At 38.6% G+C, this 60493-nt stretch overlaps 3 protein-coding genes and 1 long non-coding RNA gene across 5 annotated transcripts; all 4 read right to left on the bottom strand.

Moving 5' to 3' along the window:
- Positions 1-465: 465 nt before the first annotated feature.
- On the bottom strand, positions 466-10990 carry LOC122668333 (wall-associated receptor kinase-like 1). Its single transcript, XM_043864917.1, has 4 exons — positions 9764-10990; positions 3051-3106; positions 1807-2004; positions 466-1724 (listed from the first exon to the last, which is right to left on the bottom strand). The coding sequence occupies exons 1-4, from the start codon at positions 10720-10722 to the stop codon at positions 466-468; spliced, it is 2472 nt and encodes an 823-aa protein (XP_043720852.1). The 5' UTR covers positions 10723-10990.
- A 2034-nt stretch (positions 10991-13024) lies between these two features.
- Positions 13025-13987, bottom strand: LOC122668334 (wall-associated receptor kinase 2-like). Its single transcript, XM_043864918.1, has one exon. It carries the CDS (start codon positions 13985-13987, stop codon positions 13025-13027), a length of 963 nt encoding a protein of 320 aa, XP_043720853.1.
- Positions 13988-15360: 1373 nt separating this feature from the next.
- LOC122668938 (stomatal closure-related actin-binding protein 1-like) lies at positions 15361-59949 on the bottom strand. The gene is made up of 13 exons (XM_043865528.1): positions 59898-59949; positions 58688-58996; positions 58395-58523; positions 49486-49578; positions 46560-46700; positions 43243-43311; positions 36757-36840; positions 28512-28692; positions 22594-22710; positions 21745-21803; positions 16852-16986; positions 15777-15926; positions 15361-15669 (listed from the first exon to the last, which is right to left on the bottom strand). Exons 2-13 carry the CDS (start codon positions 58967-58969, stop codon positions 15625-15627), a joined length of 1485 nt encoding a protein of 494 aa, XP_043721463.1. The 5' UTR covers positions 58970-58996; positions 59898-59949; the 3' UTR covers positions 15361-15624.
- Positions 29345-36450, bottom strand: LOC122668943. Of its 2 annotated transcripts, none has more exons than XR_006333936.1 (3): positions 36430-36450; positions 36338-36347; positions 29345-29490 (listed from the first exon to the last, which is right to left on the bottom strand). It is a non-coding gene; the product is annotated as an uncharacterized LOC122668943 (long non-coding RNA). The 2 variants fall into 2 exon arrangements; XR_006333935.1 differs by lacking the exon at positions 36338-36347 and adding an exon at positions 31062-31070 and having other exon boundaries at positions 29345-29480; positions 36430-36445.
- Positions 59950-60493: the final 544 nt, after the last annotated feature.

Here is a 60493-nt window from a genome sequence, read left to right on the forward strand (position 1 = left end):
GGGTGGTAAATATGTTACTTGAAACAGAGAGAACCAAATTTGTAAAGTCCTAGAAAATTCTTATGGCATTGAGATATCAAGGGAGGAGATAAAGCAGCGTAAGATCATAAACTTGAATTATACAACCACAAGTACCTCAGTTCCTTAAATTGTACATCATGACAGTATATAATACTTGAGATAATGGGCACAATCTATGTGTGTGTGTGTGTGTGAGATGACACAAGCTACTGGGGGTAAAATCGTCCGATCCAACTAGATGAGGCCGATCCGTAGTGGTATCAATGTTGGGAAGAACAAAAAATTAATACTATTAAGTGAAAATAAAGGAAGAATATCGAAAGCAATATGATTTATTATTCATCTAAAACATTTCTATAACCACAAATGGCATAGCACAAAAGTGGAAGACAAACAAAACACAATAAGTATAAGTACCCTTTCTTGTTCATGAGTGATCAAAGACTAAGAAGATGGATTAAGGAGCAATGGCTGGCCATCTAATGGAACTGAAGCGCTAGTCTCCATAGTCCAATAAGATGATGTTGAAACTGAAGTACTACTATCTGGCCAGAGCCCAATTGGTTGATCAGTAGTTATAAAGCAGTCCTCATCTTGTTCATATTCTTTATTGACAAATAAATTCTCCGATTGAGAAGCTCTCAATCTCTCAAGCTTTGTTGCAACTTCTTTCATTGTAGGTCTTTTCTTGCCACTCATGTTCAGACATCTAATTGCAAGTACAGCAACTGCCTCAAGGTCCTCTTTTGTACCTTCTTTTATAACTTGAGCATCAAGGATCTCAAACAGCCTATTCTCCTCCATTGAACAAATAAAATATGAAACTAGACTTTTCTCCTCTTGTGATCTAGTTGATGAAATAGGCTTTGCCCCCGTTAACAGCTCCACAAGCACAACTCCAAAGCTGTAAACATCACTTTTATCTGTGAATTGGCTTGTTCGGAAGTACTCTGGGTCTAAATACCCAAATGTCCCTTGAACTAAGGTAGTTAAGTGAGTTTGATCAATTGGCACTGACCTTGAAATCCCAAAATCTGATACTTTGGCTCTATATCTATCATCTAAGAGTATATTGGTAGACTTGATATCTCTATGATAGATAGGTATAGAAGCTGCTGAGTGCAAGTAAGCTAGTGCTTCTGCAACTTCTATAGCAATTCTCAATCGACTATCCCATGTAAAAGGGAATTCACCACTATTATCATTGATATGACTAGAAAGAGTTCCATTGGGGATGAACTCATAAACAAGTTGAGGAACTTCTGTCTCCAAACAACATCCAAACAATATAACAACATTTCTATGGTCAATTTGTGAAAGAAGGACAACCTCATTAATGAACTGTTCAATTACGACGCCTTCTTCTTCTTGAACTCCTTTGGATTTCTTAATTGCTACAATTTTTCCATCTGATAACATACCTTTATACACAGTACCTTGCCCTCCACGACCCAGAATTCGGTTCTCATTATAATTGTCAGTAGCCTTCAGCAATTCTTCTTCACTGAAAATTTTTGTTTTCTCAACATTATCAGCTTCTGAAGAAATTTGTTGTTGGAGTAAGAAACCACCATTCCGTTGAAAGAACATCTGTTTACGTTTGTTTTTCTTTCTTTTCTTCAATACTTTATGCAACCAAGTGGAACCAAAGAGTACAAATGAGAATCCCAAACCGCCTAGGACACAAGCTGCAAGACCCAACATAAGTTAGAGAAATTAGGAAATTAAAGCATGTAGAAAATTAAGATATAGAATGTAGAAATGATAAGAGTATTAATTACGTACCTATGGTGATCTGTTTCTTATAAGACTTCTTTGGGGGTTTGCAGCCAGATATAGACCCAGTTATCGACTCATTGTAGTGGATCATCTCATCTCCTTGAAAACCATGTGAACAGGAGCAACTGTAACTACCGGGCAGATTGGTACAAATTGCCGTGTAACTGCAATTATTATCCGCATCATGTTCGCATTCATTTATGTCTGTAACAAAGATTAGCATAAAAAAGTTAAAGGTTTAGACCTTGGTTGTAAATGTTGTTTCAGTGGCCATTGTAGTTGTCTTGTAAATGAAAATTTTGGATGTCTCATTATGATACCCAATATTTAAATTTTTAGTAAAGATTTATGTATTATGGGAGAGGGTTCTCAGTATTGGGCAGTGCACCACAAAAACGGTATTTTACATTAACAAGAGCGCAGATCATGTCCTTGTACAAATACCGTTCAAGGCTTGGAATCCATTGGTCCCACAATGAATTCCATGCGACTGGCCCTAGAGGGCCGTGGATGGTACTTGTACAAGGACATTGTGTGAGGAGGAGAGAGATAGACATAGAGGTGCTACCGTACCCTACCCTACCCTGATGGCTCTAAGTAGAAACTCTTCCCCTGTATTGCATGGAGATTATAGTAAATACATGAATATATGTAGAACATATCATATATGCGAAATTATATGGAGATATAATCCTAAAAGATAAATTTTATTGAAGAAAGAATTACATCCAACCAACTGCTTGTCTCCCAATCAATAATCATTAGGGTGTGTACTTTATGTTTATGAGGACTGAAACAAAATATTCCTTGACCAATATTAATAGGCATAATATTTCGATATATATGAGGGTGGACCTTGGTGCAACGGTTAGGTTGCTCCATTGTGACCAAGTGGATAATACTACATACATTATGACGACCCTCTCCAGACCTCGCAGTGGCAGGAGCCTCGTACACTGGGTATACCCTTTAATATTTCGATATATATGGAGACTAAAACCTGAACCCGAAAGCAAAATGAGGGATTTTTTTTTTTTTGGGGGGGGGGGGGGAGAGGGGGAATAAGAACAAATATGAAATTAATTATAACCAGGCCTTGGACCACAATTTGTTTTTATGTAAAGTTAGACCACAATTAAAGAGGCTTACGTACAATCCTATCAAAATATATATATATATTAAAGAGGCTTACAAAACAAAGGAATTAAAAGAATGGTACAGATAAGGGATATGTAAGAGAGGTAGGTTACCTTGGCATCCGTCTGAGAGGTAAGGGTTCCCTTGGTAACCTAGGTCACAGTAGCAGCTGTAACCAAGACCATTCTTAGAGTAATCGCAATAGCTGTTATTGCCGCATGCATAACTAGGTTCAGCCCGACACGATCGGTTCTTTGTTGTTGTTGTTGTTGTATTCTGATAACTCCACTCTATGGCCCAATCAAGCACGACTTGGAGTTGTTCTCCTGTAGTGACGTTGAAATCGTTGGAAAGATAGGAGAGTGAGAAGTTTATCGACTTCTTGTCAACTAGGAAAGCATAACCGCAAGGATTGAAAGACCAAACATCTGTGTGGTTGTTTTCGCTGGAGATGCTAATCACGAAATACTTGTACCCCTTTGGGATGAAGTTCTGGCAACACCCAACGGAGCAAGTCCCATTATTCACAAAATTTTCACTATTACATGCCAAGCTACACCCACTACGGAAATTTCAACTCATTTTGTCCATATAAGGGAAGTCGCCGATAGTTGCAACAGTGTCACAACCCAAAACTGTGAAGCTGTTCTCTGTGTCGGAGAAAGTGAATGGGCCTTCCAAATCGATGAGTTTATCACCATTATAAATATTAAAACCAGAGCTGTTGTAACAATCTTGAGCTAACTTGGATACAATTTGCAGCTGCCCCTCTATTGAAACACTGAGAATTTGCAGATACCCTGTGTGCAACAACTTTGGGGGGTTGTAACTGTCGTTGCAGATTAATCCAAACCCTGCTCTATAACATTTTGAAGCTCCAAAACCGAACGGGTACGGAACTGTTATGTTCCCGCATCTATCTTCACAACCTGGTTTCGCTATTGATGAGGAGGAGTTCAAGGAAACTGATGATGTTGCAATTGGCCGCCATAACAGGAGGGGAGGAGGAGGAGAAAGAACTGAAGAAGTACCACAAAAAGAGGACCCCCCATGATCGATGATGAGCTTCTTTAATTTAATTTGTTGCTCCTCTATTCTTTTTATAGCTTTAATTAATGGGACGAAATTTTGCTGCAACAATTTGTAGCAGGAATGTTCCTGCTACAAATTTCCTTGGCTGCCATCAGCCTTGTTCCACACGGACGTCCGGTCCAAGGGAAAAAAAAACGCGCAGCTAGCCATGCATGCACTACAAAGTCTATAATAGGACAGATTTTGAATGTTCCAAACACTTTCCAAAAAAAAAATGATAGATCACATGGCTGGTCCGCCAGTTAAATCATTCATTATTAGACATGCATTAAGGTCCCTCATAGTTATAGTGGTGGGTCAATTTTTTTTTGTAATCACACAAACCACACACTAATCCCAAAAATTTAACCAATTTTTTGGATCTTGGAATGACGGATATACACAATATACACCACGCTCACACACCCTATATGGGATTGGGACTAAACCTAGGTAATCCAGCACAATGGTTTTTTTGATAATCACATAAATCACACACCAATATCAAAAGATTAACTAATTTTTGGGACCGCGGATATGAGATCTCATTAAAATTCGAACACTACGGATAAAGAAGTCTGTGGTAATCCTTTCCTGAACTGAGAGATATTACAGTCCTATGACAATCAAATCTCAAATCAATCGATTGATTTCTTGTATCCTCAAATAAGAATTTTTTGGTTTTTTTCTTTTGAAAAGTCCATTCTGGCTGGCAATGTAGGATTCACATTCTAATGTGATTATAGAAACACGAACGAAAATGACTGAACTAGGAGAGGGGATCAACTCTTCTAAGCTCGAGGCCGATATGTTCAACTCTTCTAGATTCAAAAAGAAAAATCAAACGTACATTCTTCCAAGTTAAAAAAGAAATTCATTAGTTTTAAATTTTCTCTGACTGGAACATTACACGCCTTTACAAGAAAAATTCCTAACAGAATGTGAAAAGTAAAAACATCTTCACCCATGAAGTTTGGTACGAAAACATCAAGATCTCGCATTTTTTCACTCATCCAAAGAAGGCAGTTTGGTCGGGTTAGGTCAGGCTGTAGTCAGGCAGGCTAGGTCAGGCTTAGAATCGATCGGTTCAATTGGGCACTCGACGGGCTAGCACCTTACACTGGGACCGCCCAATTATTAAACATGTCGGGCTTAAATCCGATACGATTAATAATCGAGCCGAACCAGGCCGGGCTTTAATCGGACGGGTTAGGCCGGGCATGGAATTGACACCCCTAGGTACCAACCTTTACCTCTCAAGATGAGACCCAATGAATGGAAATTTTTCATGGACACCCCCTCTAAGTATGCAACATGTCACGAACATGCCAAACTTGAGCAAAATATCAACTTTCCCCCTAACGTTAAGGATGGTTAACACCCAAAACTAAAATGTCCATTTTACCCCTTGTAATTTCAATAAAAAACTCTTAATTATTCATTAGTTAACACGTAGAAAACACTTCACTAGCAACGTGTGGGTCCCACGATCATTATTTAACTTTGGGTCCGCGTCTTTTTATCTTTTCTTTTTTTAATCACTTGTTTATTTTTCTTCCTTTTATTCAACCTGTGGGTCCCACGATCATTATCATCATCTTCTTTCCTTCATTATTCTCTACCTTCTTCTTATCAGAGTGCATTCCCACAGCCCCTGCTCTTCATCTTTCCCTTCTCCCCTCCCCTGTTCTCCTCGAAGTGGAATGAATCCAATTGTTTACCAAAAAAAAAAAAAAAGAATGAATCCAATTGTATTCCCTATTCCCTCCCCATGTCACACCCTGCGCTCCAATCACCACTACAAACCCGTCTGCATCACCTCTATTCGCACACTCCTACACACCGCCTCTGTTCATCACTGCCCTACCCCGGAAAATTATCACCTCCAGTTTGCTGACCGGCCTAGTTCCCCAGTTCCTCTAATAGGGGGATGGTGGATTCCACCCGGGCAGGGTATTTGGGCATGGATAGAGAGGTCATTTCAGCCCCCCTTTGTTAGAGGAACTGGGGAATTGGACCGATCAGCAAACTGGAGGTGATAAAGATCCGCCCTACCCCACCAATAGCACATAACTCAACCCCTCCCTGAAATCCAGCCCCACCCCCTATGATGGGGACTCATACTTACGGGGGTTATTCTGATGTGATGGTTGGTATACCGTCTTGATGCCAGAAAATCTGCCCCTTGATGCTGCCGCTTCCCTATTGTGTATGCTGGAAAATCCAGGCCAGATTCAAGTGGTTCTTTTTAGTTTCTTATGACCTCAAAAGTTTGAATTACTGGGCTTCTCTTCAAATTTAAGAAAATTTTAAGAAACTAAGTTCACCTAAGAACCTATTCGCAGGTTGGGACGAAAGAACTCTGCTCCTTCCGTGTGATGTCCCTTGGCCCAGTTATTCCCGGCATCAGACTGTCCAAAAACAAAGTTATCTGGACGGAAGATCTGGCCGTACGGGCAAGCCCGTACACTATCCATGAGCACTACACGAGGAACAAACCTTCCTCAAGAAGCTTCATTGTAGTAGACATGGACGCGTTCCGGCCAGTTGCAGATCTGAGGTACCAGTGTACCTTGCGGTCGGATCTATGATATGCTCATCACAAACAACCTGCCAGAACTTCGATCCGATCTGGTTACTGCATTGCCCACCTTGAACGTGAAGGATTTCTCTCATTTTTCACTGTGAAGAGTGAAGAACCTTGAAACAAAAGGGTTGATTCAGAGTGATCAAGCGAAGAAACAGAGTTTGCTTGCGTTGGATCATCTTCCCCATTTTTGGGTAAATTTGGGTTTTACCCTTAAGGGTATTATAGGAAGTTCACCTTTCTGTAAGGGTAATTTCGCCATTAAAAAATACTTAGCAGCAACTTAACTGCACTAACCCAAAGGAATGGACTAAGTTGAAATAAAAACATAAAATAAAGGTGATGTGTGATATTTTGCCAAAGTATGACATGTCCATGATATATTGGATACTTGTACTCATCACAAAAAGAATAAAAGTACGTAACAACTTAAGGAAGATAAAAACTAATCGGTTTATTTCTAATTAATCAGTTCAAGGGAAAAAAAAAAAACGGTAAACATGAGAATGGGACCATTTATTAAACGGTTCCAGATGGAAACGATTCTAGTTTACAAATCTAGCGACACTCTTGTATATGTTTCAATTCCGATTTTGTAGTTGATTTGAGTTAAAAAATTTGGGTCCAAGTGAGAATGAACCTATTTTAGTTGGGTTAGCTTGAATTATGCCATCAAGGCTCAAAATCTGATTTAAAAATCACAATAAATTAAAGGGAAAATTACATTCACCTCCCCTGTATTTTGTTCTAATTACACGTTTCTCCCCTTAATTTTTCCACCTTATAATTTGACCCCTTCCAGTTTACGACGTTAGCCTGCTCTTAGATATTACACGGAAAAGACTATTTAACCCTTGTACTAAAATAACAGAAATTAAATTACAATACTACCCTTTCCTTCGTCTTCAACCTAAAACACCCATAACAGAGGAAACGAATCACCAGTCTTCATCTCCAATGAGCTCTAAGGTATCTCCGACGAAAACGAAGGTCGAGGGATTTTCTGAAAGTGGTTTTGTTGAATGTATGGCATGTTGACTGGTTAAGTTCAATCCACACATCACTCCATCACGTCTGGTGGTTGCGTTCGATATCGAATGAAAATGCATCAGATCGCTCATTGAAGAGCTGAGGACTCCGAACCCACCAAGTAATGAAGGGTTGGGGTTGTTGCCGTCGCAATCTTGTTTTGGGTTTTAATAGAAGGGGTTAGGGTCTTCTGGAATGAGGTTGAAGATGAATTCTAGAATATTCCAGATTCTTTGCTTAAAAAAAAAGGGTTTCCTTCCCTGATCTATGATACGATTCATGGTCATCCATAGGCTATCCAAGGCGTTTGGTGGCAGCCTTCTGGTCGTCAATAATTTGTCGTCGTTCGCGGTCAATTTGTCGTCGTTCGCTGTCAATCTTCGAAGCCGGTGATCACTTGGTCTGGCCATCTCAAGCGATTTCAATTTAAAGCAGAACCCTAAACTGGATTTTCTGTTTCGTTGTTTTGGGGAAGAAGTGGGAATATTCCCAACCAAAGTGACAACCTGAGCTTTTGATGATGATGGTTTGATGGATCGAGAGTGTTATTGGTGAATAAAGTTTGGTTGGACACCTTCCAAATTTCTCGTGAAGGTCTGTGACCTCCTTGTACTCTTTTGCGCTTAGTTGGGCAAATGTTGCTGGAGAGTTCAACTCTTATGAAAGTTGGAAATTGTCCGCTTAGGAGGATTCTCTGTAATCTTTTTCTAGCAGCCCTGTGTTATTTGTTTTGACTTGAACAAAATGCTAGGCTTTCTGGAATCATTTGGACCTATCATCACATGGTGATGGGGCTTCTTTATTTGGAGCATTTGATGATGTTCAGAGGATTTATTTAGAGTGAAGTGATCTCTTTTCCGAGATAGCTATTAATATGTTGATTTTGTGTATTTATTCTATCATACTGGGTTGTTATTGGATTTTTCCTCTTTCCTGGTCCCCTACCCCCTTCATCTGGACTCTGTGCTCTCATTTGCCCATCTGCGTCTCCTCCTCTTCCTCTGCTGCCAAACCCATGAGGCAAGCTCATGCTCTAACTGGACACCTTCAACACCGCCGAAGACGCCGCCTTGGCCTATGATCGCGAGGCCTTTAGGCTAAGAGGAGAGAATGCTCATCTCAATTCCTTCTCAGTCAATGGCAGCTATTTTTATCTCCGACGATATCCAAGTACAGAGGAGGAAGACGAAGTGGGGAAGAAGAAGAAGAGAAAGAAACCCCCTTCTCTTCGTTTTTAATCAAAAGGGTATAATGGTATTCTTACAAGGTCTCGAGGTTAGTTTTGGTATTAATCAAAAGGATATAATGGTATTCTCACAAGGTCTCAGGGTTAGTTTTGGTAGGTCTTAGTAATTTTTTGAAAACAACAGGAGAATCATATGTAAGGTGGGAAAACCAAAAGGAAGAACGTGTAATTAAGACAAAGTATAGGGGAGGGGATATAATTTTCCCTAAGTTAAATTAATTTACTTGTGTAAATTTACTACTAAACACTAGAAAGTGGTGCCAAAGTCTGATACTTTGACTCTATATCTATCATCTAAGAGTATAACAAAACAAATCCTTTAAAAAAAATTAAAAGTGATCTCATCATAGTGATTGGAACAGTTATAGTCAAACACCCTGACCAGGTCAATTTCGTAGACAATCAATCACACAACCACCGCTGCTTTAACTATTGACATAGTCATCTTTGAGTCCATAGCAATGTACTGCAACTGGCCGGAGAAAAAGAATTCGCTCAGAAAATGAATGAACCAGGGGAGGTCTTCTATGCTCAAGTTTGGATTCTTCTAGGTTCAAAGTAGAAGTCACCATGAAATAACTTAGCAATCCACTCAGCCCCCCAAACAACGCTCATGTCTAGCCTTTTACAAGGAGCGAGGGGTGCAAAGCTTACAAATGTCCACCCAAATTTGGAAAGAGAATGGACAGTTAAAGAACAAATGATCTCTCCTCTCCATGCCCGTGTAACAAAAGCAACAAAAGGGAGGAACCATAATTGATCTGTTGTCTCAACTGGACTTGCTAGGGACAACATCAACCAAACACCTCAAACCATGAAGGACTGACGAGGAATAGAGAAGTGAAACCAATACATAGACTGATGATACCCTTTCTTGTTCCTGAATCAAAGACTAAGATGATGGATTAAGTAGTAATGGCTGGCCATCTAATGGAAATGTAGCGCTAGTCTCCATAGTCCAAAAAGATGATGTAGAAAATGAAGTACTAGTATCCCATAGGCCAATTGGTTCACGTATACTGCAGTCCTCATTTTGGTTAACTTCTTGAACAAGCAAATTCTTTGATGGAGAACCTTTCAATCCCTCAAGATTCTTTGCAACTTCTTTCATTGTGGGTCTTTCCTTGCCATTCATCTTCAGGCATCCATTGGCAAGTACAACAGCTGCCTCAAGGTCCTCTTTTATACCTTCTTTTACAACTTGAGCATCAAGGATCTCAAACAGCCTATTCTCCTCCATTGAACAAATAAAATTAGTAACTAGACTTCTCTCTTCTTCTGATCTAGTTGACGAAATAGGTTTTTTCCCCGTTAACAGCTCCACAAGCACCACTCCAAAGCTATAAACATCACTTTTATCAGTGAATTGGCTTGTTCGGAAGTACTCCGGGTCTAAATACCCAAATGTCCCTTGAACTAAGGTAGTCAAGTGAGTTTTATCAATTGGCACTGACCTTGAAATCCCAAAATCTGACACTTTGGCTCTATATCTATCATCTAAGAGTATATTGGTAGACTTGATATCTCTATGATAGATAGGTATAGAAACTGACGAGTGCAAGTATGCTAGTGCTTCTGCAACTTCAGTAGCAATTCTCAAGCGACTATCCCATGTAAAGGGGAACTGATCATCATTGTTATCATGGATGTGACTACAAAGAGTTCCATTGGGGATGAACTCGTAAACGAGTAGAGGAACTTGTGTCTCCAAACAACATCCAAACAATTTAACAACATTTCTGTGGTTAATTTGTGAAAGAAGGACAACCTCATTAATGAACTGTGAAATTACGCCTTCTTCTTGAACTCCTTTGGATTTCTTAATTGCTACAATTTTTCCATCTGATAACATACCTTTATACACAGTACCTTGACCTCCACGACCCAGAATTCGGTTCTCATTATAATTGTCAGTAGCCTTCAGCAATTCTTCTTCACTGAAAATTTTTGTTTTCTCAACATTATCAGCTTCTGAAGAAATTTGTTGTTGGAGTAAGAAACCACCATTCCGTTGGAAGAATATTTTTTTAAGTTTGTTCTTCTTTCTTTTCTTCAATACTTTACGCAACCAAGTGGAACCAAAGAGTACAAATGAGAATCCCAAACCGCTTAGGACAGATGCTGCAAGACTCAACAATGTTAGAGAAATTAGGAACTTGTATATATATACATATGCATGTTATCCTTAAAAGTGCAAAAAAACAAGGTTACAATCTTGTTGTCAAGATTTACCCTTAGCAGGAACTAGGAAGAAGTAAAGTGGGTAAATGGGTGAAGGGATATCCTTTGCCACTGTCTTGTAGAAATTAAAGATGTAGAATGTAGACATGATATGAGTATTACCTATGGTGACCAGTATCGTATTAAACTTCTTAACGCAACGTGACCCATTTTTCAACCCATCTCCTTGAGAACCAGATGGACAAGAGCAATAGTAAGTCCCGGGTAGATTGGTACAATTGTCACTGCAATTATTAAGTTGTGGATCCTCGCATTCATTTATGTCTGCAACATAGATTAGCATAAAAGGATTTAGACATACTTGGTTGTAAATGTTGTCTCAGTGTCCATTTCAGTTGTGTTTGTAAATGGTATTGTACATAAGACAGCAATGAGGCCATTCATGTGAGAAGGAGAGAGATAGACATTGAGGTGCTAAGTGTACCCTATCCGGCTATCCTGATGGCTTAGAGGAGCTCTTCCCATGTATTATACAGAGATTATAGTAAATACATGTATATATATGTAAAATATATCAAATATAAGAAATTATATTGAGATATGTTCTTAAAAATTAAATTCTATTGACAAAAATTACATAAAACCAAGTGCTCAATAAGGGATTTTTTTTTTAAGGATAAACTATTCCCCCCTCCCCTCCATCATGCCCGAATGACATGCCCCAACCTTGGGTATTGAGTAATAACTCTCCTTCTCCTGAAATCAAAAGATTCTATCAACCGTATCCCCTTCGGGGAGAAAATTGCTATTAAGTGATGACATTCCCCTAAATATAATTAATTAAACCCCAAAATACCTTAATATTTATGATATTTCAATAATATCCCCTAACCATATCAAAACCTTAGAAACCCTAGTTTCGCCAGTTACGGTCACCACCACCACCTATATGCCCTAAATTTCCGCCTAGGAAAACTGATCTATCTGAAGCTTTGAAAGAATCTTCCAATTCTGTGAACTTGCCAAGCCCTGATGAAGTCTGGTCTATTTCTCAGGAAAAGCCAAAAGAGGGGGATGTTCTGATTGAACATGTTATTGAGAAAGAGGTGATAGAGAAAAAACGAGATTGAATATTTGGGTGGCGAGATTGAGAAAGAGGTGTTATAAATATTCAATTACAGAGGATGGGGCATACTCAATTACAGAGGATTCTCTACAATACTATTGATGCAAGTAGTGGATTCTATAGATACCCAGTGACCAAATAATCAACCGAATCGTCGGGTTTGTAGAGATTCAAAGGAATCGCAGCAAATTGGATCGTGGCACCGCCTTGCAAGAACAAGACCGCATAATCGGAAGGAATATTCAGAAGCTTACGAAGATCTGCTTCTGCCTTTTCGATTATGGAAAGAAATTCTTTACCTTTGTGGTTCATCTCCATGACGCTCATGCCGGAATTTCGCCAATTGTAGAGCTCTAATTCCTCCTTCTTCAAGACATTCGCAGGAAGAATTGCAGGGCCAGCGGCGAAGTTGATAATGCGATCTTGAGATTGGGATGTTTGAGTTGTGGTTGAGCGATCTTGAACTTAGGTGGCGCAGGTGATTGAGAGAGGCTTATTTGTGCGCATTGAGGTGGCAAAGTGGCCATTGTTTGAAGGGAAAGTGGTGATGGGGGTGATAGGATTTTTCAAAAAGCTAGATTTGGAAGAAGGGTTAGGGTTTTGGACAAGAAAGGCGTGAAGAGAAGCTGCCATAGCCATTGCAGGAGGAGGAAGAAGAAGAAGGGGGTAGTATAGTCTTTTTATAACACTTAACAGTGAATTTTCACGGAATGGGTTCGATTGATAGAACCTTTTGAGGGGAGGGGAGTAATTAACCCTTTTTTATAATAACAAATATGAATTTAATTATAACCAAGCGTTAGTTAGAGTCGTTAGACCACAATTAAAGCTCTACAAAACAGAGGAATTAGAAAAAAAAATTGTACAGATAAGGGAGAGAGAAAGAGAGAGGGGGGAATGGGTTACCTTGGCATCCGACAGGGAGGTAAGGGTTCCCTTGGTAACCTTTGGTACAGTTGCAGCTGTAACCGAGACCATTCTTGGATTCAGAACAATTGCTGTTATTGCCGCATGCATAACTAGGTTCGTTCAGACATGAATGGTTCTTTGTTTTGTTCTGATCACTCCACTCTATTGCCCAATCAAGCACGACTGGGAGTTCTTGTATAGTGACGTTGAAACCGTCGGAAAGAGAGGACAATGAGAAGTTTAACCAATCCTTGCCAACCAGGAATGCAGAGCCGCAGGGATTGAAAGACCAAATGTCTGTGTGGTTGTGGTAACTGGTGATGTTAATGTACAAATACTTGTACCCCTTTGGGATTAATGTCTGGCAACAACCAATGGAACAAGTCCCATTATTCACAAAATTTTGACTATTACACGCCAAGATACACCCACTACTGAAATTCCAATTGTTCTGCCAGTCTGAGATGGTTGCTACAGTGTCACAACCCAGAACTGTGAATCTGTTTTCTGTGTCAGAGTAAGTGAAAGGGCCACCCAACCAGTTCAAAGGATCAAAATTAAACGTATTCTCACCGCTGATGCCGTAGCAATCTCTAGCTAACACGGATAAAGTTTGCAGCTGCCCCTCTATTGAAACACTGAAAACTTGCAGTGCCTGATATTGGCTGAACGTGAACAACTTTGGGCCTGGGTTGTAACTGTGGTTGCAGATTAGTTGATACCCTGGTCTGTAACAATTTGAAGCTCCAAAACCGAACGGATATGGAACTGTTATGTTTCCACATTTTTCTTGACAACCTGGCATCGCCACTGAAAAATTCAAAGAGACAGATGTTGCTACTACTGGCCACCACCATAACAGGAGGAGGAGGAGGAGCTGAAGAACCACAAAAGGACCCATGATCATGAGCTTCTTTAAGTTTAATTCAATTTGTTTTATGTTCTTATCTAATACTTCTTATAGCTTAACTAATGGGAAGTCCAACGCAACGCATGCAAGTTATCTTCTAGCGTGCGTGACCATTCACTACAAAGTCTACAGCAGTTCTACCCCAAAAAAAAATCTACAACAGGGTTTGAATATTCCTAATCCTTTTCAAAAAGAAAATTTATAGATGACATAGTGATTGGGTCAACACCCCATGATACTTGTGCGTACGTTTTCATTGGCCTATATGTTGATGCATAAGTCCATATTACCAGTTTGGTTATCTAAACTTCGAGTCAAATATAATATATTAAAGATTTTTTTTTATTTTTTTGAAAATGTCAATTCTGGCGGCCAATGTAGGAATCAGGGGAGGGTAACAGCTCTTCTAAGGGTGTTGAACTCTTCTGTATTCAAATAGAAGAATCAACCGTTCTTCAAGGGGTATAAAAATTATTAATTATCTTCAAACAACACTGACCGGTTCTATTACATGACTTGACAAGGAAGATCCCTAATGATCCCAACCTCTACCCCTCAAGATGAGATGAGACCCAAAAGATTTATCACAAAAAGAAAATTAGTAACAATTAAATTTAAGAAGATAAAACGGAATTCAGCAACCAGGTTCACGTACGTGAACGGCTCTAACCCGTTCAGATGAAATCCACCCCATATGGGTCCCACAGTAAATTCCATCTAAACGATTCAGAACCGTTCTCGTACGTGAACATGAGCCCAACGGGAATTCAGGGGTGTTAATCGGTTCAAGGTTTTTTAAAAATGGTAAAAACTAGAGTAGAACCATTTATTAAACGATTATAATATCCCTGATCGAAGCCAGTTAGCGAACGATTCCAGTTAACAGTTCTAGCTACACTGTTATATCTGTTTCAGTTCTGACTTTGTAGTGGTAAAATTTTTGGGGCCAATTGAGAATAAACCTATTGGTTCCATCAACGCTTTATTGAAGTTAAATTAAAGGCATATAAACATTCCTGAAACGTATTTCAATAACACCGTAATAATTTGATCATTTATTTGTAACTACAATTATACCCTCCAAGATTTCTACCAAACAAAAAAAAAAAAATTTAACCTAGAGCACACCTTGCTAAGGTATGTTAGCAATAACTGACTTAAAAAAATTAAATAATTGTTTTTTTTTCAAAAAAATCTCTGCTTAAAATACAAACTACCCCTATGGGATATGGCCCTATTCCAGACTCTACTGCTACTGCAATTACAAACCCCTCTTCCCCAACCCCCCCCCCCCCTCCCGAAAAAAAGAGCTTCAAAATAAAGAAAATGTTGCTCAGCATTTGCAAATGGTAGTCTGAATAAAGTATGCAAGCAGCAGCAAATGAAGCATTTAAAATATACGATGGAAAATTTGTTACAAGCCAAAAAGGCAAATAAAAAGGAATGCCTTGACGTTGGATGCAACCAGAATTGTGGAAGCCCAGTATTCAATAGTACAAACCCAACTCTTTTTCTTTTTCTTTTTTTCTTTTTTCCTTTTAGTGTTACAAACATACAAATACACATGCCAGAAATCTCAATCAATATACTTACACCACGTGGTTAGATCAGAAGCCCAATAAAGCCTGCTATGTTCCTAGAGAAGCTCGATCATCTGGCCCAGCAAGCATAATCTGGCATTTCCAAGCAGTTGGATTTCAAATTCTTATATAGTGTTAAGAGTTAGTGTTAGTGTGTGTGTGATTGCCTCGGTGACAGATTGAAACCAACTGAAACTTACATTACAATCAAAAGCAAATCTCCTGGCCAGCATAATGGCTGCATTCCTTTCTCGCTGTGATTCAAAGGCCAATACAAAGGAAATCCCCTTCTTTGCTTGCCAGAACAATGCCTGAGATGCAGCATTACCACCCCCTCTGACTCCACATAGCTGAGAAGACAAATAAGTAAAAGAAACAGTTTTCAGAAATGAACTGGGTATCAAACTGAATGAGTTGTGCCTCCTAATTTAAGTCTTCACCAGAGGGTGGATTGCAGTTGAGCATAGATATATAAAACAAGGTTCTAAAACAAATTTTAAAATATATATGTCTTGTGTTTCAATTGCCAGTGTTGGAATGGTTCCAACACAATAAGCATATGTCACAGACACAGTTAAATCTATTTCTTTAGCAAAATCAGTTTCAAAACTATGTCAACCAGGCAGTGGGGATGTTCCATGAATATTTCATACCCATCAAAACCAGGGGAAACAAAAGATTAGTTTCACTGAACAGCTAAACCAGTAGGATAGATAACAGGGAGAATCTCAGAATTGGAGCCAATACTCGAAAACCACAGGAAAAAAAAAAAAGAATTAAGTTTCACTGAACAGCTAAACCAATAGAATAGATTAAGGGAGCATCACAGAATTGGAGCCACATGATTTATACACTGTTATGGAGCAACACATAGAGCATGTCTAATGCACAGAGAATTACGACCAACCACTCAATAGGCCCTACATATTAGATTTTCAAGGCCAAAAATGGCATATTCAGATAATTTTCAGCATTTTCTCTGAAGATTAACTTTGAGAGCTCCTGATTATGCTGATTGCTGGCCAAGCCACCCAGCAATTTCTAAGGTTGTTTTCATCTCAAGGAGACATGTAGTGCTCCAGACCTGTAGCTTCAGATGCAAATTTCCCAATATATCTCTCTCCTTCGTTTTGAATTAAAAGAACTTCCCATGACAACCAGACAACTGAGAGGAGGGGAAATAAACTGATCCATATATTTGTAGGAAGACTTATTTCCTGTTCTTAGACTGTAGTTTTCTTTTATTGAAGAGAGATTCACATTCCGACAACTTACCTGCATCGATGTGGAGTAATTCTCCTTGGCCTTTGTAATCCTTCCTTTACAAAGCTTGATCCTCATCCTTCCCACATGAAATACGTGAACGCAATGAGGTGGATGATCATTTCCATTCATTTGGGTCACAACTACCTGAAGCAACATTGTAAACACAAGGACAATCGTAAACAGGCCATAAAAATGATGAGCAGTGTTCTTCATGCTCTACAAATCATAGTTGCAACTTGAATTCTCAATGTAGATGCTACATAGTTGGTTCTCATCCTTCAGAGACTACAAGTGTAATAGGAGCACCCGTCGACAAAAGGATCACCCTCAGTCTATAATGCTACAGCAGCAGGTTTTGAGCAATGAGTTTTTTTTTTTTTCCATCTCTATAATATAGAATAAACCACTCATCTGCTCTCCCCCCCCCCCCCCCCAAAAAAAAAAAAAGGAAGGGAGATAGATGTTTGCCAACAAAAAAAATGGTTCAAGAAGGAAACATAAATAGGCTGAAAAGGACATTATATATGGGAACTTATTAGCATTCACCCCCCTAAGGTGAATTAATCAAAGCTGAAATTTACCTTGTTGCAGCCATAATTTTTTATATCAGAAACACTACTGCTAGAATTCCTCCTTAAGAGACCTTCAAACTCAAGAACTTCTGTTCTTGATGCACACTTGTTAGATCATACAGCTCAACTCAACTCAAACTTATCCCAACAAAATGGGGTCACCAACAAAGATCCTTTTTCTCCAATCAGCTCTGTTCAAAGCCATACTTTTTTCTAGTTCTAAACTTATGCACGTCTTTCCTCACCACTTCTCCAAGAGCCATTTTAGGCCTACCCTGGCTCTTTTAGCCCCTTCAATCTAAATTAAGTCACCCCTCCATACTGAAGCATTTAAAGGCCTCTGTTGCACATGTACATGCCACCTTAGGCGACTTTCTCGCAACTTATCATGCATCGAAGCTACTCCAAAATTAGATTTAATTTTTTTATTCCTTATTTTATCTTTTTCTAGTTTTACCAATCATTTATCTCAACATCCTCATTTCAGCTATATTAAGTTTGTTTATATATTGTTTCTTTACAGCTCAACATTCAGTCCCATACATAAATTTTGATCGTGTAATTGTCCTATAAAATTTTTCTTAGTTTCAAAGAAATACATTGATTAAACAACACTCCTGATGTACCCTCCATTTCATCCACCTTATTCTAATTCTTTGTGCAAATTCATCCTCTATTTCTCTTTATTTACAATTGAACCTTGGTACCTAAAATTTTCACTTTGCGATATCTCCCTATCATCAATTTTCACCACCTCACTTTCAGTCCTATTGTTATTAAAGTTGCAGACCACATAATATATTTTTGTTCTACTTGAAACCTTTTGATTATAAGGTTGATCTCCATAATTTCAACTTTGCATTTATCCTTGCTTTTGATTCACCACGAAAACAATCATCAGGAAAAAGCATCCCACCAAAGGATCTTATCTTGAATGTCTCTAATCAGCTCACCTATGATTAGCGAAACAAATATGGGGTTTTAGATGTGAACCTTGATGCAATCCAATTGTAATTGGGAATTCACTGCCCTACCCCCTACATTTATGACACTAGTCTCTACACATTATACATATTTTTTTATTATGTCCACATATTTACTTGAAGCATTTTTCTTCTCAAGCACTTGCCAAATTAACTCTCTAGGGACTTTATCATAAGATTTTCTAAGTCAACGAAGACGATAAGAAGATCCCGCTTGCATTCTCTAAATCTTTCCATTAGTCTCCTGAGCAAATAAATTCCATCCATGTTTGATCTTCCTGGCATAAAATCAAATTGTGTATCCAAAATATTAGTTTGTTGTCTCAAGCGGTTTCAATTACTCTGCTCTTATAATTTCATAATAGGGCTCATAAGTTTTATTCCTTCACATTTATTACAGTTTTCAATATCTCCATTATTTTTATAAATAGGAATCACAATCCATCTCCTCCATTCATCTAGTAATTTTTCCCCTAAAAGCTTGAGTTGTAGCCCTACACTTTGTGCCCCTTGGTATCATGTGCAGAGTCGTATGTGTGGGCCTGCATGTGGGGGGTGTAGAGACGAATACATAAAACGATTCAGAAAACGAATGGAAATTGCAATCAAACAATCACACAATGCAAAGATTTATGTGGTTCGGCAAGATTGCCTACATCCACGGTGAAATGAGAACTACTTCACGAGTAATGGAGAATATGGTTGCAGCCACTTGTCCTAAAGGCAATAGTTCGAAAACTCATTTCGGTAAAAACCCTTTTGGTCAGACCGAGACAAGCGAAATACCGAAATTTCAGCGAAACATAACCGAAACAGTGCATTTTTTTGCAGATTGTTTCGGTAGTCAAACGGCCATATTAGGCTCCAATAATTCAAGGAAACCTTATTTTAGCTTATATAACCATATGTAAACCATCATATTGCAAAAAAAAAAAAGTTAAACAAAGTGGTGTTTTGGATTTGCTCCCTTGGTTGGCCTAACCCTATTATACACCTTATGTAATTTTGCCAATTCTACACATTTTTTAAGTACTAGAAGACAAAATAGGCAAGTAAAACAAGTAAATTATGCACCATGAATGAAGAAACATAATATTGATTAATTATTTATGAAATAGTACAAATTATAAAGTAAAGTTAACATAGACACTCAAGTCCCAAGTCTCCCAACAATACAATATTGTAATACGAACTATGACGTGTTGGGTCGAGTCCACTTCTTGTCCAATGGAGCTGGCGTATATGACATGTTGGATTGAGTCCAGTCATGGTCCGATGGAGCTTATGTGCATTTTCCTCTAATTGTATGACAGACGCATGCCATGTCATAGTGTGAGAGAAGAAATGCTCGTATTCCTCCACAGCTGCCCTGTAAATGGCCTCATCTAAATACTAGAGGTAAACTGCCATTTCGGGGGACAAACGGCCAAAATGACTGAAAATTTCAACCGAAATGGTTGAAATTGAAATTTCGATCACCTATTGCTTCGTTTCAGGCATGTCGAAACTAGTGAAATTTTGCTGAGATTTCAGCAAATCTTTTAACTATGCTCACGACTTCTCAGATTCACAGCATACTTTTACTACAAATTCATAGCCACATTATATAGATACAGATTTAACAAAAATTCATATAACCCTAAAAATTTCCTCGGTGAAACCCTAAAGCCCTTGGGGCCTACAGGCTTTCAATGGTCCTTCGGAATCAACCCACAAACCCATGCAACGGAATACAAGACATCGTACCCCCAACAAGGGATGTTGGTGTTTGTCAGTATACATTGTTGTGGTCCTTACTTAATAGCTCAAGCTTTTGGTATAAGTAGTTGTAACGTGATATCAGAACCAGAAGGTCGTGTGTTCGATCCTAGGTAAGTGTGAGGGGTTTGTGTTATGTGTTGTTGTGGCCCTACGCTCTGTGCACCCTTGGTGTAACGTGCAGGCACACACATACACGAGCCTGCACGTGACACCAAGGAGGAACAAAGTGTAGGGGGCACAACTGTTAGGAATTAACAACACAGCAGAATAATGATAGTAAAAGAAAAATGAAAATTAATCACACACACAGACACACAGAGAACACAATGATTCTACTGGGTTCACCCAAGACGGGCTATGTACAAACCCTCTCACACACCTCCTTGCAAGATCACACCATATATATAACGTTTTAAGACATAAACATATAGAGAAACACGAATTTCCCGAAAGTAAAAAATTACCCCCAGTAAAAACGTCTCCCAAAAAAATTTGGGGACCGCCGTTGTTGGGGGAAAGTGAACAGTACTTAACTGGATTAAACTGAGATCAGGCTTCACCAATAACAACAACACATAACACAAACCCCTCGGACTTAACAGGGATCAAACACTCAACCTCTTGGTTCTGATACCATGTTACAACCGTTTATCCCAAAAACTCGAGTTGTTAAGTAAGAGCCACAACAATGTTTATCAATAATCACCAACACCCCCCCCGCACATGCAGGCCCGCACATACATGACTCTACATGTGGCACCAAGTGGGCACAACGACACATCACATTTATAATCTTATCAAACAACTTAATTAGGCAAGTTATTCTGCTAATCCCTAAGTTCTTCCATACCTCTACTAGAATACCATTAGGACAGACTGTTTTACCTGTTTTCATCTTTCTTTAAAAGTTTTTTTTACTTCAGACACCCTAATTTTCTGTATACATCTAAAATTTGTGGTTTCTTGATGGTTTTTACAGCCTTCTAAAAACTATTACATGTATTGTTTTTTTATAGGTAGGCCCCAAGGAGTGTTGAATTCATGACCTCTTAATTGAGAGGTGTCGGTTTTTTCCATATGAGTAACCCCCTTTGGGTTAACTATTACTTGTATTCATTTCATTTAGTAAGTTGTAGAAATTTTATAATACCTGTAAAAGGGGGGAAGGGTGTGGCACCATGCCATTGGTAAAATTACAGCCCATATAAGTAGGTGAGGTTCTTCAAAAGTGAAAGCAAATTTAGAAGAAAATTACAAGTATATCACCATGGCGGGCGACGTGTCGATATATCGATCAGACACCCCTCCACCGACTTGGATCGCCATAACGCCGCGATAACTATGCTTTCTATACCACATGGACTGGCCCATGTATACGGTAAATTTGACACCCAATTGAACTCTTAAATTTCACCTGCCTGAGTGCACACGAAGATTTTTTATACATACTTCTATACATATACAAATAATATAATGATCCTTCTGATAATATAAAAATAATATTATTACCAGACTAATCAATAACAACTGCTTAATGTGACTAGGAAAAAAATAGGCTGAATATTAGAAATGAAATGATAACATACATTGAACTCTGTCTCAGGTTTCCTAACAAGTGCCTCCACATAGCTTCCCAATCCTGGAGCTGTTAAAAATTAATGGATAAGAGGATAAGCTTTCTTTATCTAATTTTCATAGCAAAATAACAGAAATGCATTATGCACCGAAAATGTAGTGAAGTTTAAAAGACTTGTGCAAACTACACAATTAGGTAAGACTTCTTTGACAAGCCCAGTTAAATCAGATTCTGCTCAAACTATATGCACATGCTACCAACAACACCATCACCTAGTAAATTTAAGCTTGACTATACCTTGCAAGGTAGTTATAAGAACCCTCTAAAAATTATTAGAAAGTTCAATTTGGACTAGTTGGTTTAACTTCTGCCAAATAACCAACTTTTTCCAAATACAAGGGAAAGAGTCAATACATGGAGTGCTGAACGGATCAGGTCAGCCACTCAGCCATGAAATCGGCTATATGGCAATTCCAGTGAGTCCATATTTATTAATCAGTTTGGTCAGATCAACCACCCACATGGCTCAATATACTGGACATGAGGCAAGGATTTCTCGCTAGGGTGTGCATGTGTGTGTGTGCACGCCACATATGTCATATGTTTGTTAGTCCAAACTCACCTGGACTTTCCCTTGTAATATCATGAGTCAAATTTTGAGATTTTTTCTGACTAAAAGGATAAAAGAGAGGATCTTATTTGTCATATGTGATGTGCTTTCAGTCAATTTTACTGCAGAAAGTAGCAAACACAGATCCCCCTTTTGGACAGCCATATAAGGAACAAAAGACCTTAATCACCTACTCACCCAGATTTATCTGGGATTGAGAGAGAGAGAGGGGGGGGGGGAAGAACAAACCAGGATCAATGAGGGCAATGGTTCTCACTGCGACTCTCTGGTCATCTGCAACTATATCTGCCTGCAAGATTCTCCCAACATCAAAAGGCTCTGGAGCATAAACAAATTTTGTGGCCCCTGATGTAGTACAAAGTTAGAACAGGACAATTGATGTAGAGAATAACTGGACAAACTAGTACATAAACCAAATTTGTGGCCCCTGATATGGTACAAACAATATAACAGGACACACTGAAAAAGAGGAAAATGCATAGATGTAGGCAATGATACTAGACGATCAGAAACATATTCATCCAATTGGTGGAAGGAATCTCAATCTGAAAACAGAAACAACAGATCTGACTATCAGGATTTAAGACTCAAGTAATAGATAGATGACAATAATATTCAAGTAAAAAAGACAAACATAGCATTGAGAGTACTAACTATAATACAACACTGGAGCTATATGCATACTCAACCTCCTAACCCACCAAAACACACACACACGTACTTCCACAAAGTTACAGCCTCCTATGAATGCAATAGTCCAGCCCAACTTGTCTATTGTCCTATGGTACCTAGTAAGATTTCTGTTATCTATTTGTCAAGTGAATGTCCTAAATCTCATCCCATTTCCTTGTTCCACAACAATAAATAATATTGGCCAAAAAAATTAAGGTTAAAAGTACCCACTGAGCTTTCCATGCTTTTTCTTAGTATTCTATATACAACAACAACAACTCAGCCTTATCCCAACTGAATGGGGTCGGCAACATGGATCCTTGCAAAGCAAATATTAAAAATAATAATAGTAAAAAGAAAAGGACACAACAACATCAACAGAAACACAGCATTATTATCCCACCTAAATAGGGTCCGCTACATGAATCCTTGCCCTCCAGTCAGCTCTACTCGAGGTCATACTTGAGACAAGGTCTAAACTATGCATGTCTTTCCTCATACTTATCCTAGGGCTATTTTAGGTCTGCCCCAGCTCTTTTAGTTTCTTCAATCTATCAAATCACTCCCCTGCACTGGTGCATCCCAAGGCTTCCATTGAACATGGCCATGCCACCTAAAGTGACTTTCACAGAGCTTATCATTGTATTGGTGCAACTCCCAAATCAACTCTATTATGTTCATTCCTTACTTTATCCTTCCTAGTTTTGCCGCACATCCAGCTTAACATCCTCATCTCTGCTACACTTAGTTTATCTATACAACACTTCTTAACTGCCCAGCATTCTGCCCCATACATCACAGCCGGTCGTACAAGTATTCTATAGTAGTTCTTTACGCTTTAAAGGAATATGTCGATCACACAACACTCCAAACGCACTTTTCCACTTCATCCATCCCACTTTAATTTATGAGCAACATCAACCTCTATATCGCCGCCTTTATTTATGATTGACCCAGATATCTAAAATAATAACTTTGCGGTATCGCTCGCTCCTCAATCTTCACCACTTTGTTATCCATCTTAGTGTAACTAATGTTACACATGATATACTCTGTCTCGTCCTACTTTTCTTAAATCTTCTTGATTCCAAGGTTGATCTCCATAACTCCAACTTAGCATTAATCCCTACTTTTGTCTCATCCACCAGAACAATATCATTAGCAAAAAGCACACACAAAGACACATCATCTTGGATGTTCCTAGTTAAATCATCCATATGATAAGCGCAAACAGATAAAAGCTTAAAGCTGATCCTTAATGTAGCCCAAATGTAATAGGGAATTCACTACCTTGATCTCCCACTTTTATAATTTTTACATACTTAATCGACACCCTTCTCTTCTCTAATACGTGCTAAATTAACTATTTAGGGACTCTGCCATAGGCTTTTTCTAAGTCAATAAATACCATATGGAGATCCTTCTTGCAAACTCTAAATCTTTCCATGAGCCTCCTGAGTAGGTAAATAGCTTATGTTGTGCATCTACTTGGCACAAAACCAAATTGGTTATCTGAGATAGTAGTTTCTCTTCTTAGGTGGGCTTTAATAACCCTCTCCACAATTTCATAGTATGACTCATTAGTTTCATGCCTCTATAGTTATTGTAACTCTGAATGTCACCTTTATTCTTGTAGATCGGAACCACAATGCTTCTCCTCCATTCATCTGGCATTTTTCTTTGTGATCATAATCTTGTTAAACAGATTAGTTAACCAAGATAAAACACATAACTCTAAGCTCTTCCACACTTCTATTGGGACCCCGTCTGATCCGGGAGCCTCGCCTACTTTCATCTTTCTTAAGGCTTCTTTAACTTCAGACACCCTAACCTTTTCGTATGTACCTATGGCGTGTGGTGTCTTGATGAGTAATGTAGTCTTCCGGGCTACTATTCTTAGTACTCTATATACGATGAATCAAAATTATGAAACTTCAGAATACATACTTTCCGACAAGGAAATTATTGATGTACGTGTCCAGATTGTCATCTTCTATAAAAGGGTCAATTCCTATTAGGCAGCTGAACTATTTCAGGCTCCAGCAAGCAATTCAAGGACCTTCAATAGACCGCTATTCCAAGTTACAAACAAAGCTTTCCAAAAAATCCAAGATTTCTTAAATCTGATTTATATTGAAGGAGTTATGTTACGATCAAACTTAATTTGGTGTGCGCAAATGATGTTTAAATAAATTTTTTTTTAGACATCAAAACAAATGAATATTTTACCACACTTTTGGTTTTTAGCAATGTTTTAACATATTAGGAATTATGAAATTTTTACATTTGAGACGAACCCCAGCATTAGAAAGTTAAAAATTTCACTTACCACCGAAAATCCAGTTTTTGTTCTTGAACTGAGGGGTTGACTTTTTATTCTTTTGGAATTTGATTTTTTAACTATTTTTATTGGATTCAAATAGGAGGTATTTGCTTATTTATGAATAAAATTTAAAGTAAATTATTTACTTAAATGATATTTGGCATAAATAAGTGTTTGTCCTAGTTTCTGGCATAAATAAGTGATTGTCTTGGTTTCCAACCAGGTTTCCTCAAGTTTCGATGGGGATAAGTAACACTTATATAGGTGCTCCGGTCGAAACTAACGAAATATGGTCGAAACATGTCGAAGCTGGTTGAGTTGGGTCGAAACATGGGACTTTTTAAAGTCGATGACCATCTCATCTCGGTTTCGCAAGAAACCGAGATGTAGTTCCATGCCCGCTACTACAGGGTCTGGGAGGGGCAAATGTACTCAGCCTTACCCCCTGCTTAGCAGGAGAGGCTGTTTCTAAGCATGCGAAGAAAGCCTTGGTTCGCAGAGTCGGAGCCCGGAGCATGCGAAGAAAGCCGGAGTGCGCTAGCGCGCACTTTCATTTTCTTCGCTGGCCTCTTCGCTTCTTCGCCTTTAGATAACAAAAAGTGTCCGCCCCTTAGGTCGCCAATCTACGACGAGAGTTTCGCCTTTTGAAGCGCCAGTAGCGTAGGGCAACCGGGCCAGGCCAAGCGCAGGGCCTCGGTTTGCTGCGTGGACTTCCTATGCATTTCCTACAGAGTGGAACCCAGCTCAGCGGAAGGGAAGAAACGCCGGAGGCGGACGGAAACACAACTCTACAAGCCAGGAGAGAAGAAGATGTACATGAAAGCAAGCGGTCAGGGAGCCAAGCAAGCAAAAAGTAAGGCCCACTCGACTGAAAGGAAACGATACGCTACACACTCGCCGGATCCGGAAAGCAAGTGAAGCAAAGAAAGGTCAGGGGAGGTCCGAGTAATTTGCTCCTTTTTTTATAGGTAAAAAGTTGAATGCTAAGGTGTGTGCCTATTGACGATAGAAACCACAAACAACTCGAAGAAGAGAGAAGCACCCACCACCATACTGATTAGAGCAGCTGATTTTTGACAATTCCCCATTTTTTCCTCCTATTCTTCATTTTTCTGAATTTTTTTAAAATTTTAAATTTCATTTGTTCATTTTTTTAGACCATGGTGTGACCAATCAAAACCAGAATGAGGCTGGTTGTTGGTTCGATGCCTATCTTCAATTTTTTCTTTATTAGTTGTTTCTTAAAGAGCTTACATCTGACGTACACTCATCTCTAATTTCACTGCTTTAATAAATGATATGTTCTAGTTTGGAAGATAAGTACACCACATCCCTGGCTATTAGGGCAAACCTATTCTGTGATCACTGAGGGTGCTTTTGGAATTTAGATAAGGAAAGTAATATAGTGACTCGTACAACTGTTATTTGTTTCCCATAAAAATTACACCATCCATATTTACTCCAAAGTTTTCTTGGTTCATCAAAAAAATTTACTGATAATCAAAAAATGAATTTTCCTGAAGGAAGAGGCCTTTAACAGAAAAAAAAAATTTATTATCTAATGCATCCTGACTGGAAAAACCGAGTTGAAGAATTCCCTGTGGAATGAAGAGGACCAGAAAAACTGGCCTGGTTTACCCTTAGAGCTAACTGAAAAACATGGTTCATTGAGTCGGTCAAAAGCTCTACAGTTTCACCTCAGACGTTTCATTAATTGGCTGAAAAGAACATCTTCCATGGCTTAGAGCCTGCTCATGAAAAATGATTCCTTTGCAGATCCACATTAAGTCCGACAACTGAAGAGGCATAATCCAGTTAATTCCTATATCCTCAAAAAAGTAGGACCAGATTTAACAGGTGAATGAAGAACAAGAGACAAATTCTGTAGCTCTTAGGCAGACAAGATGGACAAGACATTTGGCAAGCTGAAGCCTCTAGAAATGAGGTAATTGCAGAAGAGAATACTGTACTTGGCTGCATTTTAGATTTAGAATTCTATTTTGGTGGAAACTCATTTCATCCATACTATATCCACTGGGAACTGAAGTAGCCCCTATTGGAACTTCAAACTGAGACTTCAATTGTAATTTGGCCAGAATTATTTGTTCTCCATACTCTTCTGTCTTCAGCCTTCCCTTTTATTCCCTTTCCTTATAACACAGAAGATAATTGTGAGAGCTACCGAAGCTCCCAAGCATTAATATCTCTTCCAATTTGGGACACCAAATTCTGTTCAACCCTGCCAGAATATAGACGGCTACAGAAGCATTGGCAAAAACATAGATGATAGATATCAGTAAAGACTTCCAAGAGGGGAAAATCCAGACACCACTTTTCTAACCAAAAACTGCAGTTGCTTCCATTTCCCACAGCAATTCCAATGTTATCCATTTGTCTACCGCATCATGTCGAACAATCATCAGCCTATACACATGCAATGATGTGAAGCATCTAGACGTCGGTAGGTCTCCAGAACTCAACTTGAAAAGTTTTTTATGAAGAGATGGTGAATTGACACAAAATGAAACGGAAATAAACAATATTAACGATCTAAGAATTTGAACTGTAATATTGATTAAAGTCTAGTAATAGAAATACAAATACTTAGATAAAGAGAAGCCACTAATGTGGACAACCACCAACCACAAATCATTAGGAACACTTCACTTTTATAAGGTAAGGGATAAATCAAATGCCAGAAACCCTAATTCCAGAGATTTTCATTACAGAAAGAATATTTCTTTAAAAGATGAACAGAAGGCAAACTCCCAACTGCACAATGTTTGTTGAATGGTAGATCCAAGAATTTGAAACAATGAAAAACAACCAAAACTAGACGATAAAAAATGCATTAAAACTTAAGAGGGAAAATTACACTAAAACATGTAGACTACAAAACAAAATACATATACAATTTTATGAATCAAATGATAGAGGGAGGATCTCGGTGCAACGGTAATGTTGCTCCATTGAAACAGCCTCTCTGCGAAGCGGGGGTAAGGCCGCGTACATTATGACCCTCCCCAGACCCCGCAGTGGCGGGAGCCTCGCGCACTGGGTATGCATTTTTTTTATGAATCAAAAGATCACGCAAAACCTCCAACTTAAGCATCATGGAATTATATGAAGGATTAATTAAAGTCATTCATACCAGAAATAAGTTCTTTTTTGCTTCCATCCGTGGATACACGATACCATTGAATAGAGCATTTAGAAAGATCAGGAGCTTTATCCATGCAAGGAATGATCCGTAAACATGAACCTAAAGTTTCAGAACCATCTAATTCAAATAAATTGGACCTGCCTGCCACAATCTTCTTGCTCATTTCCACCTGGAAAGGTTACAGAAAAGAGAAAATGGAAGAAATTAATCACAAAAGCAACATGATACCATATCTGATTGTCATATTGTAATAGATGAACAAAATATAGTTGAAACTCAAGCAGAACTGTATGTGATAATCATCAAAGATACTCGTTCAATTGAACTTGTAAAAAGAAAAAATAAGGAAAACTGGAAACAAATAATCATAATTGGACAATTTTGTTCTCATGACCAAGGATCAAGAACTCAGGTTTCGACCTGGCTGAAACTGAGTTTTGGTCGAAACCAACCGAAACCATGTCGAAACCTGGTATTTTTTCCCATTCATGGGAAAACCTTGGTTTCAGACTTTCAGTGCCCAAAAATGATTTTTATGTCTAATTTTTTGCATACAACCTATTTTTGACATTGTAAAGACAATGCATGAGTTATTTTCACAAAAAAAACCACTCAAATTGGTACTTGTGGTTATTGACCCAAGTTTACTAATGTACGTTGATTCAGACACTAAACTGGTATTATAAATACTTAGTTCACATATAAAGTACAAGAACCTTGAATAATACATATCATCCAAATAAAACATTAAGCTCTTTCTTTCACAATTCCATGCGGAGTTTCTTGGTGGGTCTAATCCACGAACTGCGTACCACTGAAGAGTAGTTCTGGCCTGCCCTTGAAGGGATATGCCTCCAGTTGCCTTCTCCATACATCTCTACACATCTTCTCAGCAACTTATCTTCTTCTTCAGTCCATGAACCCTTTCTAAAACTACTTAGTCGACCCATCACCCATCTTATCTCTCCTATTCCGCAGCATTTCTCTATGTCTCTCACTCACTCACTCACTCACTCACACGCACAAGCACTTACACTTGGAGTTGATCTCTTTCACTCTCTATATATCACCTCATTTAGCCTACCCACGTGCCTATCTAGCTTAGTCAACAAATGAGAAGGTTTTTCAATTCGTTTACAAGCTTTTCTGGTGCAAATTAAGACTCTGATCTATAATTTCACAAATTTAGTTCATGGGTTCATCATATTAACAATATATTTCAATCATCTACCAGTCCAATGTCTTTTTTTCCCCTCACATGCATAAGGAATTCTTTTTCTGGTTCAAACAGCACTCCAGGATGCAAATCCAAGCTTTTAGATGCAAGATTGGTCCAACTTTGATGAAGAATTGCAAAAATCTGGGGGAAACGAGCTGTGCCAGTCGAAACCATTGAAACCAAGTCGAGATGAGGTATTATATAGGCCTTTTAAAATCCCCCTCTATCTCGTCTCGGAAACCTGCAAAACCGAGATATCTCGGTGGTTTCGACTGGTTTCAACTGAGTTCTTCTTCCATGCTCATGACATGTAAGGAACAGCATAACAGAAGGTAACTTATCTTTCGAACAGATAGTGAGATTTTTAAACCTAATGGAGCAGGGATGGAAAAATAACAGACTAATAACAATCCAGAGCTGCCTAGTTTGTAGAACAAGATAGATGAGGAAGAGGGTCAGACAAAACAATGAAATATCTCATCCACAACCATAGAGTAGGCAGCACAACAATTGTGTAAATATCAGACCTGAAAAATAAATGACTAACACCCAACAATCTCCAGCACCACATAGGCAAAGACCCTAAGTGTGGAGAGCAAGCATTATTCCCCGTGGTTTACAGAACATAGATGAGCACATCCAGGTATATATAGGGTCTTAACTCTTAAGTCTTAACAGACTTCTTTATGAAAATAAGCATTTACAAGCTAACTCAAAATAAGCATTTACCAGGTATATATAGGGTCCAAGTCTAAACAGACTTCTTCATGAAAATAAGCATTTAAAAGCTAACTCAAACAAGCATTTACAAGCTAACTCAGTAACAGAGATCTGATTCATATAAGCGGGTCTGATGCAGAAGAGTTACCTAAAGGCAAAGTTCTAAATCTCAGTTTCGAGGCCGGCTTCGACCCTAACCAAAACCGAGATTTCCCAGGTTTTGACCGAAACCTGGTATTCTCTGGGCAAAACTCGACATGTCATGGGCTAGTCAAAACTGGTTAAAACCAGTCAAAATTGGTCGAAACCACCGATAACTGGGTTGATCGAAACTAGTCAAAATTGGTCAAAACTTGGTTTTTATTTTTGTCAAAACTGGTCGAAACTACCGAAATGTTAGCAAAAACGCGTTTAAAACGGACGTGTTCCCTTTTTAACCGTTTTAAACAAGTTTTGCCGTATGTTTCCAAAATATACGCTAAAAAACAAAAGCAAATGGCAAGCATTCCAGTTTTAAACGCATTTAAAACACATTCCCCTTTTTTTTTGGCCTTTTTTTAAGACCTTAGACTTGTTGAACAATGACTTGCTTAACTGACCATATCTCTCTTTCCCCCTGATTCTTTCACCGACGTAAAGATGACTCGAAGGGCTATATTTTTCATGATATCACCTTCTACTCAAAGTCAATGCATGGACACCGGAATCAGAAGCATGTATTTCAAATAAAAATTTCCTCAATTTATATGAGAATAGTGTCGCTTTTTTGGTTCCGTTGTTTTGAAATATAACCGTCCGTTTTCCGTTTTTTACCGTTCTCTGTTTTATTTGACTGTCTATTTGCAATTTTTTACCATTTAAAACCTGTACTGTAAGACTCCATTTTTTTTTTTTTTACATTCCCATTTTTGCTAACTATGGTCGAAACTGGTCAAAACTTGGTACAAGTTAGTATCGACTCAAGGTTTCGTGTCAGTTTCTATCGAAACAGAGATTAAGAACTATGCCTAAGGGGCTTATTTTATTGGAAGTAAGCTTTGGGTTGGGTTATGAATGTGTTGGGCCTTTTATCCCATGTGTTTTCATTGTAATGGGCCACTTCAAGTGCCAATCTTAAAAATTTGGAATTCCAAATCGATATGATTGAGGCCCAGCAAATAATAATATGGTAAACATATAAACCCAATGGCAATTCTGTAATTAATTCATGCAATCCCCAAGTAATGCGGAAACCAGAATAAAATACCCAATTGCGTTCGGTGTGGACCCACCCAAGTACACAATAAGCAATAGCAAGGGTAATGGCAGAATTGTTATTAACCAGAACGGCCAAGTGGTACTTGGTAGGTAACAAGGTGCAATCGGGTAAATAATGTCATTTCTATAAATATATCAAGGGAAATTTACACATACCACCCCTGAGGTTTGGCGAAAGGATATTTTCACCCCTCAGTTTTGAAAAAATCTGCGTACCCCCCTGAGGTTTGCAAACGGTAACAAATAAGCCCATTCCATCAGTTCATGACTAACACTGTTAAAAATTAGACTTGAACTGACGGAATTGCCCTTACAAGAGAAAAAAAAAAAAAAAAAGAAGAAAAAACACCTGCAACTCATCTTCCCCAATCGATTTTGGGGAAGACGAGTTGCAGGTATCCTTGTAGGGAACACCATGGAACCGATCCTGATTCACTCTCTTTCCTTTCCCTCTTCCATTTGCTTTCCCATCTAAAAAACTTCATAGTAGCTGCACGAGACCCATAACAGAACTGCAATACCTCTTCAACGTGCTCTGGCAACGGAGGAATTCCAATGCGTGATAACGCAACTTCAAGTTCAGGAACAGGGACTTTAGAGATGATTTCAAAGAAAATCTTCACACTCGGAGAGATATTTGCGTTGTCATGATATGAAGAGAACAGTTGTGGTCTCTGAATAGAGGGAATTTTTGAGTTGCTGTTCTGCGAGTGTTTCGAGGGACCAATGGAGGCTGCACTTCTAGGGTTTTCGGCCGCGGCCGCCATTAATTAAGTTTAAACAGAAGCGAATAGCGAACCTTGAATTGAGAAGATAAAGCAAAAGCTCTAGAACGATACAGAAACCTTTCAAATCTCTAATCCAAAACCCTAAAACGGATCAAACCTTGTACTCAATAAGTGGATTTCATCAAGGAAACTGAAATTCGTGAGCAAAATAATTGAAATTTAGGAGATTTTCCCACTATAGGAAGTAATATGACATGGATAAGTATTTTGCAGAGGAATCTGAACATAAAAAATCTATGATTCTTTCGCTTTTTGTCTTTTATCCCTTTCTTTATTTATTGTCCACGCACTCCATTTCTGAATTCCGACAAGCTTTGAGAAAGACAAGGCAATTGTAGGCGGTGTTTAGGAGTGAAAAACTACAGAAGTTGCAGTGTAAGAGCCATATGTTTTACGATTGCAATTTGCAATTGATTGAGAGAGACGTTCCTTCATACTTTCACTTGTCAAAAAAGAAAATGAAAAAAAAAATAAAGGGCGGAGAAAAATCAAAAGAGTGTTCATCGAAAAAGTGAGGCAGGTAGGCAACCGTCATCATCCAATTCCATTTGTCTAAAGCTTTAACGAAGCAACAAAAAAAAAAGAGAAGATCCTGATGATCAGGGGGTTGAGAGTTATCGAGGGAAAGGAAAGAGAGTGAATCAGGATCGGTTCCATGGTGTTCCCTACAAGGATACCTGCAACTTATCTTCCCCAAATCAATTCGGGAAGATGAGTTGCAGGTGTTTTTTCTTTTTTCATTTTTTTTTTCTTGTAAGGGCAATTCCATCAGTTCAAGTCTAATTTTTAACAGTGTTAGTCATGAACTGACAGAATGGGCTTATTTGTTACCATTTGCAAACCTCAGGGGGGTACGCAGAATTTTCCAAAACTGGGGTGTGAAAATATCCTTTCGCCAAACCTCAGGGGTGGTATGTGTAAATTTCCCATATATCAAAGGTACAAGAGAGTGGCAAAATTGTAATAAATCAGAATTTCAAAGGTTCACTTGAGAAGACAAAGAAGAAAGGACAGAGGAGTTAAAATTAAAGAAAAGGGACAAATATGAAACTAAAGGCTACCGATTATAAGCACAATTAAAGGTGAGAGGGTAAACATGGAAAGTACGATAATATATAGACATAAAGGGATAAGAGAATAAGGAGGGGGTATTTTAGGAAATCAACAAAAAGGCATTAAATAAAAAAACGACTTGAAGGAGGAGGAGTAAGTAACGTCAAGTCTTCTTCCGAACCAGAATCAACAGCGAAAATCAGGGAAGAAGATAGGTGTTAACCAAAGGGGAAATCGAGGCGATAACCAATCCTAGATCTCTTCTTAGTTCTCAGTAAATTAGTAGATCGAGAAGAACCTTTGCAGCAGACCGAAACCCCACATAATCACTCAACAGCAAGGGCAAAGGGCAGCAGCTAATGAACTTGTATATCTATCATGTAATGAAAAGGAGGAGCAGCAAATCGAGAACAAAATCAAAGCAATCGTTAGCAGCAAAGCAAATCAAATACCAATCAAGATGGAGAAACCCTTAGCTCCAGCGTGAACCAGTGAATTGAATCAGCAGCACAACAATATATAAATCTTCGTCTTCTTGATCGAAACATCAATCAGCGGGGTATTTAGCAACAGCAAACGCAAATCCCTTTGGGGCTGCCAACTTCGACCTCTCCATTCAATTCATAAAGCTGAATAATTCAGTGGTTTGCAGTGGCAGCAAACAATACCAGAATCATCGAAGAACACGAAGAACAAAGAATCACGATAGCAGCAGCAATAACATCAAACGATGATTAATCGATCAGCGGTAACACGTACGATTGAACAACAGAAACTCCTTTGGACCAGATAAGAAAAACCCCTCTTTTTTTCCGGACTTGAAGAGACTTTCCTTCTTCTCAATAGCAGATTTTTTTTTCTTCTTCTTCATCGCTCTGATACCATGTGACAATTTAAGATATTAAGAAACCAGAACCAAAGAATAAGAAAAAGAGAAGATAAGATGGAAAGGGGGACTGCCTAGAGAAGAAGAGTTAGATAATAGCAGTGCCACCACCCCCACCCCCCCCCCCCAAAAAAAAGCCTTAGTTTATATTAGATTGAATACAAGGAAGGATTCCTATTTGTAATAGAAATAAAACCTATAAGTAACTAACAACTCAACTAATGACTAAACCTAACTCTAATAGGTACATATAATTAACAATTTGTAAGGGATTGCTATAGTTTGACACAAGGATTTTAAGTATCAGTATTGAGTACTGTATCGGAGGGGTGATTTTAAGAGATGTATCGTATCATATCGTATCGGAGAGACGCAATATATGCTAAAGATACAAATGAAAATAGTCAAGAAATGCATGGATGTGCTTATGATACATTTAAAATACAGTTTTGAAGCATAAAACACCGGAATGATGCAATGATTTGAGTCGTTTTTACCTAATCTAGTGATGCATAAAACCGGGGGGAGGAGGGGAATAAGAAAAACTGTTTTGAGCACTTAAGTCCCCAAAACTTGTTAAAATGGTGAAGATTAGGGTTGTTTTTTATGTTATATGATTTTCTCCAACTCATATCGAAGAGGAAAAAGCCTTCGGCTGCTCTCAATTTTGTATCTCACTCACAGTTTCTGTTTTGCAAGTTTAAAGTAGGCGTATCAAGTGTTTCTTAACTGTATCAGTCGATACAAAGATTTTTTGAAAATTAAGTATCGTATCGGTAAGTATTGTATCAAAACCCACCGATACTGATACGATACAATACCTACTGATATAGTGATACTTAAAACCCTGGTTTGACCTTCATCTGAGAAGGTTGACTTTTGTTGACTTTTCGGTTTTGGGTGACTTTGGATCCTGTCAGAGGGGTATTTAGCCTGAACCTAGGGTTCATCCTACCTACCCACCCCCACCATGGTCAGCTCAACAACTTCAACGAATCCAGTGTCATAAAAAATTACTATGTTTAGACCTGTGAAAGTTCAGAATATTTCAAGTACAGGAAGTGTTAAAAACATTAAAAACAAAACCAGAGAGTGATTTCTAGATTGTACTCTCTTACATGTGGAACAAACCAAAGAGTGATTTTTGTGTTGGATTATCTTACATGTGGTGGCCTTTAATGTAATTAAAGGTCTCAAATGGATTTAACAAAATAAATGGCAAAGAAAAAGAATTTCATTTTTTTTTCCTCTGTTGTTCAGCTGTTCCAGCAATGACACTTGTTTTGTCCATGGCTAGGTGGGACAGAGAGAAGGAGTAAGGGTTGCTTCACTTGAAAAATGAGGTGATAAGGATGATGAAATCAAGCTGGGAATTTTGCACCTTTGTCAATTCCATATATCATGTTTCCCTCTACTTCTGAAGCAATTTTTCATATTCATAGTAACATGTGAGAGAGTGAGGTTGTCAACAGCAGGGAAGGGATATCTTAAACTTACTTTGTTGTCTCAACTGTCAATATATGTTACTGAACCTATAACTCCGATCAACCGTCCAATTAAAAGGGCACTAAAAAGAGTCCCCGCCCATAGGTCAATCCAAATCAATGCTGAACACGAACCGAAGCCTCTAAAGTTTGAAAGTTTAGTTCTAAAATCCATTTCAATGGCCGGCTCTCGTTTCCTTCCGCAACATAATCAAGAAGTATCTAAATGAAAACCAAAAGTTCACAGTTCACACCCAAAGAAAATCTAAACCGAAAGTCTGGTAAACTTTTTGGTACATCACATCGTCAAAGAATGTAATAATTAAGGTGGTCAATTAACTATACCAAAGAGAACTTCAGATATGGGTTCTCTACAATAGCACCCCTAAAGATCCCTGGGGCACCACATCTCTCTCGCTAGATAAAAGCTCCCTACAGAAGCACTACCAAAGTGGAGACACTTAAATGGACACCACGTCCACCCTCCCATCCATACCACCTCTCTCTCTCTCTCCATTCACCAACAAGAAACAAATGGAGGGTTACTTACTGCCAGTAGAAGTCTTCACCAAAATAACCAAAACAGGCCATCTGAGCCAAAACTTGACCATACTGGCCGAAAGAAAATTAACCGGACTTGACAGTAGAGCATTTTGAGAAATGCTTCAAGAAAAAACAAAACTTTATAAAGTAACAGGTACATACCAAATTACTAACAGATAAAATTGCATGTGAAGGAAGGGGGAAGGCTGAGTCATGAGAACAAAAGATGCAAGTTCCATGCTCCATTGGAAATGACAGAAAATGTTTAGAAAGCAGAACCAACCTCCTTTCGAAGCTGAAGAGAATACGACGACTTCTCTGCAAGTTGAATCCTTAACACTTGAAGTTCAGATTCCATGTCCATCACCTGAAGAAAATATATGGTTATCATTAGCAAAAATATATATATAAACAAATAAATAAATAGTAACACTCATTCACCCACAACACCCAGAAGAATATGTACAAAACATAGATAAACAAATTTTAATTTAGATTATACCAAACCAGATATAATCAATCTGTATCATCAACCCATACTTCAGAAGGGCTATCTTAAGTGCATATTCATTAAGAAAATGACAGCAATGGATATGAGTCACAAAACATCACAAGAACCCTTTTAGAAATCAGTCTCGTGGAAGTTGCATGAAATCCTAACATGGCTTCCCCCTTGAGAAGTTTTTAGAAACATTAAGCTTACAAGATTTGAGCTCTCTAACTAGGAATTTCAATGGGATCTATTGTTGGATTTTCAAACTGTTGAAAAACCAATTCCTATTCAATAATCAGCAGTTTCAAAAATTGAACTGGAAGTCGAGCGGACATCCAAGAAAATATATATATAGTTAAAAATAAAATTTGATCTGATTTATAAAAGTAATAGCTTCCCAAAAGGCTATGGTTTTCACAAATTGGTTTCCTAATTTTAGTCAAAGTCAATGAGGAGATAGGTTTAAAATATTATAAATAAGTTTTCCCATGGTTAATGCATCAGGCAAAGATATCTAGCTCAGAGTTTACAAATAAATGGAAACTCAATCAACAAACGTATGGATAGAGGAGCCACCCTTGGCCAGGTGGTAAAGACTTCAACAGTTGATAATGGAGACCTGGGATCAAATGATCAAGTTTGCCTAACATTGGGGGCAGGGAGTTGGGGTTTGGTCTTTTTTTTTTTTTTGTTTTTTTTTTTTGGGGGGGAGGTATGGGATGGGGGATTTTCCTTGTAATACCCCCTCCAAACAAAAACAAAAAAGGATGTCAATAAGAGTTAGACAGTGTATAACCAAGGAAATTGTTTATAATACATGGACATCGTAGGGTTGCACATACATACATAACTCAAAAATATGAAACATATTTTTTCTTCTACAGAACCAACCAAGCCTTTTAGTCCTTTTTCCTTGCATCTTAATCTATCTTATTTTACTATCTTGACCTCTATTAGCAAAAACGGAGTTTTAAACGCATTCCCGTTTTAAACGCATTTAAAACACATTCCCATTTTTTTTGTGTTTTTTAAGACCTTGGACTAGTTGAACAATGGCCTATTTAACCGACCATATTTTTCAAACTCGATTCCTAATTCTTCCAGAGTAAAGATGACTAAAGATTTTACCTTCAACTCAAGGTTAATGCACTCGAGATTTTGAGAATAATGCCTTTTTTTGTTCGATTTTTTAATATAAAGGTTTAAAACCTGCACCATCCGTTTTCCTTTTTTTACCGTTCTCTGCTTCTTTTTTTTACCGTCCATTTGCAATTTTTTACCGTTTAAACCCCGTACCATAAGACTCCATTTTTTTTCCGTTCTCGTTTTTGCTAAGTATGATCTTGACCACCTGTTACTACCATAGTTCGAGAACTCGCGAGATCTCGAAGAGTTTCTCGGTATTTCGTAAATCCGAGACGAGATGGGGGTCGAGTCACAAAAGTACAATATCTCACCGAGTTCTCAGATCTCAGTCGAGATCTTGGTTTGACATAGAAAAATGCCCATCTAGGTCCTTTATATGAGTGCCAGATCTCGAGAGCTTGCTGGAAATTCTTGGTATACAGACACCTATCTATGCCAGGAGCCAAGACAAACACTTATTTATGCCTAATATCATTTAAGTAAATGTTCATAAATAAGCAAATACCTCCCCATTTGAATCCAATAAAAATAGTTAAAAAATCAAATTCCAAAAGGAAAAAAAGTCAACCCCCCAGTTCAAGAACAAAAACTGGATTTTATTGCTTAAATCTGATTTATATTGAAGGAGTTATGTACCGGTCAAACTTAATTCGATGTGCGCGAATGCTGTCAAAATCGCTCTGAATGAAAATATATTTTTGGACATCAACTTTGGTGGGCGATAGCAAGCTACCAAGACTCCATTCAGTGGCGATTGAGTCATTGTTTTAGAGAAGTAAATACTTGTTGAGATAGGCTAAATTACCTGATAGGGGTAATTTAGTCCTTTGGTTTTATTAGTTTTGTCTTTTATTTTTATTTCCTTTTCTGTATTGTTTCCCCTTAACCGATCTCTATTTGGGATTCCTAGTTGTAATGGGAATTCCTAATAGGAATAGGCAAGGGGGGCATTCCTATTTTGATTAGGAATCATTCCTACTTTGATTAGGAATAAGTTGCATTCCTACTTTGAGTAGGAATAAGGTGTAATTCTGGTTATTATAAATAAAGGGGTTGGGTGGTCGATTAAGGCACTCAAGCATTACAATCAATTCTTCTTCCATCTTCTCTTCTCTCTCAAGTTACTGGCTACAAATCCTAGGTTTTCTACATGGTATCAAAGCTATTGTAACCAGTACTAATTCTCTCCATAATAGCCGTTTTGAGAGTTGTTTTAAGTTTTTGGTTTGAAGAAGGAAACCCTAGTTCATAAAAGAAGAACTAGGGTTTTGTATGATGAATCATACATATTTGATTCGAAGGTTTGCTGGTCGTGGTGTTTATTCTGCCGCATGGATTGTCTGGTTTCTGCTATCAATTTTGGGGTTCTGAAATCGCTGAATATGGTAGTCGATTGTTGATGGCGTTTTGATATTGTTGAAACCCCTTCTGTTTGATGTTGAGGGGTTCATTGGTTCTTCGATTATTGCGGTCCCTGTTATGGTTTCTGATATTTGTTGGTTCGAAGGTTTGGTCGATGGAGTATATGCAGCCTACCTTCGAGAATCGATTTTCTGCTTTGATTGCTGCTGCAGTAATTTTTTGGAGGAGTTTCTACCATCAAGAGAGACACTCAACTTCATCCATTAATGGTTTGAAGAAGTTCTTTTTCCTGCGGTAGCTGCTGCCCCTCTTCACCTGCGTTTTTTGGAGTCTCTATTCCCTTGAAGACCAAGTCTCTTTTTTTGCCTTGGAGATTCATTCCAGCAGCCATGGACAGCATCTATCAAAGGTTTTCACTCTCTTGAATCGATTTCTCCAAATATCGAACTATTTTTTTCTGGTTCTTCTTTGACTGGCTGCATCGATCACTTGTTGGTTTATGGTTTCTCCCTAGTTTCGATCTGAGCTGCAACTACCGCCACAACTGATTTCAGAATCACCACTTCAACTCTATCGTTACTCTCTGGACTCAATATTGTGGGAATCAATAGGCCCTGGTATTACGTTACAACATCTTAAATTTCAGGTTGAACCAAGCTTGCAATAGAGAGATCTATTAACTGAATCATGTTGGGTTTCCGCTGGATTTGCTGGTTCTGTTGAGTCGTAAGGAAGAAGTTAACATCCTTCTTTATGATTCCTTTTATTTTATTTTAGCCTAATTTTCCCATATTACCCCCATCTTATGTTACTACCCATATCACGTTACCTCTTGTTGACTCCCCCTTCCTCACGTTTCCTTTCCCTTTTCCTTTTTTTTAACTTATTAGGTATTTATTGCAACTAGCGTACTACTCTACCTTTACCCATCCTTCTTATGATTATTTACATCTTGCCATTAAGAGTTTGCTCCTTCCAAGTATGTCCCTCATCTATAAATCTAATTCCCTACATGACCCATTACTTTCTTATTTATCAAGGGACCCTTGCAAAATTCTGTTATTTACGGAACTGCCATTCTTTTTTGATACATTCCCCTATTTGACTACCCAATTGACCCTTAAAATTCTGGTTTATTACCAGTTTGCCCTTTGGCTTGGTTTGTATTTAAAAGTGGATTTCCACCAAATTACAGCCATGCCATCCTTTTTTCCAACACCGTTCCCTTTCAATAATTCTAATTCCCTACATATCCCCTACATTTGGCCTATACCCATAACCCCTTTGGAAGTTAATGGTTTCTCTAATTTGTCATTTCTTCCTTTTCCATTACCCTTAGCACCTCTTGGACAATTCTGGAATATTATGTGTTTGCCCTATCTCTTACATCATCTCTGTTATGTCCACGTGTACTACACGTGAGAGGGGGATTATGTACAATACACCTGCAGACATTGCAGAACGCAGAACTTGCAGGAACATTGGTGCAGAACATAGAAGATCAGTTTTCTCCACCATTGCCATTGGGTATCCTTCGTTATTGGGTTGAGTTTGCTGTAAGGGGGAGATTGAAGTATTGAAGAGTATTGAAGATATTGCCTATTTGAGGACTTTCAGTTGGGTTGATACAGTATTTTTTCCGCTGCCTGATTCGGGCTGCTTGCTGCTCTAGTTATTTCACTTCAAGATTCTAAGTCACTATGACAATCTGAGATTCATCACTGGATAGCTATTGAAGATCGTTGAAAGCTGTTTTTTTTGTAAGACATTCCAGTCCCGGTTTGCTGATCATGTCTGTCCAAGTTTTGAAGATCTATTTTTCAAGTTCTTGAAGGTTTATTTGGAAACTGCATTCATATGTCAAACTGGATTCTGCTGCAACTTAGTTTTTTCCCATATTGTTCAAGTTGGGCATTAGTACCTTATATGCGCCAACTTGAGAGGGAGTGTTAGCATTATTAGGAGTTCTTTTTTCTTTAGTTCAAGCTGGATCTTCTTTTTTTACTTATTTGTATTGCTCCAGCTTGAGGGGGAGTGTTGAGATAGGCTAAATTACCTGATAGGGGTAATTTAGTCCTTTGGTTTTATTAGTTTTGTCTTTTATTTTTATTTCCTTTTCTGTATTGTTTCCCCTTAATCGATCTCTATTTGGGATTCCTAGTTGTAATGGGAATTTCTGATAGGAATAGGCAAGGGGGGCATTCCTATTTTGATTAGGAATCATTCCTACTTTGATTAGGAATAAGTTGCATTCCTACTTTGAGTAGGAATAAGGTGTAATTCTGGTTATTATAAATAAAGGGGCTGGGTGGTCGATTAAGGCACTCAAGCATTACAATCAATTCTTCTTCCATCTTCTCTTCTCTCTCAAGTTACTGGTTACAAGTCCTAGGTTTTCTACAATACTATAGCTGATGTGCTAGCCAAAAAGGCAGCAACGAGTAAAGAATCACACTCCTGGTCCACAGCACCGAGTTTTATAGCTCAGTCCATTGTATGGGAGGCACTGTGCCGCGCCCATATTACAGATTTTAATCCACTTCAGGCTGGTTAGTGATCGTGACTATCCCTCTATTTCACAAAATTGGTAGGGATAGTTACCGTATTCTTGTAACATTCTCATTTCTATTCATAATATATACCTTGCTGATCTTTAGCAAAAAAATATTTTTGGACATCAAAACAAATGAATATTTTACCGCACTTTTGATTTTTAGCAATGTTTTACCATATTAAGATTTATAGAATTTTTTGATTTGAGAAAAACCCCAACATTAGAAAGTTAAAAATTGCACCTACCGCCGAAAATCCAGTTTTTGTTCTTGAACTAGGGGGTTGACTTTTTTTCCTTTTGGAATTTTATTTTTTAACTATTTTTATTAGATTCAAATAGGGGGGTATTTGCTTATTTATGAATAATATCTTAAGTAAATGAATATTTACTTAAATGATATTAGGCACAAATAAGTTTGTTTGTCCTGTGTCTGTCCTGGTTTCTAGCATAAGTGTCTGTCCTGCTTTCCCACTAACTGAAACTCCTATATGGACTTTGTTTTTGCAAAATCTGATAGTGCCATTGTGTTTAAATGGCCTAAAATATGTTGAATACCAACTTTCAGACCCAAAAGAGGTCTAAAACCCACCGAGATGGGCTTCCGAGTCGGAAAAAAAAAAATTACAAAAACTCGCCGAGATCTCAACTCGACTCGACTCGGTTTTGGGCTGGGCCGAGATGGCTCCGAGACCCGAGTTTTCGAACCTTGGTTACTACTACATGTTCCGTTAATAAAGTAGTCTTAGAACTTTGGGAAAAAACTAGCAGTTGTTGATTCAAGGAAGATACCACAATAGAAATCATAATACAATATGTAACAAAATCAGAGAATAGAACCGGCAATGGAGAAGTAGGAGAGAACCGAGTGGAGAGGCTGCCAGAGAGACAAACAACCGATGGCAGTCTCCCCCTTTCCAATCTTATAGCCTGCAAACATAGTACAAGAGGCTTTCCTATTCAAACTAAGAAAGAACAAAAGAAAGAAGATAGAAACAAAAAAAACTCCTAGTAATCTATCATTAACTCATAGTACCACTAGGAAAGCTAACCAAAGTAAGAAGAAAAGAAAGGATGAATCCACGATAGAGGGACTCCCTGTATCGTGCTTACATAACTCCATGGTTTAACACAATAGATTCAGGAAACTCCGAAATTACACCTTCAAAGAAAAATTCCGAGGATCTATAATAAGATAGGTACATATTCTAACATACCTTGCTTGGTTGATGGAGCATTTTAATTCTTCTAGCCTCTTGAACCTCCTTCATCAGTTCTTCCATTTCCTAGCAAAATTTAAAAGAATATAGAAAATAATAATTGAACAGATCAGAGTAAGATGGCAAGTGGAGTAACTGTAATATTGGCACAATGCAAATACAAGATGCTTCTAGCAAACAAGGTAGTGCAAAACTCTTATGGGATGATATGATATATACATGCGAGCAAGTTCAGCCCTCTTCCCCTTCCTTTCAAATCAAGAGAAATCACTTCATTTCCAAAACATTTACCATTACAATAAATAAGAAGCAAACAAAAAAAAAGGGAAGGAATCACTATGCCTACTGAAGTCTAGCACTTCACAACAGCCACAAATACTAGTAGTACTGCATCCCTAGCCAACTTATAGCGTCATTCCAGCTCAGTGGTTGAGCCAATTTGATAGTTTCTGCTGCCAAAAGATGTGCTTACTCTATTAGTATTTACCTATGACTGAATTTAAAAGATTAGGTACAACCTTTTAATAGTTCCTAATATCTAGTGGTAAAGGAAATATGTCAGGTCCAATTTTGTTGAAAATGCTATCATTTATCCACTCCACAACCTGAAAGGCATCTGATTCAATTGTCACTGACATGGTCCTCCATTTCTGCATTTCCTTGACAGCTACGGAGATAGCCCAAGCTTCATCTTCCTATGGTCCATTCATACACCTGGTTCTTGTAGCTGCAATACAGCTCCCTAGAATCTCACTCAACAATACCTGTAGCAGTGAGTTTGGAGTTGCAGTGATAGCCAGAATCAATGAACAGTTGAACACCTGAACAGGTTTTCCATTCTTCTTGAAATTCCAGATCTCCATCTTGATTTAACATGGTCCAGCTCATTGTATTTCAGGATACAATCTATCAACCTATGCAAAGTGTGAGTGCTTTTGGCAAAAAAAGCAGTTTCTATGCAACGAAATGTCCATAAGCAACTACAAGTTTCTGCAAGTAGTTAAGGTTTATCCTCCTTTGCCGAGGTTAGCCCAATTATCAAGATTCAGCAAGTCAGGCCCAATCCACAATGGCAATGTCCTCAAATCTCCCTCCCTGACTTCATTAAGCACAGTATAGCATAGCCAGCAATTTATAAACTTTCTCAACTACACGGTCAAGCAAGTTTCATCTGAATTGAGGAACCAACAAGACCTTCCCCTCTATAAATTAAAACCAGTGAGAAATAACACATTGTCTTCATCTTACATATATAATCTTGTGTACATGTCCATGACCTTCCATTCCCAATCCACCTGTCCTTCCAGAAAATTTTATCATCTTTCCCCACTTTATAGCAGCCAATATTTTGCATCAACTTACATGCTGATTCATGGTAGTCTTCCAAACACTACAACCATGAGTTTCTTAACGCTTCTTGATTTGCATCCAAATACACAAACACCATATTTTGCTGCAATAACTTCCTCCATGAAGTTGAACATTCAACACTGAACCTCCACAGCTATTTTCCCAATAAGCTCGACTGATTTTATTCACTCATCTGAAGCCCAAACCGGTATGCTGCTGCTACTGCCAGCAAATGCATATTTTCGGCTTCCTTCAAAATAGCAGAAAGAGAGAGAGCGGCCATGGAAGTTAACTGCATGAAGTTCTCTGCGTTTCGAGTGAGGAAGTTCCTTGCGTTTCGGTAGGATGGGGCTCGCGAAGGTAAGAAATTAGAGGGAACGGCCTTTTTTATATGTTGGTATTGATCTACTCGATCTGTTCCGGAGCAGCAAAAGCATCTTTCTTTTTTTTGCTTTTCAATTCTCTCTCAGATCAATATTTGGACCGGTTCGTTCTGCAGAAGCATAAAATCAACCCAAATTTGCCAAACATAATTTCACTCCCGTTCTGTTCCTGTAGAACAGAAAATCAGCAGCATCACTCCTGTGGAGTGCAACCAAATGCAGCCTAAATGTCAGCCAGAGTCGATATTTAGAATTGCCGAGGATTGCAATTCTCACCTCTCCTAATTGCTCTCTTTGTGCCTTGGAATTAGGCAGAAGGCTAATTCCCAATTCTGGTCTAATTATAATAATTGGACTCCAGGATTGAAGCCACACATGTTTTTCGCAAAACTAATTCTGAATCCCAGCCATAATCAAGAATTAAAATTGAAACCAAACATGCACTTGGAGTTGGATGCGGCAAATCATAACCTAGATCATTGCTCTTTTCCAGATCTTATCTCCACAAGGCTTTATTATATATAGTTCTCTCTTGTTTCCACTTCTTTTAGTTTTTTGTAAATGCTGCTATTGGCTTTAGTTTTTTGCTGCTCTTAGTGTATTTTCTCTCGTATCTCCACCAAAAGTGGATGGTGTGAAAAGGAACTTCTGGGGTGCTTTTTGATTGGTAGAAATCATTAAAGATGAAGAAAGACTATAAAAATAAGCCATGCTTTATAGAGTAGATTACTGGTTACACATGTACCAATACAATAAGTTTGAGATGTGGCTGTTGAGATGAGTGCCAAGACAATAAACGATAGAATCAGAAAGGAATGCATCCATGTACAATGAATAGCTGCTTTGGACCAATATGAGATAAGATGAGAGGAAGTTCACTCAGACGGTTCAGGAAGGTACAATGAATACTCAAACGCCACCAGTGCATCAGTGAAGAGTTGCATGGTGAAAAAAAGCCCATGTCGATGCATTAAGAAAGGTATTGAATACTTATTAATTTTGGAAAAAAAGAAAAGTGTGTGATGATGGAAGTGTGGAACAGTTAGCCAACACCAAATGCTCGGTATAAGGCTTAGTTGAATCAAGTTGATTATATATATTAATATACTCAAAGACAAGCATTATATTAATTAACCATCTGTGAAAGAAGTTCTACATCAAGAGATACACCCTATGGGAATGAATTACTGTACAATTAATTCCACAAAGCTAGCAAATTGAAATTGAAGACAATCTGAATAACCTCATACAGCAGAACACACCGAAAAGGAGAAAATATGATTTGCAATGCAGAAAGCTATCACAAATCCCAAAAGAAGAAAAAGTATAACCAACAGACTGAACAATAGACACTACATACTTACAGGGAAACAATGGAACGAAAAAAAGACCACAAGACCCATAATTCAGAATAGTGCAACAAAAAGATTACATAACTAAGTAATATAAATAAATAAATATATAGGATCATAAAAAGAATAATAAAATTTAACTTCCAAAGAACAAAGATGAGATTTCTAGACATAACAAACAAAAAGATCGATTGCATGGTAGAGAAAATATTAAACAACTCATACAAACCTGCTTCCCAGAAGTTTGAGAAATCCGTTCTTGTTCCTGGAAGGCCTCTTCTACTCTCTGTACTGCTGCACTAGCTTTTTCAATTTCAGCGAGAGCAAAAGCTCTTTCATCGTCAATCAGTTTCTTAGCATCCTCGGAAGCCTAAACATGAACATTTAAAGAAAAAAAAAAAACTTTAAAGCAAAGAAAAGTACTTATTGCTTTTATGAAAAGTACTAAATCATCTAGTAAAAGATGCATTGTATTTTAATTAAGATTTTGACCAGAGTAAAGGAATTAAAGGATCAGTTACTCAGACAAAACATAATCTTGAATGTTTAATCAATCAAATCACACAAGTGAGACAAGCAGAAAAGGAGGAAAAAAAAAAAAGAGATTCCATAACACAATTAAAGCTATATGACTAGACAGAAACAGAATGCCTAGGGAGGGATACCATTCTTCACAAAATAAGCTTTCAACAAAGAAAAAAATTAAAGCATGTATAGTTTCTGATTAAATCATTAAATTATACAGTTCATGAAGATGGGTGAACTTCATAAAGTTCAGGAGTTGCCACATGGTAATGGTAGATATGGGCGGCTCTATTTATAAAGGCTACTACTACCATCTTATAGGTCAAATTTCAGCCAATCATAGATAGGTATGTGAAAGCTTTCAAATCATTCAAAGTTACTCCAAATTACAAAAAATGCCACTATCCGCCAATACATAATAGTAAAGACACTAGAAGTTTCATAATTTTTTACAACTTTGGACCCGTTTTTAACCCATGCACATGCTCATTTTGGATTGAAATTTGACCAATGAGAAGCGTTAGATATCCTTTATACATGGTTCGTGAATTTCACAAATTTCACGAGCCTTTATGAACATTATAAGGATCCCTTTTACTGAAAACTTTGGGTAATATCAGCAGCCACAAGGATCAGTAAGGCGAGAAATAGAAGAAGACTGCGGATGAGAGGAATAAATGCAACTTGAAGAAGAAAACAAAGGCTTTGGAAAAGCCAATCCTGTACACAGCATGAAATGTTACGAATACAATACAGATAAAGAAAGGGTAATTGATAATTTGATATGGCCTTACCAGCCTCAATGACATCCATAAAATACCAAAAAAGGCACTGAAACCAAGGGAACCTCGAAGAAAAGAGTAGAATACATAAGTACAAACTCCTTATGGAAGAGTGTCCAGAAAGGAAAGATGAAAATCATTACCATGCAAGCTGATGTGGTCATCGAAAATAAGCCATCACTCCACACCCTTCATAGTTCAGGAGGTTCTAACTTCTAAGTCTAAAGAGATGGGTCTTGCATTCGGTAAGAGTGACTCACAAAAGATTCAAGCCTTATATTCATCCACAAGCAACACAATAAATCTTCACGTTCTTCAAGGTTAGGAGGGCATTGGAGCTCAATTCATCAAACGAAAATAGAAAATTCGAAAAAGATCAGGCTGAAATTACTAATTGTGGGGGAATCTTGTGGGACCCATATGGATGCAATTCAGGTTTTCAGGGTTGTAAATGTTCAGCAAGTATAGTTCCGCAGATTCACCGAATCAATGTTCAACAAGTCTAATTCCATAGCTTGCTGAATCCCTTTTAATTTTGTTTAATTTCAACACCCATCATGGCTCAACCATTTTTGGTTGTTGAATTGAAATTGAGAATTGAGCTTGGTTTTCTAGAAGAAATTAGTTTTCCTCTTGGCTGTCAACACTACTCTTTTTTTCCTAAAGCAACAACTGCTGCAGTTTTTAATTTTTCAAGGTTAATTCACCATTCTCCATGGCATAAAAGCAAAATGCAGTTTTTTAATTGTCTATGTCGATTCATCATGGGTGTCCTCGGTTATGTGACGTAACTCATCCACATCTGGTTGTTCAGATTAAAATCAATCTCTCTTTGTTAATATGCACACAGCAACTGGAGATTTACCAGTTTCCAGGGAAGTTGAAAGGGGATTCAGGTCTCATTTCTCAAATCTCACCCTGCCTGTTAGCCCTAAGAAAACCTAACTAGGCTTCGTCATATAGGATTAAACTTTGAGTTAATTTCTCTACAATTATAAAAGCAATTCCTAAAGTTCCCTGATTTTTGGATGCTGGGTGATTTTTTAAACAGGAATTTGGACAACAGTCTGGTACAAGCACATCATAGAACATCAAGGGTGGAAGTTCACCAAATCAAGTGAACCATATATTGTTGGATTCTTATTGGACTAACTTCTGTGCTTTATTTCGCTTGGGCTATTACTTATAATTGATCCAAATATGGACCTTTCATCAGGAGTAGGGTTTGTCCGGCTTAATTCTACCTCAAGTAGAAGAGATCAGTATGAAAGCAGCAGCATCCAGTGCTGTTAAGCCAAAAGAAGGATGTTCCTCATATCATTAACCCAAGAATCTCAGTGCCATGTAGGTAAATTTAAATTGTTTTAGCAGTAAGAACATCAATTAGGCCCTCCACAACTCCAGGTAATCAGAAAAACAACAAAAGAATTAGAATGGAGGAGTAACAATTCCAAGTAGACTACATAGGTGTCAATAGAAAGCATATTCATGTATAAATGATAGATATATACATCTTCACTTTGGACAATAGGGAAAATACATTTAGATGGCTTTATACCATTAAAACTACCAAAGAGCTGGGAGAAAGCACTACTCTGTTAGGTCAATGGATGAAAGGGGATAATAAGTTTTAAAAAGGATTAACACAGATTAACTGAATATTAAAGAATGTTACTTTAATCACGCTTGTATATATAAAAAAATATTATCGTAAACATGAATAATTTTGGATTTAGCTACTTAAAAAGAGAACCAGTATGAACGTTCATTTAAATACATCACACAGAAAACTAATACGGGAAAAAAATTTCCTGAAGCATCCTCGGAGCGGGGAAGCCATGACATTACCAGTTTCAGAAAATCTGCTAGCTTTTTCACTTCAGATTTTTCTTGGATTAGCTCCCCTTCTCTTTGAGTCAACTGTACTGCTAAAGCTTCCACCTACAGGAGTAGAGTACGTGTTTCAAATTTCATCATATACCAAAATTGAAAAAAAAAAAAGACACAATAGTCCTTTTCAAATTTCATCATATACCCAAATTGAAATAAAAAAAAAAGAACACAACAGTCAATTTAATCATCAACTAAGAATTCAAATCAATATCATCAGAGGAAACTGACCAAAGAAATTTTCAGAGTCCAAAAAATGACCCACTTGGGAAGTGAAGAGAAAAGATTTTGATGGCTCTGTGTTAACTTAAGAACACATATGACTTCAAATAGAGTTGAATTGCAAATGCCATGAAACAGGATTAGTGCACCTGACCACATTTAGTTCGGATAAGGCAAAAATTTAGTGTCCAAAAAATGACCCACTTGGGAAGTGAATAGAGAAGATTTTGACGGCTTTGGGTTAAGAACACATATGACTTCAATAGAGTTGAATTGCAAATGCCACGAAACAGGATTAGTGCACCTGACCACATTTAGTTGGGATAAGGCATAGTTGCACTCATTTAATGGTGAACTACACTTGATAGTTGCAAGAACAGAAAAGGTGAGTACATCAGGTTAACAGCCAGCATTCAAAAACCTTTGGTTAAACCCTTTAAACATGGATTCTGAAAATTCAATGTTCCAATCAACAGAGGAAGCAAGAATGGGATCCATGTAGCGAGCCCCATGTAATTCTGATAATGCTTAGTAGAAATGAGTTTAAGTTTAATACAGTTAAAATTAAAGTTGGTTATCACTGGATTTTTTTTTCTTGACCTACTTAGGAAGTTAGGATACATTTAGCATCTATTCATCCACTTAGTAGCATCCCAACTTGCACAATATCCTAGAGTGCGTAAAATTCTGAATCTCATAATCGATTAAGGAACTGTAAAATATTCACTGAAATATCCATTTGCTTGTTTGTAGGGGAGAAAAAAGACGCAACTAATTTAGAAGTCACAAGAACTATTAAACGTTTATCATCGTCACAAGAATTATTAAATGTTTATCATCAATGTGCATATGATATGTAACAAAGACAATCAACAAATCAACATTACAAACAACAACTCAGCCTTATCCCAACTAAATGGGGTAGGCTGCACGGAGCCTTGCCCTCCAATCAGCTCTATTCGAGGTCATACTTGATACAAGTCCTAAACTATGCATGTCTTTACTCACCACTTCTACTAGAGCTATTCCTCTAGCGCCCTTAGTCCATCAACCTGAATCAAATCACTCCTCCATATTGGAGCATCCAAAGGCCTTTGTTGAACATGGCCAGGGCCAGGCCACCTCAAACGACTTTCTCATAACTTATCATGTATCGGAGCTACTCCCAAATCAGCTCTAACATGATGATTCCTTACTTTATCCTTCCTAGTTTTGCCACTCATCCATCTCAACATCCTCATCTCCGCTACACTAAATTTATATAAATAATGCTTCTTAAATGCCCAACATTCTACACCACAAATCATAGTCGGTCCTATGACTGTCCTATAAATTTTATCTCTAAGTTTTAAAGGAAAACATCGATCACACAACATTCCGGATGCACCTCTCCACTTCATCCAGCCTATTTTAATTCTCTGTGAAACACCATCCTCTATATCACCTTCTTTATTTATGATTGAGCCCATATACCTAAAATAATCACTGCGTGAAATCTCCCTCTCATCAATTTTCACCACCTCATTTTCTGTTGGAGTGTAACATCATATACTCCTCCGTCTTTGTGCTACTTATCTTAAAACCTTTTAATTCCAAGGTTAATCTGCATAAATCCAACTTGATGTTGATCCCTACTTTTGTATCATCCACCACAACAATATCATCAGCAAAAAGCATACACCAAGTAACCTCATCTTGAATGTCTATGGTAAAATCATCCATAATAAGCGTAAATAAATAAGGGCTTAAAGCTGATCCTTGGTACAACCCAATTGCAATTGGGAATTCACTACCTTGACCCCCCCCCCCCAACAATTCTTACACTAATCACCACACCATCCTACATGGTTTTAATTATGTCCACATATTTACTTGAAACACTTCTTTAGTACTTGCCAAACTAACTCTCTAGGAACTATGTCATAAGCTTTTTCTGAGTCAATAAAGACCATATGGACTATGAAGATCCTTTTTGCAATCTCTAAATCTTTCCACGAGTCTCCTAAGCAAATAGCTTCTGTCATGGATCTTCCTGACATAATACCAAATTCATTCTCTGTAATAGTAGTTTCTTGTCTCGGCTGGGTTCCAATAAACTCTCCCATAATTTCATAAAATGACTAATTAGTTTTATGCCTCTATGGTTATTGTAGCTCTAAATATCACCTTTATTTTTGTAAATCGAGCCACAATGCTTCTCCTCCATTCATCTGCCATTTTCTTCATCTATGCCTAGTGCCTGCCTACTTTCATCCTCCTTAAAGTTTCTTTTATTTCAAACACCCTAATTTTTTGTATATATCTATAACGAGTTTTAATGGGTAATGCAATCTTCCGGGACACTTTTACTCGAAATGTCTTCAATACTATGACACAAATATTGATTGTGAAACAAAATTTACTAGAAATCCAGCAATAAACAATTCACAACATAACCTGATGTTCTATAAGGTAACAATATGTTCACAGAATGGACCAGAGCTTAGCCCCTCATAAGAGCATGCTTCTGAGTTCAAGAACAATATAAAAAGATTGTTAACAAAACAGGAATTTCGTGAATGGCTTGAATGATCAATGGGATCAATCAAGCTCTCTATTTATACTAATAATAATAAAAGAGATTACAAAGGGAAACACTGTTCACGATATTATTCATGACACTGTTCATGACACTGTTCACGTGAACAGTGCCACATCCCAAATTACAATCCTACCCTTATTCAAAAGTACATAAATAAAGCATAAATAAAAAACCAAAAATACCCTTATAATATCGGATAACACATCTCAACACTCCCCCTCAAGTTGGGGCATAGATATCACACATGCCCAACTTGACTAGACTAGGATAAAACAACTTCCCACTCAACCCTTTGGTGAAGACATCAGCCAGTTGATCTCCTAACTTCACAAAAGGAATACAAATCTACCCACTCTCTAACTTCTCCATGATGAAGTATCTGTCAATCTCCACATGTTTGGTACGGTCATGCTGCATTGGATTGTGGGCAATGCTAATTGTTGCTTTGTTGTCACAGTACAACATCATTGGAAGATGAACAGAACCACGGATATCAAGGAGTAAACTCTGAAGCCATAGTAACTCACATATGCCCTGGGCCATAGCATGGAATTCAGCTTCAGCACTAGATATTGCCACAACATTTTGCTTTTTCTCCGCCATATGACTAGATTTCCTCCAACAAAAGTACAATAGCCGGAGGTAGATTTCCTGTCAGGGTTACCACCCCAGTCAGCATCTGTGTAAGCCTCAATGTGAAGATGGTCATGAGGAGACAAAAGGATCCCCTTTCCTAGAGCTGACTTCAAGTAATGGAGAATACAAAGAACAGCAGCCATGTGAGTGGAATAAGGATCATGCATGAACTGGCTCACAAGACTCACAGCAATGGCAATATCTGGTCTGGTGTGGGAGAGATAAATCAGCTTGCCCACCAATCGTTGATATCTGCCCTTATCAACAGGTTCACCATCCTTCTCTTGCAGACGGGTAGTAGCTTCCAAGGGAGTATCACAAGGATGACAACCAAGCAAACCAGTCTCTAATAGTAAATCTAGAACATACTTTCTCTAGGAGAGAAAGATGCCTTTTGGAAAACGGGTAACTTCAATCCCAAGAAAATATTTTAGCTGTCCTAGATCTTTTATGTCAACTTCCCGTCCCAAGAAAGCCTTCAGGTGAGAAACTTCATCTGTATCATTACCAATCACAACTATGTCATCAACATAAACTATGAGAAGAGTGACCTTTTCTCCCTTTCGCTTGATGAACAGAGTGTGATCAACATGACTCTGTTTATATCCACAGGAGACCATGGCTTTATGAAACCTACCAAACCATGCCCGTGGAGATTGCTTCAACTCATACAGTGCCCTTTTGAGCCTACAAACTTTCCCATGGGTCTTGTCAAAGGAAAAACCCGAAGGAACATCCATATAAACCTCCTCTTCCAACTCCCCATGAAGAAATGAAATTTTTTACATCCAACTGTTGTAGGTCCCAGCCAAAGTTGACAGCACAAGACAGTAAGACCCGGACAGTGTTCAACTTTGCAACAGGGGCAAATGTCTCCTAGTAGTCGATCCCATAAGTCTAAGTGAAGCCTCTGGCCACAAGCCTAGCTTTATATCTATCCACTGTTCCATCTGGCTTTTGCTTGACAACAAATACCCATTTTCACCCGACTGGTTTCTTACCCGAAGGAAGAACAACTAGCTCCCATGTCTCATTTTTAAGCAAGGCCGTCATTTCTTCCATCATGGCTGCTTTCCACTTTGGATCTGCAATCACCTCCTACCATTTCTGAGGAATAGAAACAGAGGAAAGAGAAGAAACAAATGCACGATAGGAAGGAGATAAAGCATCATAGGAAACAACATTGGAGATGGGGTGGTGGGTGCATGACCTAACGCCTTTACGAACAGCGATAGGTAAGTTAAGGAAAGGATCCTTACCAGATGATGTAGTAGGGTCTGGATCTGGATCAAGTGCAGACGATTGTGGAGGTGGTATGGTGGTGGTGGTAGTCTCAACTTGTCCTGTGCGCTCCCGGGTATATACCTTATCAACAGGGATTGACTGACTGGTCTACGCTCCCCCTGAATAGGAGCCACTATAGGAGCTGAAGTTACAGAGGGCTCCCCCTGAATAGAAGCCGGAAGAATAGCAGACACATCTTCAACACCCTGATCTTGCTCCCCCTGAAGAGGTGTCTGGGAGTAATATGACAAGCACTTATGGAACATAATATCCATGGAGACAAAAGTACGACGAGAAGGTGGATGGTAACACTTGTATCCTTTCTGGGTCGCAGAATAGCCCAGAAAAATACACCAAATGCTCCGTGGATCAAATTTCCCATGAGGATGATGATTGCGTACATAGCAACCACAACCAAAAACTTTGGGGGGAACCACAAAGGAGGAAGAACCCTGGAGGAGATCAACGGGGGAACGACCATCAAGGACACGGGTAGGCACACGGTTGATGAGATAAGCAGCGGAAAAAATGGCATCACCCCAGTAGCGAGAAGGAACCTGCCGTGCAAACATAATGGCTCGGGCTACCTCAAGGAGATATCTATATTTCCTTTCAGCAACCCCATTCTAGGCAAGTGTGTCAACACAGCTGGTCTGATGGACAATACCATGTGCAACCAAATAAAGTTGGAACTCACCCTCCATGTACTCTCTGCCATTATCACTGCGTAAAATGCGCAAGATGGCATTGAATTGGGTCTGAACCATACGATGAAATAACTGAAAACAGCGAAAGACCTCACTTTTATGGCTCATCATGTACACCCAAGTGGCAAGAGAATAACAATCAATAAACAAGACAAACCATCAATGACCAGAAAGGGAAGTACAACGGGTAGGGCCCCACACATCAGAATGAACCAAAGCAAAAGGAAACTCACTTCTTTTATTTAAGGAAGAATAACTGGAACGAGTCTGTTTGGCCAAAACACAAGCCTCACATAAAAACTCATTCCTATTACAATGCTTAATCAAGCTCGGAAACAAAAGAGACAAAGTACTAAGGGATGGATGACCAAGTCGGCAGTGCCAGAGATGAAGGTCAGGGGACGAGGTGGACTGTAAATGATGAGCTGTAGAGGAAGCCGAATGCAAAGTAGAAGGCTGACCTGGATCAAGTAAGTAGAGACCACCCTGCATCTTACCACCCCCCAATCGTGCGCCCCGTCTCCAGATCCTGTATGACACAATGAGAAGGGAAAAAAGTCAGTTTGCAGTTCAGATCTCAAGTTAGACTACTAATAGAGAGAAGGTTGGTAGAAAAGGACGGAACGTGCAAAACAGATTTTAATGAAAGGGTAGGTGAGCAGCGTATGGAACCCTTCCCATTAATAAGAGAAAGGGAACCATTAGCTACTCGAACACTGTCTTTGCCGGAAGATGGAGAATAAAGATGAAACACATAGGAGGAGCCAGTCATGTGGTCAGTGGCACCGGAATCTATAATCCAAGGACTGGATACAGCTGATGCACACAGACTACTAACTGGAGTACCTGAGGCAAAATTAGAACCAGGAGGAGCAGCAGGTGTAGATGCCGTAGTGGAGGCAACGAAAGAAGCCTGTAGCATGCGACGGAAAGCTAGGAGCTCATCCTGAGTAAGCCCAATGTCAGATGAAGGGGCAGCAGCAGCAGTAGTAGGAGAATCAGCCATATGAGCCTTGGGCTTAAACCTCCCACGGGATTTCTTTTCCCCAAAATCAGCAGGCTTCCCATGGAGCTTCCAGCATTGAGCCTTAGTATGATAGAGCCTATTGCAATGTTCACACTTGACAGGACCTTTAGGGATAGCAGTACCACCATCAGTAGTGGTAAGAGAAGGAGTACTGGAAGCAACTTGCAAGGCAGAGCGATCAACAGTAGAGGAATGCAGCATAGCAGCCCGACGAGATTCCTCATTATGAACCAAGGCAAAGGCCTGCTCTAGGGATGGAAAAGGGGACTGCCCAAGTACTTGCACCCGAATAGGATCAAACCCCATATTTAGTCCGGCCAAAAAATCATAGACACGTATTTTGTCAACGTGTTTGCGATAGGCAGCCACATCAGTAGCAGTGTAGCAGTAGAGAGCTGATAGTCGGAGTAATGATCCAATTGCTGCCACATGTTCTTGAGGGCAGCATAGTATTTGGAGACAGAGAGCTCCTGTTGGGTAGTGGCATTAGCCTTCTTTCTAATCTCACAGACCTGTGCATCATTCCCCGTGTGACCATAAGTCTCTTTGGCACCATTCCAGATAGTATGGGCAGTGTCCAGTAGAAGAAAATTGTCTGAGATATCCCCTTGCATAGAATGGATCAAGTAGGACATCACCATCGCATCATTCGATAACCACTTGTTGAGCTGAGAACCCTCTTCCACTAGTTTAGTTGTTGTCCCAAGAAGATGGCCAGTAAGGCCACGGCCAGCTACTGTCAAATAGGTAGACCGAGACCACTTCAGGTAGTTAGAGCCATCAAGTTTGATTGGGGCAGCAAGGGGAAGAAAATCAGTCCGGGGCTGGCCATCAATGCCAGAAGAGGCCGAAGAAGAATCTAAACCAGTCATTGCAGCAAGTAACCAATCTTCAATGAAGCAGCAAACAGCCAAAAAATATCCAAAAAAATTCTGGAATCGAACCCCAATAGAAAAGGGTCTGTATTGGAGCAAAAATCTCGGATATGTAGGTGGGAATGATGTCGAATGAAGGCAGAAGGGTGCCAATCAAATGCAAGCAGAACCAAGAGCCCAACCCAAAGATCGATTAATGTCAAGGTTTTGAAAAAACCCCGAGAAGAGAGATTGATAAGGGACCTGGGGTCTTCAACCAATCGATGAAGTGAATAGGGTGAGAACAATATCAAATAAAGATCCCACAATAGAAGATGCAGCCAAACAGATGTAGAGGCCTCGATCTCCAAAAAAATAGGACTCTTCAAATCGTGAGACGTGCTTCAACTCCACTCGATCCAAAAAAGAGGCATAAAAAAGGAGGTATATTGGGGCAGCAGCTAGATCATTACGATCACCTCAGTAGTGCTACCCTAATGGGAGAAGAAGAACCAAAAGAAAGGAAGAAAGAAGAAGGGAAGAAGCTCGATGGACGGAAGGAGAAAAAAATCGAAGGGAGGGAGGTGGGTTTTGAAAACCTAGATCAGAGTGTATTTGGCTCTGATGCCATGTTAACAAAATAGGAATTTCGTGAATGGCTTGACTGATCAATGAGATCAGTCAAGCTCTCTATTTATAATAATAATAATAAAAGACATTACAAAGAAAAACACTGTTCACAACACTATTCACGACATTGTTCACGTGAACAGTGTCACAGCCCAAATTACAATCCTACCCTTGTTCAAAGTACATAAATAAAGCATAAATAAAAAACCAAAAATACCCTTATAATATCGGGTAACACATCTCAACAAAGATATTTGAATTGTATTTGCAATTGACTGTAAACTGAACGTATTAAGCAGAACCACTCTTAGTAGCCAAACTGCAGTTTCTACTGTTTATGGTTCCAAGGAAATGAATCAAGGCTTTTCCCACTTGATGGCCTCGAGAAACTTCCAAATTTTTAATGTAATATAATATTAAATTATTAATATATGAAAAATCAGAATAGAGAACCATAATAAGCATCAACAACCTCCTTCCTTCACCGTGAATTTTTATCCCATCGAAGTTGAACAAGTTGACTAGGGCCTTAAGATTTCAACAGTCAAATACTTGCATTGAACTAGATACGGCTTAGAATTTGAAATAAAATAATTCATTCTGAGAAAGAAAAAAAAAGAGAATCATAATCTTATGTAGAAAAGTTCTGTGGGGGAGTGTACCGCCCACGCCCAGACATAGTGGGGGGCAAAATGACCACCCCGTTCCCAACAACAGACAGAAATCCCACCCCCACGATGCCAATGCGCGTGCTCTCATTGGCACACAGGGGCCATGCTCCCCCACAGAGAACGCCGACCCTAATCTTATTACTGATCTTTCAAAATCAAGGAACTGTAAAACCCACTTACATATGTTTCATTAGGTATAGAAGAGATAAGAAGGAACCAACTATCATATAGGAACAAAGAATTGCAAAAGTGTACCATAGAGATAGCCTCCTCAACATCATCTTTGTTTCGACCTGCCACACGCCCTCTCAAGGATTCCAAAGCATCTCTAAGCTTCTTCAGAAGGACATGTTTCTGCAATGAAGCTGCCTCTCTGCGTCTAGCCTGAAATTCCATGAAAGATCCAAGTATTCCAGATTCTGACTCTAGCCCAAATTCCAAGAAGACCTAATTCTATAGTTTATACTCATTGTTTCCAAGTTCAATCGATATTTCAAAAGCCAAAAAAAGGACCCAAAAAGAGTAATTCAGACTTAACAGGCACAAACCTCATCAGATAATTTAGCAGCAGCAGCCAAACCCTTCTCAAATTTAGTAGCAAGGTCACGGACCGACAAACGTTTTTGCTGCTCTATCAGCTGGGCAGTCTCCCGTGCAACAACTTCTTTCATGGATGGTATTTCCGGACCTTCCTTTGGCTCTAAAATCTGATTGTTAGCGCCAATTTTATAATTTGGAAACCGATTAGAAGGAAAGGTCACATCGGCCGCGACTGACGGAATCGCGTCCTTCTGCATTGTATCTCCAAAATCACGACTTATCCTCGTCATTGTTTCACTATAATTCTCTGCTCTTCTCCAAAAGCAACAACAATAGTAAACGTCACAGCCTACCAATAAATAAATACCAAACCAAACACAACTTCATGACAAGCTGCAACCTCATAGCATAGAATCAAAAGGTCTGTCAGCAGTCCTCTAAACCACCAAATAAAACATCCCATCATCAATAAGGAAGGAACATCCAACTTATTCATCTGAATTCTTATCAGAGAGTTTCAATATAATCAACATACCTTGAATGGACAAAAAGACCTCAAAATACTATTTACACAGCTAATCAAAGATTCTTAGCAAGCAAATTTCCATGAGATGCAACTGAAGGATCAAAGTTCAACTGTCTTCCAGATTCCAGAAACATGAATTATCAAAGACAAGTGTAGCACTTTCCAAAAAACCAACTTATGACGTACATTTTCCTACTGTCAACTAGTTACTCTGTTTCCCCCGGCGAACCGTACATCCAAATATTCACAGTAAAATCCCCACCCAGAAAAAAAAAAACAAAACAAATGGAACCCTCACGCTACCTTTGAAGCTTGATCATACAAAACCCAACATGATTAAGACAGAACAACGGTGGGGGGCGAAGGCGTCCTCGCAAGTATGGTTCCAGTACAAACAGAAAATTTAACCAAAAACAGGCAGAGCTTGAAATTCAGCTCTACAGAAACTCACTAAAACCCCTATCTCATGGATTCGTGTGCGGGAGAGAAAGAAACAAAACCCAAAAAAAACAGCAACAAAAACAGATGAGAAAGTTCTCTGACCTTGAAAGTCAGCTCTGCAAAAAGTCCCTAAAATCCCTATCTCATGGATTCGTGCGAGAGAGATAAAGAAACAAAACCCAAAAAAACAGCAACAAAAACAGATGAATAAGTTCAACAAAGCAGGGGGGGGGGGGGAGACAAACACTCACAGATCATGAAGTAATCTAACAAATCGTTTAAGAAAAAAACAGTTTTTCGTTGTAGTATGACTTGGATCCGATGAAGAGCTCTCGATTAGTCGATCTTTCTTCTGCAAAGAGGCTGAGAAGTTAGAAGAAGACTGTGTTTTCTCCTTTTCGGTTGAGAAGCAAGGGAAAGTGTCCTAAAATAGCAATATAGCAGTGAAAGGTGTTCGCTTTTCAAAAAGAACGGAAAAGAAAGGGAGCAGGTTTAATGGGCGGGCCTGTCCATGGGTACGTAAGGACGGCCCACCTATTTGTAACACATAATAGTTTTAGGGGAAAAAGTTCTCTGTCCGGGAGAGTGACCTACGCTAGAATTCCCATGAATCTATCTCTCTCCTCTCCATGTGAAAAGACACCTCTGCCTCCCTCATTTTAAGGAGGAGAGAGATAGACACATGAGAATGCTGGCGTAGTCTACACTCCCGTACAAAAAACTGCTTCCCTAGTTTTAGAGAGATTGAAATTTTGAAATTTGGGAAAACTACATTTGGGTTTTCCTAGGGCTACAATAGGGTCGGATTGGGCCGGGCTTTATAGAACCCTAAATCCCCTTAGCTGGG

Source organism: Telopea speciosissima, chromosome 7 (genome assembly GCF_018873765.1).
Source record: "Telopea speciosissima isolate NSW1024214 ecotype Mountain lineage chromosome 7, Tspe_v1, whole genome shotgun sequence".
NCBI classification, from domain to species: domain Eukaryota; kingdom Viridiplantae; phylum Streptophyta; class Magnoliopsida; order Proteales; family Proteaceae; genus Telopea; species Telopea speciosissima.

Bases quoted from the DNA above. Each gene is read 5' to 3' on its own strand.
- LOC122668333 (XM_043864917.1), bottom strand. From the start codon at position 10,722: ATGTTATCAGATGGAAAAATTGTAGCAATTAAGAAATCCAAAGGAGTT. The intron at 2,005-3,050 runs GTAACCTACCTC...TCTTTGTTACAG, and splicing joins CCTCTCAGACGGATGCCAAG to ACATAAATGAATGCGAACAT. The intron at 1,725-1,806 runs GTACGTAATTAA...TTCTCTAACTTA, and splicing joins TAAGAAACAGATCACCATAG to TGTTGGGTCTTGCAGCTTGT.
- LOC122668334 (XM_043864918.1), bottom strand. From the start codon at position 13,987: ATGGGTCCTTTTGTGGTTCTTCAGCTCCTCCTCCTCCTCCTGTTATGG.
- LOC122668938 (XM_043865528.1), bottom strand. From the start codon at position 58,969: ATGACGAGGATAAGTCGTGATTTTGGAGATACAATGCAGAAGGACGCG. The intron at 36,841-43,242 runs GTATGTTAGAAT...TATTTTCTTCAG, and splicing joins TGCTCCATCAACCAAGCAAG to GTGATGGACATGGAATCTGA. The intron at 15,670-15,776 runs GTAAGTTTCAGT...TGGAAATGCCAG, and splicing joins GATTTGCTTTTGATTGTAAT to ATTATGCTTGCTGGGCCAGA.